Source organism: Sus scrofa, chromosome 9 (assembly GCF_000003025.6).
Source record: "Sus scrofa isolate TJ Tabasco breed Duroc chromosome 9, Sscrofa11.1, whole genome shotgun sequence".
In the NCBI taxonomy this organism is placed as follows: Eukaryota; Metazoa; Chordata; class Mammalia; order Artiodactyla; family Suidae; genus Sus; species Sus scrofa.
In genome coordinates this window covers 51,229,559-51,288,271 of record NC_010451.4, presented here as the reverse complement: position 1 = coordinate 51,288,271, position 58,713 = coordinate 51,229,559, and the positions used below count along the sequence as shown (strand labels likewise).

Below are 58,713 nucleotides of genomic sequence, written 5' to 3'. Positions count from 1 at the left end.
CACATTATCATGCTCCATCATAAGTGACTAGATATAGTTCACAGTGCTATACAGCAGGACTGAAAGGTTATCTTGAATGCCAGTGATGTTAAAGATAAGGTGGAAGTGATAACCTCACTAAAAAAGGAACGTTTGTCAACCCATGTTCATTGCAGCATTATTCACAATAGCCAAAAATTGTAAACAACCCACTTCCAGTATCAGATGAGTAGATAAAGATAATGTGATATATACATACAATAGAAAAATGGATTTCCCGTCATGGCACAGTGGAAACAAATCCAACTAGGAACCATGAGGTTGCGGGTTTGATCCCTAGTCTCGCCCAGTGGGTTAAGGATCTGGCATTGCTGTGAGCTATGGTATGGGTCACAGACACGCCTCAGATCTGATGTTGCTGTGGCTGCGGTATAGGCCGGCAGCTATAGCTCTGATTAGACCCCTAGCCTGGGGACCTCCATATGCCGGCCGGGTGTGGCCCTAAAAAAAAAAAGAAAAGAAAATTATTTAACCTTATAAATGAAGGAAATTCTGACACTTGCTACAACATGGATAAAACTTGAAGACATGCTCAGTGAATTAAGCTGGACAAAAAGGATAAATATTATATGATTTAACTTATATGTGGTACCTAATGTAATCAGATTCATAGAGACAGAAAGTAGGAAGGTAGTTGCCAGGGCCTGGGGAGAGAGGCTGGAGTTACTGTTTAGTGTTGCAGAATAGTACATTTGAAATGGCTAAAATGGTAATATTTTATGCATATTTTATGCATATTTTATTACAATTTTTAAAAAGAAAAATAAAGGAGAATCTTTGCATTAAATAAATTAGGTTTAGGGACATTTTAGTACTCTTCTCCATTTTCCTACTGACTGAGGAAATTACAGTCAAGAACAAGCAACCGACTGAATAATAGCTTTTGGGAATCATTGATCTAACTTCTGTGTGTTTCAGAACCCTCACTGGTAACATGAAAAATATAAAATAAGAAACTTATTTTAGAATCTTTACTACTGTTGGGAAATATGGTAATAAGGGGGCCCAGAGGATATGATTATTTTTTCCAAGGTTATTAAATACTGAACACTCCAATAATCTCTAGGCTCAGTGGGTCTTGGGGGACCTGTGTGTATAGGGGTAGGTGTTTCTAATGATGTCCCTAAGCTCAGTAAGCCTCAAATACACATTGGATATCACATCACCCTCTTGCTTTTAAGATTGGGAAATTAAATATGATTTGCTGCAAGAGTTGGTAGTATCAGAAAAATTTTTATTTTTTACCTTTAGCCAATCAAATATTTCAATCCTTGACATATAAACATGCACATGAGGCAGTAGAAGGGGATTTTCTCCTTTTTGGTGATAATAATAATCTGTTTCCTGAGCAAAGTAAGCAATTCCTAGGAACTTCAATCTCTGTGCAAGATCAGGGTAAGTGTCCAGCTTTATTTATGGCGTTTGTACCCAATATAATAGAGGGCAATTTGTGATTAGCAATGCTGCTAACCACATGCATTGTCTAGGCTTTGTCCAGGAGCACTTGTCTCAGTATTTTTTCCACTTGGTTTTGTCCAGCCTTCTCCTCTCCTATTACTCTAACTTTGTCACTTCTTCATAACTTGGGTCACAACCTTCTGCAGGAGCACTTCCAGTCCAAGTGCAGAGAGTACTAGGTCTGGTGCAGAGAGCATCATTTCCTTATGACTCTTAAGCTTTTATTTCCCTGAGTTGCTTTTGGTTGATGTATTTATTAGTGGTCTTACCTTGTTGTACACCAAGCCAGACAAGTTTCTCAAGATGAAAATACAGTGCAGATACAATCTCAGGTAGAGTATGAATTATTGGACAGAATACAAAACAAAAAATTTATACCTCTCATCTGTCTTGAAAGATTGTTGTCAGGTCAATAGGAAATAGATTAAGGGTCCATTCAGCCTTCTTAGTCCTACTTTGTTCCCTCTTGACTTCAGAATCACTTGCCAAAGATACACCCTTTGGAATTAAGAGCCTTCAATGCCAGATAGCCTCAACCCTTCCAATGCCTGTCAAAATTTCCAAGTCTAGGGACACAAATGTTTAAAAAACCTAGCCACCTCAAATACTTAAAATATTTCACTACCTATACAGAGAGGAAAGATCTAGGATGCATAAGAAACACATGTTTACTTTTTCTTCCTACTAGCGTAATTTATTTCCATTTCCCCATATTGTTTTCCTTTATGTATTTCAATTGTATTTCTCAAAACATTAAATTTTGATTAGGTTTTAAGATAATTTGTTTAGCTTTTAAGATAAAGTAATATTTTTAAGGTATTTTGGAATGAGAAGGGAAGATACAAAAAATTGTGTGTAATCATATTATTCTACTTTCTAAGCAAATGACAAAAAAACTGTGTGTGTGTGTAAAATTATATGAACACATAGAAAGTTAACAGCAGAGAAGTTAATTACAGGCTCTATGAGTAGGAGAGGACAGCAAGAAACAACAGAAAAGAAAAAAGTCTATACTAAAATACAAATTGTGCACAAGTTATATTCATTCATTCTATAGTAGATATAATAATCCACACATATATTTATATTTACATGTATGTGTTTAATACACAATGACTTAAAAACCTGGCATCTGATAGTACAGAAAGAACATTAATTAGATTTTAGCTTGATTAAAAGATGGTAGAGAGTGCAGTTGTGCAAAAAAAAAAAAATGTGGTAATTTTCCCCACTCTTTCCAATAACCACATCATCTTTGAGGAATGACCATGAGCATAATACATTTCTCCAACAAATGTAGATGGAATGTCTATTATGATTTAGGCATTATAGGCATACAGCTAGGTAGATACAGTCCCCGTTCATGAAGAGCTTAAAGCCTAGTTCAAGAGTTTGAGAAGAAAACAATTAGCTGTCATATATACACTGCATGTTAAATTGAAGGTATATAAAGAATGTTATGTGGATAGTGGTGCCAGGGATTTCTAAAAGGTGATGTTCAATTTGCGCTGAGAAGAAAGTTTGCTAATAATGCAGATGAAATATAGAGAAAGGCAGAGGAATCAGAATCTAAATACTGTATAAGCATGAAATCTTTCCAGTGTGTTTGTGATACACAAATGGGGTTATGTAAATGGACTGTAGCATGCTGGGGTGGATGTGTGGGGTGGGAAAATATAAGCTTAAATAAACTGGAATTTGGAACACACCTTGATCAGTCTTTCTGCTTGTTCCATAAAAACACAATAAAAACATCATCCATAAGCTAAAAAAAAAAGTAATCTGGGGCCTCATTATTATAGGTCTTAAATATTAGGTGAAGAATTTGGAGTTTTTCATGAAGGCAGTGAGGAAACACAGACTGTTTCTAAACACACATCCATCTAAAATGTCTCCATCTGGGAGGCAGTTCAAGTTACATGAGGATGAACTAACTGGATTTCACAACTTCCAAGAAAAATACAGAATATTCTTTTATTCAGATCCAGAGGCTAAACCACCACCAACATGCTTCAGAAAGTTCAAGTTTGACACTAATAGCAACATTCACCTTAGACATCCTCAGAAGCACCTCTTCCTTCCACAGTAAGGGCTGTCAAATGGGGTTGGGTCTTATACATAGGAGAATAGTAGTTCACTGCTAGTGTTCCCACCCACTGGCATTTCTGAGAATGTTTGAGGTATGAGGAAACTCTCACTGGAACAATAAAGCTAGTTGGCACCTGGGTTACAAGAAATCATCCTTCATCAGTGATTCCAGTAGTAAACTCTTCTGCCTCCCTATCCCTGCCCATTTAATGAGAGCTAGATGGTGTTATATGAGTAATTCTGCTTCTTCAGTGTGGTGCTTTATGTTGGATATTTTGTTTATCAAATGATGATTAGATGACTTAGACCCAACCCCAAGCCCCCTGCCATTCTAATTAGAAATAAGAGGCCACTGTCAGTACCCCAGACATTCTTGTTTGCAAACACCATGGGAGATGCCTGCAGCCCTTACAGTAAGAAAACTGGGGAAACTGAAACTGTGTTTAGAATCTTCATCAGTTTTTTTTTTCTTCTATTTAACTATCAGCAAATGGCTGTTAGCAAATGGCTTTGGGGTATTTGCTGCCAAATTCAGGTCATGAAGGTTTTTAAGTCAGACAAGGAGACTTTTTTTTTGCATTCTAAGAAAACAGACACACACAAAACACTTCTAAGAAAGTTCTGGAACCAGCTTAGATGATGCCCAGGGTGCTCTAGGAATAGGACCAGACATAATGAGGGCTGTGATTCATTCTCTCAGTTCCCGTCCACCTTCCTTATGCAGGTCTGCTTTTGTTGGAAAGAGACCGAAGATCCATCCTAATGTATTTCTTATCTTCCATTTCCACAGAAATTTACAAAGAAGAATGGTTGCAGGAAATCATTCTACAGCATCCAGTTTTGTCTTAGAAGGTTTAACCCAGTTGCCAGAGCTCCAGCTGCCTTTCTTCCTCCTGTTCTTGGGAATCTATGTGGTGACAGTGGTGGGGAACCTGGGCTTGATTCTCCTGATTGCAGTAAGCCCTTTGCTTCACACCCCTATGTACCACTTCCTCGGTAACTTGTCCTTCATTGATCTTTGCTATTCCTCTGTCATTACCCCTAAAATGCTGGTAAACTTCCTAGGGAAGAAGAATATAATCCTTTACTCCGAGTGCATGGCACAGCTCTTTTTCTTTGTGGTCTTTGTGGTGGCTGAGGGTTACCTCCTGACTGCAATGGCATATGATCGCTATGTTGCTATCTGCAGCCCACTGCTCTACAATGTGATCATGCACTTTTGGGTCTGCTCTCTGCTTGTGCTGGTTGCATTCATCCTGGGCTTTCTCTCTGCCTTGGCCCATACAACTGCCATGATGAAACTGTCCTTCTGCAAGTCCCACATCATCAGACATTACTTCTGTGACGTCCTTCCTCTCCTCAATCTGTCCTGCTCCAGTACACACCTCAGTGAGCTTCTGCTTTTCGTCATTGCAGGATTTAACACCTTGGTGCCCACCCTAGCTGTCTTCATTTCCTATGCCTTCATCTTCTACAGCATCCTTCACATCCGATCCTTGGAGGGCCGATCTAAGGCTTTTGGCACTTGCAGCTCTCACCTCATGGCTGTGGGGATATTCTTTGGGTCTATCACATTCATGTATTTCAAACCCCCTTCCAGTAACTCCCTGGAACAGGAGAAGGTGTCCTCAGTGTTTTATACCACAGTGATCCCCATGCTGAACCCATTAATATACAGTCTGAGGAACAAGGATGTGAAGAAGGCATTGAGGAAGGTTTGGGTTAGGAAATGATTCTTGCTTTTGGAGTCTTATAAATGGGGAAATGAATGGTTCCAATGAAAACATGTTCTTTTTGTTCATTTTTCCTTGTTATTCTCTTGAGTTTGTTTAACCAGGTCCTGGGCTCTTATCATGGCCTTGCCCACCTATCTCTTAAACATATCTTCTCTTCCCCATATATTTCTTTTATGGTTTTCTCAGAGTCTAGGCATACCTTTTCAACCTTTCCCATTCCATGAGATCTCTGAGTCTTTAAGGGCAACATGTGCTATTTACTTTTTTTTCCCAGTGGCTTTAATATTTCAGTGAATAGTTTCATAGATCCAGGTTCCTGGCCTTTAAGTTACGATTTTCTAATACATATATCTGTAATATGCCCTCTTCTCTATCTCCCTTTCTCTCTCTCTCTTTCTTTCTCTCCCCCTCTCTAGTTTAATTAATTTGTTTTAATTTATTTTATTTTATTCTTTCTATTATTCCTATTCTGGATATAAAACTAAAGTAAACCTTGTAAATCACTTGATTTTCTAAGCTGATTTGATTCCTAGAAACAGTTTCCAAATCCAGACCTTTAAGCTACCTTCTTAGTTTTTAGCTTTTCAATAATTTAATTGAACTCTTTCTCTTTCTCAGTGTAGTAAGATGCAGTATTCTTTTATAGTAAGACTTTGCATTTGCATTGGTTCATTGATGAAACTTACCAGCCATTTAAAGGGAAACTCAATATTAGAATATGGAACTCTAAAGCCCTGAACAGAGCTTAAGTATTTAACAAATCAAGGGACAAGCGGAGTCTACTGTGTGGGAGCTAACTTGAGCCTGTGCAGAAGCCACAGTAATTCAGTTATGCTTGCCACAGTTTCAGGTCTGGGTCACAGAGCCAGTTTAAAGCAACATAAAACTATGACTCAATTTATAGTAATCCAACCACCCTGCTCTATTAGTCTTGGAATGAATATTTTTTAAAGACACAGCTGAAAATAGCGTAAAACAACAAATGATTGTTCCATTCCCTGTTTTCTTAAAAAAAAAAATCTATATGATTTTTTTGCCTCATAAATCACTACCTGTTTGAGAAAATCTTCCTCTGTATGTCCAGGTTTAAGCTGTAGAATATTTGCTCCTACAATTCCTGAGGTTGGCTTAACTCACCTAGCTTAGATTTGCCAAGACCAGAGAAGCATAGCTGTATGGAGGCTCACTTAGTTCACATTTTCAAGGAGCTTAGTCTCTGCTGAGGCACTTGCCTTTGCTTAAGACCCAGCACTAGCAGCGCAGCCTCTGGAGAAATGAAAGTGCATTCACATAAAATTATTCACTCACCTTTAAACAAATCTGCAATATGATGTACCTGTGAAAGCTGAAATCTCGCATTATCAGAGGTTTAGACTCATAGCTATTTGCTGAGCTCTCCTTAGCTACAGGTTATACATAACTCTAAAAACATCACAAAAAGTATCAATTCATGCCACTGAGGTCAAATTCCCATCTCCCCATCAGAAGCCCAAAACTTTTACGTGCACATTTTTCCTAAAAATCTACTTCTCCTGTTAACTTCTTTATAACCCTGGCCCAATGCACAGGGTACAGTTGTTTGAGGAAGACAAATACACGGTCTTTGTTGTGCACCAATAGAGAAAGTAAATAAACAATCTGGTAAAAACCAAAATATCTTTATTACATCTTTATTGTTGGGAAAGGCATATTTTGAGGCAAGTGAACCACTTAATACCAAGCTCTAGAGTGAGGAAAATGTACTACTCTAATCACAGAAAGTGCTGGATTCCTGCAGGTCTCTGCTAGTAGAGGTAGGGATGCATGGGAAATATATGAGAATATGCTAACTCTCAAAAAGAGAATAAAAAAGAAGAGAATAGTTTCTCCTTTGAAACTCACCAATCAGATAAGTAGTTCCACCTTCCCAGGAGGTGTGAGTAAGGATATAAGGAGGATCTGAAGTGTAAGAGTAGTAAATATGCCTTCACATAGACACATAGAGGGAATATCAGGAATGAGAAAGAGCTGTTTCATTCTGTTTTCATGTATGCCTAGAATTTAGAAAAACAGATGCCAATCAATCTAGAAAACAAAGCACGTCTATGATGAATAAAAATAGAATCAAGAAAGACAAAGATTCAAAATTAAAATTATGACAAAAATTCTAAGTAAGTTTTATGAAAAGTGCCAAAACATTCATTGTAAACTTAGAAAGGGTGATTCTGTCTTAACTCCAGAAGGAAAAGTAAGAACTGGTGAAGAGCAAAAGGACTTTAGTTGCCCAAAATAAAAATATGTGAAGCTCCTTAAAAATCAATACAACGAAGATTGATAACCCATAGGAACATAGCCAAAAAAATCTTTAAACAGACTAATATAAAAAATAATATACGGATACTGCAGAAATACAAAAAAACATAAGAGAACTATATGCCAACAAATTTGACAGTCTGGAAGAAATGGACAATTTTCTAGAATCTTACAGCTTGAAAAACTGAGTCAAGAAGAAACAGACCAACTGAACAGACCAATCACTAGAAGTGAAATTGAAGAAGTCATAAAAACACTCCCTACAAATAAAAGTCCAGGACCAGGAGTTCCCGTCGTGGCGCAGTGGTTAACGAATCCGACTGGGAACCATGAGGTTGCGGGTTCGGTCCCTGCCCTTGCTCAGTGGGTTAATGATCCGGCGTTGCCGTGAGCTGTGGTGTAGTTTGCAGACACGGCTCGGATCCCGCGTTGCTGTGGCTCTGGCGTAGGCCGGTGGCTACAGCTCCAATTCAACCCCTAGCCTGGGAACCTCCATATGCCGCAGGAGCGGCCCAAGAAATAGCAACAACAACAACAACAACAACAAAAGACAAAAGACAAAAAAAAAAAAAAAAAAAAAAAGTCCAGGACCAGATTGCTTCACAGGCGAATTCTATCAAACATATAAAGAGGATCTGGTGCCCATCCTCCTTAAACTCTTTCAAAAGGTTGAAGAAGAAGGAATATGCCCAAAGACATTCTATGATGCCACCATTACCCTAATTCCAAAACCAGACAAAGATAACACCAAAAAAGAAAACTATCGGCCAATATCTTTGATGAATATAGATGCAAAAATTCTCAGCAAAATCTTAACCAACCGAATCCAACAACATATCAAAAAAATTATACACCATGACCAGGTAGGGTTCATCCCAGGTTCACAAGAATGGTTCAACATACACAAATCAATCAACATCATACACCACATTAACAAAAAAAAAGTCAAAAATCATATGATCATCTCAATAGACGCAGAAAAAGCATTTGACAAAGTCCAACACCCATTCGTGATCAAGACCCTCGCCAAAGTGGGTATAGAGGGAACATTCCTGAATATAATGAAAGCCATTTATGATAAACCCACAGCAAATATAATCCTCAATGGGGAAAAGCTGAAAGCCTTCTCACTCAAATCTGGAGCAAGTCAGGGATGCCCACTCTCACCACTGCTCTTCAACATAGTTTTGGAAGTCCTAGCCACAGCAATTAGACAAACAAAAGAAACAAAATGCATCCATATAGGAAGAGAAGAGATCAAACTGTCACGTATGCAGATGATATGATACTATACATAGAAAACCCTAAGGACTCAACCCAAAAACTGCTTGAACTGATTAATAAATTCAGCAAAGTAGCAGGATATAAGATTAACATTCAGAAGTCAGTTGCATTTCTGAATACCAGCAATGAAATTTTAGAAAAGGAATACAAAAATACAATACAATACCTTTTAAAATTGCACCTGAAAATATAAGTTACCTCGGAATACACCTGACCGAGGAGGTAAAGGACCTATATGCCGAGAACTATAAAACTTTAATCAAAGAAATCAAAGAAGATGTAAAGAAATGGAAAGATATTCCATGTTCCTAGATTGGGAAAATCAATATTGTAAAAATGGCCATACTACCCAAAGCAATCTACAGATTCAGTGCAATCCCTATCAAATGACCCATGACATTTTTCACAGAACTAGAACAAACAATCCAAACATTTATATGGAACCACAAAAGACCCAGAATTGCCAAAGCAATCCTGAGGAACAAAAACCAAGCAGGAAGCATAACTCTCCCAGACTTCAAGAAATACTACAAAACCACAGTCATCAAAACAGTGTGGTACTGGTATCAAAACAGACAGACGGACCAATGGAACAGAAGAGAGAATCCGGAAATAAACCCTGACACCTATGGTCAATTAATCTTTGACAAGGGAGGCAAGAACATAAAATGGGAAAAAGAAAGTCTATTCAGCAAGCATTGCTGGGAAACCTGGACAGCTGCATGCAAAGCAATGAAACTAGAACACACCCTCACACCATGCACAAAAATAAACTCAAAATGTCTGAAAGACTTTATTTATAGGACAGGACACCATCAAACTCCTAGAAGAGAACATAGGCAAGACACTCTCTGACATCAACCTCATGAATATTTTCTCAGGTCAGTCTCCCACAGCAATAGAAATAAGAGCAAAAATAAACCAGTGGGACCTAATCAAACTGACAAGCTTTTGCACAGCAAAGGAAACCAAACAGAAAACAAAAAGACACCTTACAGGATGGGAGAAAATAGTTTCAAATGATGCAACGGACAAGTGCTTAATCTCTAGAATATATAAGCAACTTATACAACTCAACAGCAAAAAAACCAATCAATCAATGGAAAAATGGGCAAAAGACCTGAGTAGACATTTTTCCAAGGAATATGTACAGATGGCCAACAAACACATGAAGAAACGCTCAACATCGGTGATTATAAGAGAAATACAAATCAAAACTACCATGAGATACCACCTCACACCAGTCAGAATGGCCATCATTAATAAGTGCACAAATAACCAGTGCTGGAGGGGCTGTGGCGAAAAGGGAACCCTCCTGCACTGTTGGTGGGAATGTAAACTGGTACAGCCACTATGGAGAATAGTTTGGAGATACCTTAGAAATCTATACATAGAACTTCCATATGACCCCGCAATCCCACTCTTGGGCATCTATCCGGACAAAACTCTACTTAAAAGAGACACGTGCACCCGCATGTTCATTGCAGCACTATTCACAATAGCCAGGACATGGAAACAACCCAAATGTCCATCAATAGATGATTGGATTCGGAAGAAGTGATATATATACACAATGGAATACTACTCAGCCATGAAAAGAACAAAATAATGCCATTTGCAGCAACATGGATGGAGCTAGAGACTCTCATACTGAGTGAAATGAGTCAGAAAGACAAAGACAAATACCATATGGTATCACTTATAACTGGAATCTAATATCCAGCACAAATGAACATCTCCACAGAAAAGAAAGTCATGGACTTGGAGAATAGAGTTGTGGCTGCCCGACGGGAGAGGGAGGGAGTGGGAGGGATCAGGAGCTTGAGGTTATGAGATACAACTTAGAATAGATTTACAAGGAGATCCTGCTGAGTAGCATTGAGAACTATGTCTAGATACTCATATTGCAACAGAACAAAGGGTGGGGGAAAAATGTATACATGTTAAAATAACTTGATCCCCATGCTGTACAGTGGGAAAAAAATAATATAAATGCAAATTAGTACATTAAACTTGTCCATCTCTATTAGAAGTGAAAATTTAAGTAAAATGATAATGATACACATAAACACCTCTATTAATTTTGGTAAGATTGTTTGACAATGTATACTAAATACATTGTGTTGTAAACTCTACATTAACTATTACAAAGTAATTCAATTACCAGGCATGTATATTTAAGAAATAAAATAATATTGGCAAAGATAGAGCTGCAAAGAGAGCTACTGATAATTGCAAAAATGAATTGAAATGCTCCTCAAAGATATAAACTTAAATAAAATATGGTAGAGATATATAATGGAATAAAAAGCAGTCATTTAAGTAATTTTGTAAAATAATACTTAGTGACAGGAAATATATCCAAGTTTATAAAATTGTAAATGAGCTTCTGGCCTTGGCACTCATTTATGTGACTCAGTAGAATGAAAAATTCCTAGTGCATTAGCAGATATTCTTTCCCTTTTCTAGCTGCAATAATTATATAGCATGCAAATGAATGAGGATATTATAAGGATGATTTTAAAGTCATTTTCTGTGTGCCTGTGTTGAGTGCAAAGGAATTGAAGGATTTTATCTTCTCTATCTTAATGAATTTTTATATGCTACGAATAAGAATACACTTTGAATTTTTAATTAGATTTATACCTATTTAGTGACTATCCAGATAAAGACATAAATAGAATATTAGCATCACATCAGAAGCCTTTCTCATGCTCCTTCCCAGTCCATATGCACCTCTGAGGTAGCACTAGTGTACAATTAGGTAATTTTGCCTTTTTTGAATGTCATATATGTGGAATTATATAATATATACTCTTCCGTGTCTAGCTTATATCACTCAAAAATTTGCCTAAAACATTTTTTTTTCCATGCCGTGTTATGTTTGTGTAGTCTCTAGTGTAAAAATTTTATTTATCCATTCTCCTTTTAGATAGATGTTTAAGAATGTGTTCAGTTTGGGCATATAACCATTCCTAAATATATGATTACTGGGTTGTAAGAAGGTTACCAAGTAGTTTTAGAAAATAATGCCAAACTGTTTTCCAAGGTGAGTGGTAATGCTCTACTTATTAGTCCTGTGAGAAAACAGAAATGAATACTTTCTTAAAATAGAAATGAACACTTCTGTAACATAATAAAGTAAAAATGCTTTGATTATATACCTAACATCTTATTTAATAGGAAATATTAGAGGTTCTTCTACTAAGACCCAGAATAAGGACAATATGCCCACTATTCCATCATAATTTAGTATTATACTAAATCTATTAGCTGAGGTAATTAAATATGAGAAATCAACTAGTAATATAATAATTGGGAAAATTATCTTTATTTGCAGATGATATGATAGCATACCTGGAAAAACCTATAGAATTGATAAAGCTAACAATAAAAAATTCAGTAAGATAGTGGGAGATAAATTAACATACAAAAATTAATAAAAATATAATACATTTCAGGGTATAATAATATAGAAGATTTTCTAAAATAGCAAAAAGATAAAATACACATGAATGAACTTAACAAAAAAAGTCCAAAACCTACCTGAGAGAAAAATTATAATATTCCTGAAAAATACAAAAGTAGACTGGAACAAATGATAAGACATTTTTTGTTCTTGGATAGGATGATTCAACATTTACAGATGGCAGACTCTAATTTGCAAACTTAATACAATCTCAATAAAAATACTACAAAGACTGTTTTGGTTCCAGGCATTTTTTTTTCAACTTTACTGAAGTCTAAGTGTACATCAAGTTATTGAAGTATAATTATAATATACTACACTGCACATATGTAAAATGCACAATCTGGTTTGTTTTGACACATCTATACATAAGTGAAACCGTCACCACACTCAAGATAGAAATATTTTGGAGTTCTTGTCATGGCTCAGCAGAAACAAATCTAACAAGTATCCATAAGCATGCAGGTTTGATTCCTGACTTCAGTGGGTTAAGGATCCGGCATTGCCCTGAGCTGTGGTGTAGGTAGCAGAGCTCAGATCTGGCATTGCTGTGACTGTGGCTATGGCATAGGCCAGTGGCTACTGCTCCAATTGGACCCCTAGCCTGGGAACCTCCATATGCAGCAAGTTTGGCCCTAAAGAGCAAAAAAAAAATTTTATTCTGTCTCAAAATTGTTTGTTTGTCCTCTGTCTTCAGGCAGTAACTGATTTGCATTCTGTTGTTGTAAATTGTTGTCATTTGCATTGTAAGTACATCAAAGACCCTGCTTTCACAGAGAAGACATTTTAGAAGGATAGAACTGAAACTGACAGCATAATGGTCTGAACCTAGCCAGAACACAGATTGGGACTTGAACCCATGTGCTGGGACTCGAATCCAGGCTAAAGCCAGTTTGGAACTTGAACCCACATGCTAGGACTCGAACACAGCCTAAAGCCAGATTGGGACTTGAACCCACAGTTTTAAATTAGAATCACTCACCCAGTGTCTGGACTTACCAAGGTTCAGGTTCTTCATGCCTCCTCACAGAAGGAATTCAGCAAGAGGCAAAGTGATTGGCAAGAAATAGATTTATTAAGATAGAAGGCTTGGGAGGGATGCAAGTGGGCAGGCACAGAAGCTCTGCCCTGAGGACCCAGTGGGCTACAGTTTTATCATCTAAGGGGAGTGGGGCTTGGAAAAGACCATCTCTTCCTTTCTGGGAGTAGTAGCTCCTCCTTGGTGTGTGGTAAGGTGTGTATTCAAATCAGCAGAAGGGTGGTCTGGTCCACAAACTCCTGTCCTTGGTCTGAATCAGAATGCAGGCCTCATCCCATCCCCCACGCAATGACCTGAGGCAATTCTCCCACCTCTCCTAGTCTAGCAAGGCTATCTTGTTCAGATGGCTTTTTTGAGCACTCTGTTAATTTGCAGTGATCTCCCAAAGTCCCTTAAGTTTCCCTCTTTATCTATGGTCTTCTACAACTTACTGGGACTTCTACAACTACTTGTGCATACTCCATCCCTATCAGAACAAACAATAAAACAAATTAACAGGAAATATTTGGTAGCTGAAAAGAAAACTGGATGATACGACTATTTGAGGCCATTTAGACTGAGTGGTCAGGAAAGACTTTTCCGAAGAGGTGATGTTAAAAGTGGGATAACAGTATCAAGAATATTCTAGGCATGTGAGGATCATGGCATGGGGTATTCTAAGCTGGAGACAGAATGAAAGATGGAATGATTTTCTATCTCAGAGAAGAAAATGAGTTTGGTGGTTAGATTATGGTGATCACTGGAGAGTGTTATCCATGGAGAACAGGAAGATTGACAGCACCAGATCAAGGGGTTCTTAGGATGAACGGAGTATTGATCGTGAACTTTATTTGAAAAAGCTTAGCACCTGAACATATTAATAGGAAGGTGGTAGTTATGAATTCTAATTTGAAAAGGCATTGTGGAGTGATGGAAAAATTATTGCACTTAACTGCAGAAAACATGGTTTTTTCATCCTATTTTTACTGTTTACCAGGTTTATGGCCTTGGGTAAATGTTAATCTTTCTGAGTCTCAGGTTTTATAATGAAGAAAATGGTAGGTTGTATTAACCATGCCTCACTACCTTTAGAGATCTATGTTATTTTTCTAGAGTTTTCTGCATTTTGATAATATCCAGTTTATTCAGTAAGTTAGGTAAGAAAATTTAAAGTGTTTGTACATAGAGTATAAATGTACAAAACTATCATCTTCATTATAGGAGTTCCCGTTGTGGCTCAGTGGTTAACGAATCCGACTAGGAACCATGAAATTGCGGGTTCAATCCCTGGGCTTGCTTAGTGGGTTAAGGATCTGGCGTTGCTGTGAGCTATGGTGTAGGTTGCAGACACGGCTCGGATCCCACGTTGCTGTGGCTGTGGTGTAGGCCGGTGGCTACAGCTCTGATTCGACCCCTAGCCTGGGAACCTCCATATGCCACGGGAGCTTCCAAAAAAAATAGCAAAAATACAAAACAAACAAACAAACAAACAAAAACAGCCAAGTTTTAAGTTAACATAATACAAAGTTTGGGCTTTAGAATCCTAGAGACTGGGGTTGAATCCGTCCTTGTTTTGCCCTTTACTGGCTGAGATCTTGAACAACTACTTATTCCCTCTGAGTCTGAATTTTTCCATTTATATGCCATTAGAAAAATGAGAGCCTTGATCCCGGAGGTTTTGTAAGGATGACATGAGATAACATCTGTAAAGGTGGCACTTAATAACTTCACTTGTAATATTTTTGAAGCATAATTGTTAAGTGATAATTTGTCTTTCTTCTCTAGCCTCCTCCTTGTATTGTGGTCTAGGGGTATGAACATATCTAGCTCAGGCAGCTGGGTAAAACTTTTGGAGAGGTGTAAGAAGTATATTGAAACAGATCAGATAAGGATATTCCCAGAGGAGAATATATGTACGTAGGAGTTTGGCTGCATACATTTCCTCTATTCATATTTATTTATTTATGCTTATAATTCTTATTCATTAAATTCTTTTATTCATTCAGTAAATATGGTTTGAACAACCATGTGTCATTGTTGCTCCAGATACTAGAGATAGAAAGACCTACAAGAGAGACATGGCTCTTATTGTAGTAAATCTTACATTCTGAAGGAGTGGACAGATATTATCCAATTACTGTCAGAATTAAGTGTTTAATTAAATTTACAATAAGTACTGTGAAAGAGATGGATAGACTCCTATGAATTCATGTTTCAGAAGACTGCACCTCTTTTTTCTTAGCAACCTGAAAGAAAAGCATTTATGGAACTTAACGTAACTGAACCTCAGAGAGACATAGAAAGTGGTCCATGATTGCAGAGTTATTTTGGACTAGATCTGTCCAGATTTCCTAAGTCCTAGTATAATTATTTTCTTCTTCTGGAGTGAAGAAGCCAAAACACTAGAGGGAAAATATGTTATTTCAGTTTTATCTTTTCATTCTATTTTCAACACTGGTCCATATTTTTGCTTTATAGTCTAGTTTTGGTCAAATCTGCTTTCAAGAGCAGAGCTCTGAGTTGACTGTGAACCCTATTTAAGTAATATATTTCCTTCAGAACTGTGTGAGTATGTGTATAACTGAGATGGTCCTCAGCCAAAACCCACTCACTTTCCCTGCTTCCCTTGGCATTGTTTACATCTCCTTCCTAAAGTCCAGAATATTTTGCTCTATTTTTGACAGATATTTCTAATAGTATTTCTAGTATACAAATAAAAATACACAAAACTCTTTGTGCCTCAAGGGATTTTTTTTTCCCCAATAAGGGGGAACATGACCATCCTATGTGAAGTAAATGCACACTTGTCTAATCTCTTCCCACAATTTTCCATTTTTTGAAATTGCAACTCTGTCCTTCCACTTGCCAAGGCCAAAGAAATTGGAGTCATCTTTCATTATACTCTTCCTATAGCAATTTACATCTAATCCATCAAACATCAAGACTTGACTTCGAGTTATATTGAGACTCTCATCTCTTCTCACATATTCCCTATGTTCATCCTGGGCCTTGTCACTCTTATCTCTCACCTGGATTAACATAGTCATGTCCTAAATGATCTCCCTGTTTCCAGACATATTTTGCTTCGTTTCATTTGCCAGAGAGCAGAGTGATTATTTCCTTTGCCACTTCTTGTTCTGAACAATTTATAATGTACAGAACGTCACAAAAATAGAAAAATGATCATCTCTGTACTCTTCACCTGGATTTACCATTGTTAACATTTTGCCACATTTACTTTCCTTCAGCGACACTGCATGCACACATACACATACCCACACTCGCACACATGCAAACAGGCAGTGTCCTACCATCTAAGAGATGAATGCACACATCATGACACTTCATCCCTGAACAATTCAGCCTAAGTCTCCTGAGAATGGAGACATTCTACTATATAACCATAGTACAACTATTATACTCAGGAAATTAACATTGATTCAGTTTTACTGATGAACATAGAATCTACATTTAAATGTCCTCTGTTGCCTCAATACTGTGTGCTATAGGTTATTTTTGTTGTTGATGTTAAGAGCTGTCATTTAATTGATATTTCCTTTTGTATACATAACTAAAAGCCTTTTTTACTCAGCCTTTTTCTTTTATGACATTGGCATTTAAAAAGAACATAGTTATTTTAGAGATTATTTTTCAGTTTTGATTTGTCTGATTCCTCATGAATGAATTCAGGTTCAGTATATTTGGCTCAGGTAGCTACTTGGGTGACACTGATTTATTTCTTTAAGAAAAACACAGCAGAAGGCACATGACATCAACTCGTCCCATTATTTTTGCTGTTAAACTTAATCATTTGGTTAAGATGGTTAACCACTAGAATTTACTATTGTAAGGTACTCCTTTCCCTTTGTTATGAATGAGTAATCTGTGATATGATATTTTGAGATTTGGGGTCTGTCTTATTCTTATTGCCTTAAGAGGGAAGTTCTTTTTTACCCACTTATTTTAGTTTCCATTGATGTTTTTACCTAATTCAGTTATTAGTATGGTCATTGCAACATGATAAGTTTCTAATCATATCATTTCTTTTGCATTCTATTAGTTGATGTTATTCTGCATCAGATGGCCAAAAGCACATAAAAAGATGCACAACATCACTAATTATTAGAGAAAAGCAAATGGAAAGTCCAATGAGTTATTACCTCACAACAGGTGGATTGGCCATCATCAAAAAATTCTACAAAAAATAAATGCTGGAGAGGGTATGGATAAAAGGGGACCCTCCTACACTGTTGGTGGGAATGTAGATTGGTACAACCACAGTGGAGAACAGTATGGAGGTTCTTTAAGAAACTTAGAACTACCATATGATCTAACAGTCCCACTTCATCAAGAGAAAACCATAATTCAAAAAGATATATGCACTCCAAAGTTCACCACAGCACTATTTACAATAACCAAAACACGGAAGCAACCTAAATGTCCATCAACAGAGGAATATCTAGAAACAATGAGATACATATATATAATGGAATAGTACTCAACCATAAAAAAGAATGAAATAATGCCATTTACAGTAACATGAATAGACATAGAGATTATCATACTAAGTGAAGTAAATCAGACACAGAAAGAGAAATACCATATGATATCATTTATATGTGGAACCTAATAAAAATGATAGAGGTGAATTTATTTACAAAACAGAAGGCGACTGACAGATTTCAAAGGCAAGTTTATGGTAACCAAAGCAGAAACATGAGGGGAAGTATAAATTAGGAGCTTGGGGTTAACATATTCAGAACACTATTTATAAAATAGGTAACCAACAAAGACTTATAGTATAGGGAACTACTCAATATTCTTTAATTATGAATATGAAAAAAGAATCTGAAAAATAGTGAATATGTGTATATGTATAAATGAATCACTGCAGTACACACGAAACTAACAATATATTGTAAACCTACTATATTCTAATAATTTTTTTAATTTAAAAAGAGAAAGCCTTGCATCACACCAGCACCCAGCGCCTTTCTCTGCTTTAGTTTACTCCACAGCACTTATCAGAATTGGGCGCAGTACATGTTTTCTTGTTCATTATTTTTTCCCTATAAGGGTAGGAATTTTTGACTATCTGGCACATAGTTGTCCAGCAAATATTGATTTATTGATTAACTGACTGGATGAATAAATTATAATGGTGTAGTGAGGGTAAGGAATTATTCTGAATGGTGAGAGAATAAATAGGGAATAATTAAAGAAATCACCCAGAAGAAAGCGTTGAGAACCAACTTAAAGAAGTTAAAGTATGCAATTAGCTTGAAAGAAAATATGTAAATAAAAATACAATGAATATTTAAAATTAGAAATCATTCTCTCCCTTTGTACAATGCCCATCCAAACCCCCACTCTGTCTGAGGCTTCCACAAGACACATATCATTTTTGATGGTTATAACAATGGCTAGAAGTCTTACAAAAGTACTATTTCTTCTTACTTACTAGATTCTGTTAAAATTTTTTACTAAGGAATGTGCATTGCTTCTATAACCCTGTTGTATATTAAAATGCAAATACCTGAAATAACTATTCAGCCATTTTTTAAACACTGCAACTTTAAAATAGGTTTGATTGGGAACGTTCAGTTTAGCAAGAAAAATTATGCAAAGGAAGGGTTCTGAGATATCCATAGACTTAAAAGTGTTCAGGTTAAGAAATGTTTCTTCTATATACAGATGGCCAACAAACACATGAAAAAATGCTCAACATCGCTGATTATAAGAGAAATGCAAATCAAAACTACCATGAGATACCACCTCACACCAGTCAGAATGGCCATCATTAATAAATCCACAAATAACAAGTGCTGGAGGGGCTGTGGCGAAAAGGGAACCCTCCTGCACTGTTGGTGGGAATGTAAACTGGTACAGCCACTATGGAGAATAGTTTGGAGATACCTTAGAAATCTATACATAGAACTTCCATATGACCCCACAATCCCACTCTTGGGCATCTATCCGGACAAAGCTCTACTTAAAAGAGACACATGCACCCGCATGTTCATTGCAGCACTATTCACAATAGCCAGGACATGGAAACAACCCAAATGTCCATCAATAGATGATTGGATTCGGAAGAAGTGGTATATATACACAATGGAATACTACTCAGCCATAAAAAAGAATGACATACTGCCATTTGCAGCAACATGGATGGAACTAGAGAATCTCATCCTGAGTGAAATGAGCCAGAAAGACAAAGACAAATACCATATGATATCACTTATAACTGGAATCTAATATCCAGCACAAATGAACATCTCCTCAGAAAAGAAAGTCATGGACTTGGAGAAGAGACTTGTGGCTGCCTGATGGGAGGGGGAAGGAGTGGGAGGGATCGGGAGCTTGGGCCTATCAGACACAACTTAGAATAGATTTACAAGGAGATCCTGCTGAATAGTATTGAGAACTTTGTCTAGATACTCATGTTGCAACAGAAGAAAGGGTGGGGGAAAAATGCAATTGTAATGTATACATGTAAGGATAACTTGACCCCCTTGCTGTACAGTGGGAAAATAAAAAGTATATATTAAAAAAAATAAATAAAATAAAATAAAATGCAAAAAAAAGAGAAATGTTTCTTCTGTCATTCAATTTTTAGAATCTTGAGTTTTACGGCTTTACAGATTTTCTCAGTTTTAAGAGCAATTTTATTATATCTTGAAAATAAAATATTTTCTCTAGGGGGATAAAAAGAAGTTGGTTTTCTGAGTAGCAAGGAGACTAATGAGAGTAAAAGAACTGGGTATTAGGAATAGGGGCATGTAAAGAGGAATTGAGGGTCACCAAAAATAAGTCATTGAGACATTTCAGTTTAAGATGTCCCTTTATTTCAAACTAGTTACTTTTCAAAACAAGCTGAAATAAAACATGAGATCTATTTGTGCTATTTCTTTTAAAAAGTGATGTTTTCTAAACAGACCTGGAAAGTATCTCACCACTCAGAAGTTTTTTAAGGGATTCTTTGACATCTTTGTTCCTAAGGCTGTAGATAATAGGGTTAAGCATAGGAATCACTGTGGTATAAAACACAGAGGCCACCTTCTCCTGTGTTGTGTCACTGGTAGATGGTTTAAAATACATGAAGATGATAGAGCCATAGAAGACCCCAACAGCTGCAAGGTGAGAACTGCAGGTACTGAAAGCTTTGGACCTGCCTTCAGCTGAGCGGATGCACAAGATGCTGGAAAGAATGAAGGCATAAGAGATGAAGATGGCTAACGCACATGCAAAGACATTGAATCCAACCAGAATCATCACTGAAAGTTCCATAATGTAGTCTCTTGAGCAAGATATATTCAGGAGAGGAAGGATGTCACAGAAGTAATGATGGATGACATTAGTTCCACAGAAGGAACGACTAGATACGTAGCTGGTGTGAACCAAGGCTCCCGCAGCTCCCACTATATACACACTGGTGACTAGTAGCAAGCAGACTCTATGGGACATGGTAACATTGTAGAGCAAGGGGTGACAAATGGCAGCATAGCGATCATATGCCATGGCTGTCAACATGTAGGAGTCATCAATGCCAAAGAAGCAGAAGAAAAACAGCTGAACCATGCACTCAGAAAAGGAAGTGAAATTCCTCCGCGATATGAAGTTAACCAGCATCTTGGGAATTATGACAGAGGAATAGCAGAGATCTATGAAGGACAAATTACTGAGAAAATAATACATGGGTGTGTGAAGCTGAGAACTGATCCTGATTAAAAAGACCAAGCCCACATTTCCCACCATGGAGACCATGTAAATCATTAGAAACAGGAAGAAGAGAGGAAGCTGGAGACCTGCCTGGTCTGTTAACCCCTCTAAGATAAATTCAGTTACCAAAGAATGATTTCTGGTTTCCATTCTTCTCCCAGGGTAGTTTGGGGAAGAGGTTTTTATTAGACAAATGCTGTCATCTGGCAGGATTTAATGATCCAAGATCTGATGAATGATATACTTTCTAACGGACACAGAATTTCAGGAAACAAGAGACTAAAATCTACTTTTGATTTAAGCCCTTATCAAGATGTTTATCCTTCACTTGGCTTCAGTTTTTATTACTCCCATGTGACATTTACATGTGAAAATCATTTTGTTTCCACAAGTTGAATATTAGATTCTCCTGTAAATGGAAAAGCACCCTTTTGTAATTCAGACACCTTTAGAGAAACTCTCTATAGAGCTGCTGCCCTGTTTTGTTGATATTCAGTCTGCGACAATCTCTTCCCGTCTGATGTATCAAAATATAACATCTCTCTTACTGGTATCTCCTGAATTTCCCCCCTTGGCTTTAGCATCTTTAATTTGCTTATTCAGTCCCAGATTCCAGCCTTAAAGAGTTTGGTTTCTTCTGCTTTTTTGACTTTTCCTTTGCTTTTTCTTGGCTGAGAGACAGAAAAAGAGGTTAAGTAAATACTTGCCCAAAATCACAAAGTTTGAAAGCAATATTATCTTCACTATTTTAAAGCTTAATTTGTGTGAGTATTCCAAGCTAAATACAGTTGTATTCAATACAGAATTCTTATCTTTTTCTGTTTTGTTATTTAAAAAAACCAATTTGCCCTGTTAACCAATTTATTTTTCTGAACCTGAGCACATTACTGTTATTTCTGTGCAGCTTTAGCTATTATGCTACTCTTGTTATTATAACTGTTAAATTACTTTCTCTAGTATTTCCTCCTGTTGTTAGTAAGAATATATTAAAATAGTCCATTCGATGTTGAGAAGCATTTAAAGCATTTATTCTCATGTTTAAGTTAGATAGTGTTATCCCTTCAATACCATTAAGGTGGAAAAACAAAAAGGAAAAATTTGCATGTGCACACACACAATTCTATAAGAAAAAAAGATGCCTGATACCCAATTCCTACATTTTAAACCTGTTAGATAACAACAGTAACAACAACAACAGCTGATAATACAAACTCTTCCATGTAACTTTTCATATTTGGGATGTGATGTGAAATAAAAATATTTCTTCTTTGAAGAAAATAAGAAAATAGGCCTCTAGTTACAAAGGCTGGGATAAAACAAGGTCAAGAATACAAAGACTGAGTGGACACTAATGAAACTTTGTAGCCAGTAGGGAGAGGTCCTCTGAAAAATAACATATCATTTCTAGGTTCCTTGGATATCATGTGAACAGACTTTTTCTCTAAAGTTTCCAAAATCAAAATGATGTTCTGGATAGGTCGAATAAGATTTATCAGTGCTTCACAGACTTCTCCAATTTTATCTATAATTTTTCTCATACCTATAAATATTAAAAGATAAAGACCCATATCTTCTCAAAACTAATTTAAAAGTATCATTCCCCATGAAACTTTTTCTAATTCATGTTACTTTTTCTCTTAGTTTTTCTTCTTAAAGACACTTTGACTCTCTTAGAGCATATGTTATAATTTCTTATATTATAGTTATGTTTTGGTCTTTGCGAGGTAGTCAAGAGCTGGGTTTATTAAGTTATATCAAACTGGATTCATTTTCACATCTCCTAGCTATGTAACCTTGAATAAGTTACTTCTATATAAACTCTGGTTTCTTCAACTATAAACAGAGATAGTAATCATTTCTGGTTATTTTGTTTATTTACCCAACAGCTACCTATTGAGAATCTTCTATGTGATTAATATATAATATTGAATAAGACAAATTCCTGCTCTCAAAAAGTGTACATTTTAATGGAGAAGATCAATAAACTAAAAAAAAGTAGATATGGAATTTAGAGTCAAGTAATTATAAACATTGTGAAGAAATTAAGAAGTATAAGGGCAGAGGTTGGTAGTTAGAGTGGGTAGTCAAGGAGGACTCTCTAGAGAGCTGCACCTGAGCTGAGTCCTGAATGACGTGAGGGACTGTTAGAGGAGGTCATCAGGAGGAGGTGACCCCTGGATGAACTGCAAGTGGCACCAGGGCCATCAGAGACCTCTTACCCCCTTGCCTATGCTTGGAATGTATGTTCGTCCCTCTGTTTCCATGGTGGGAGCCATTTTCAAGGACACAGTCTTGAGAGAGCAATGCATTGTTGAGACCATTTGGATGATATATGATATGTGAGTGAACCCATGAAAACCTCTAGACAGGAGTTCCCATTGTGGCTCCACAGGTTAAGAACTTGACATAGTGTCCATGTGGATGCCAGTTTGATTCTTCACCTAGCTCAGTGGGTTAAGGACCCGGCATTGCCGCAAGCTGCAGTGTAAGTTGCAGATGTGGCTCGTATCCTGCATTGCTGTGGCTATGGTGTAGGCTGGAAGCTGCAGTTCCAATTCAACCCCTAGCTTGGGAGCTTCCATATGCCACAGGTGCAGCCTTTAAAAAAATAAAGAAAAAAAGTCCTCTAGATAAATGTTTAAGATTCTGGTATGGGGGCGAGGGGCGGGGTCAATATCCACTACTATGGGGCCACCCAAGACAAGCCTCAAAAGTCCCTTTGTTTATTCAACCTGCGACCTACCAATCTAAAGTAATCTGCCTCTTTCTTTAGTCTCTCCTCATCCTCTGTGTGTGGGGGCCAGGTTGAGAAACAGTGGAGGGACAGCCATATCAGTATCTGGATAAAGATTGTTCTGGATGAAATGGGTAAAGGGGTCAAAAGGTACAAACTTCCAGTTATAAGATAGAAGTCCTGAGGACATAATGTACAGCATGGTGACTACAGTTAACAATACTGTGTTGCATATTGGAAAGTTGCTAAGAGAGTAGATCTTAAAAGTTCTCATTTCAAGAAAAAACTGTAATTAAGTGAGGCAGCATGTGTTAACTAAACTTAGTGTGATAATAACTTTGTGATATATACATGTATCATCATTTTGTGTACCTAAAACTAATACAGTGTTATATGTCAATCACATCTAGATAAAACTGAGGGAAAAAGAATGTTCTGTGCGGAGGGAACATCAAGTGTAAAGGCTCTGAGAGCTTGGCTTGTTGGAGGTGCACCAGGAGGCCAGTGTTGCTGGACTAGACAGAGCCAGGAAGACAATGGTAAGTGGAGGCTGTTGGTGGAGCTCTGTGCCAGATGCAGTTCTTGGTAAAATCTGTGTGTCTCATTTTAGGCATGATAAGGCAATGTTGGAGAGTTTGCAGAATATAGAGTGTTATTTGCTGATGCAATTCTAAAAGGATCTCTCAGGCTTTGGTTACTCTGTCAAGAATGTTCATTAAAGAATGAAGAAGTAGATTCAGGGAAATCAGATAAGGTACAACATGTGTTTCAGCTGAGAGATAATATCTTGGGTCAGCCTGGTGATGATGGAGATATTAAGAAAGTCGGCAGAAAAAAAAATCTGGGATGGGTGACATTTGTTTACAGGCTGGATATGGGTATCTGAGAAAGAATGGCAGGGAAGGATGGAAGATATGTGCTGAGGTTTGGATTAATAGCAGTGATGGAGAAGCAGGTTTGGGATGTATTTTTCTATCTTGCACATTTTAATTTTTATGTCTATTATTTGAAGAAATGGATTTGTTAAGTAGAAAAGTGAATATATGAGTTTGGTGTTCAGCGGAAAGGTCTGGCTTGACTTTATTTTCTGAATCATCAGGGCATATATAACATTAAAAAGCCAAGGGACTGGACTAGATCAGCCAGGTTATGTACAAACGTCTTAAAAGAATGCCTGGTACATTAAAAGTTATCAATAACTTTTGACTTGGTCATTTTCATTGTTATTATCAGATATTGCGTTAGACATTAAGGATTTTTAGAGCCTCTTTTCCATCCTTTTTCTATTCCTTATCACTTCTGTAGCTATTTGATTTATTGCCTTCTGCTGTATAGAGCAGTAATCCAATACAGCATCTGTCATGATGAATTGAAAGCATCTAGCACAGACTTTAGGACCTAATAGAGACCCTGTACCTATTTGTTCACTTCTTTCTCTTCCCTCAAATCCTACCTACATACTGATTTTTGCATATTTCTACTCCTAAATTTTTCGGTCTCCAAATAAAGCAACACATGGAGACAGTACCCTATATATGCACACGAAAGTTTCCTTTGTTTTCTTTCATTTTCTGTCTTTGCTTTGGTTGTATTTATATTCTTCATATTTCTGTCTTAGAAAAATTTAAATTATGAGTACCAAAATTGGGACAAGATTCACTTCAGGGCTATTACAAATTTGACACACTTCAGATAAGTATTAAAATACAACTGTGCGGGAGTTACTGTTGTGGCTCAGTGGTTAACAAATCCGACTAGGAACCATGAGGTTGCGGGTTCAATCCCTGGCCTCGCCCAGTGGGTTGGGGATCTGGCGTTGTCGTGAGCTGTGGTGTAGGTCGCAGACGCGGCCCGGATCCCACGTTGCTGTGGCTGTGGTGTAGGCCAATGGCTACAGCTCCGATTAGACCCCTAGCGTGGGAACCTCCATGTGCCGCAGGTGCGGCCCTAGAAGAAAGACAAAAATAAAAAATGAAAAAAATACAACTGTGTGGACTATGACATTACCAAAAGTACTTTGACCTTTCTTTGACAAAGAATTGATAGATACAGTGATCCTTTAACATCTCCTAATATAACAGGAACTCTTGGGTAATGCTATCTCTGAGGAGTATAGGTGTTTGCAAAAGTTTAAGGATCAAGATTTTTAAGCCTTGAAAAAGAAACATTTAATATTTTTCATTAGAAACACCTAATTTAAAGTTCTGAGATATGTCTCTCATCTAGGATTACAACTAACACATAAAAGCAGGCAGAGTAAGTGAATAAAGATGTCACAGACAAAATGTTAGGAATGCCTTCCTTTCATTTTTGAGGTTAGCTTTGTGTATCCACTGTTGAAAAAGAAGAGCGTGGAGAAGGACATCATCTTTGACACTGGATATCACAGTTTATCTAAAAGTCAGGGGCTTGAGTTTTTACTCAAAAGTTGACTCATTGCTAACTCTCAACCACTTTGTGAATATATCTGCGTATATAAGAGGTTATTGATAAATTTCTAAGGCAGAAAAAAATGGTACTAGGTTGGATATCAGGTTGATATCAGTGTCCTTTTAGTAAAAGAGAAGTTCCTGACCTTACTAAGCCTTGTAGTATTACATTATTAATGCACGTGAGAATGCTTGATAAACTTCAATGTCACTATAAATGAAAGATATTAATATGACTGGACTTGAGAAAGAAAGTCAAGAGTTTGAGTACAGAACAGATACAGAACTAGTGGAAGGAGAAATGGTCTCCATGCATTGTACTTTTTGTGCCTACCTGTCATGAGGCAGACAATGCCTGCCTGTTCAGTCTTGACATTAGCATGAGTGATAAGAATTTTTAACTGCTTTCCAGAATTCAAGTTCAACTACAATATCAAGCAACAGTAGATAGAAATTTATGACTTACCTGAATATTACCACCAGGAAAAGTCCTGTTGGTCCCCTGTGAATGTTATCTTTAGTTTCATAAAGTCCGTGCATATATTCACACACACACACATGCACACACACAAATGCGCGCACACACACACACACGTGATAATTTTATCATCAAGCACTAATGACCTAGAATCTTTCTGATTCTGATAAGGTCGTCATGGAGTTGATTCTGTGTAAGAGGAATTTAAGGAGTATTGTTGAAGAGTAGTAGCTTAAAACCAACTAATCAGAGCAAGAAAAATAATCCTATTGACCCTTAGTCCTCTATTACTGAAGGACAACTTTATTTGAATATATTTGGACTTGAAGAGGTTGATAGTCAGCACAAGTACCCCATAGGGGCTTGTCATCCCAGTAGTTGGACCCAACAGGGAAGAGATAATTACAAAGTTCCTATTTGCTGGCAATATATTGGCATTTCCATTGATCCCCAGAGTGTTTAAAACAAACATCAAACTTTTTATCCCTGAGTATTAAGAAGCTTAATAATGATACCATAACAAATATAAAACTTTGAATATCATGTTAAAAATTAAATTTCTTTATAAAACCCTAAAATTCCCTCAGCATTTAAAATTTTCTATAATGCAGCTAAACCCATTCCATTGTCTCTGGACAAAGAAAAACCTTTTTCTTCTAGATTTTTTAGAGAATTATACATAGAGCAAAAAGCTACACTTTTTTTCTTTCAGTGATGTAAAAAAGTGTTACCTGGACTCCAAGGCCTTTTCTTATGTTACATGTCTATGTAAAGCATATGTTCAATTTGCCAGGTCAGTCCTAATTTCAAATATGTAGCTTATACCTGATATCAACTATCACGACTTGTCTGTTCCTTTCTTTATCAAAATTTTAACAGCTTTATCATGATATAATTGACAATTAGTTGCACATATTTAAAGTGAAAAATTAGTAAATTCAACATATTTCCCCATGAAACCATCACCAAAATTTAAAAAATGAATATATCTACCCCCCGCCCTTTGTAGTCCCTCCCTCTCAACCTACTTCCACTCTTTACCAGGTAACCATGAATCCACACTGTGTCACTGTAGATTAGCTTGGCTTTTTAATAACTATACTTATAGAACTATGTAGTATGTACTCTTATCTTAGTTTCTTTTATTCAGCATAATTATTTTGAGATTGACTAATGGTTTGTTTTGTGGGTATCCTTAGTTTCTTTTCTTTTCTTTTTTGCATATGATGCCCACTTTTTCTTGTACCATCAGATGGCCTTGTTATGTAACTTTGTTAAGATCAATTGACCATCAATGTGTGGGTCTATTTTGAACTCTTTTTCTTCATTGATCCTGATGCCTATATCACACAGTCTTGTTAACAGTGGCTTCACAATATGTTTTGGGAAGTTTATAATGTAAATCCCCTAGCATCATTTTCCTTTTTTCTTTGTGTAAATTGACAAACTAATTTTTTTAATTAGAGTTGATTTACAGTGTTGTGCTGTACAGCAAAGGGACTCAGTCATACATACTTATTAATTTTCTTGTTCCTCCTTTCTACCTGAATACATACAACAATATAGAAATTTGAAAATTTCTTACTAAGTACTAACTTCCCAAATATCAATAGTTTCAGTGATCCCCAAATAAAGTTTGAATGAATTTCTTAGTCATTCAAAGATTTATATCATCTGGTAATAAGAAGAAAGTTTTATTTTTATGTCCTAGCAAGTATTATATGATTTAGCTATTACGCAAAAAAAAGCATTTAGTAGGATTGCTTTTTTTTTTTTTTTTTTTAATTTTCCCACTGTAGAGCAAGGGGGTCAGGTTATCCTTACATGTATATATTACAATTACATTTTTTCCCCCACCCTTTGTTCTGTTGCAACATGAGTATCTAGACAAAGTTCTCAATGCTATTCAGCAGGATCTCCTTGTAAATCTATTCTAAGTTGTGTCTGATAGGCCCAAGCTCCCGATCCCTCCCACTCCCTCCCCCTCCCATCAGGCAGCCACAAGTCTCTTCTCCAAGTCCATGATTTTCTTTTCTGAGGAGATGTTTTGACTCATTATATTTATTTAGCTATCTCTCATGCTTTCTCCTTGATCCAATGAAATTTATTTAATAGTTAGTATCCTTTAGTTAAGGGCTTTAATAGTAGAAGCCCCAGTTAATAAGTCGATTTTCTATGTGTCCAGCAATACCTTTCTTATGTTTATTTTTTATTTATTAAAATTAAAGTATTATTGATTTACAATGTTGTACCAATTTCCACTCTACAGCAAACTGGACATAAGGGTCACACAGGAATACATATACATTCCTTTTTAATATTATTTTCCATCATGGTCTATCCCAGGAGATTAGATATAGTTCCCTGTGCTATGCTATAGGACCTTGTTGTTTATTCATTCTAAATATAATAATTTTCATTTTCTAAATTATAGCCATAAGTCAGTTCTCTGTGTCTGTGAGTCTGTTTCTGTTTTGTAAATAGGTTCGTTTGTGTCATATTTTAGATTCCACATGTAAGTGAAATCATATAGTATTTGTTTTTCTCTTTCTGACTTACTTTACTTAGTATGATAATCTCTAGTTGCACCCGTGTTGCTGCAAATCATATTAGTCAGTGTTTTCTCATTTCTTTTCCTATGGTTGATTTCTAGTTTCATGCCACTGTGGTAAGAGAAGATGCTTGAAATAGTTTCTTTTTTAATTTTAAGGCCATACCTGTAGCATATGGAAGTTCCTGGGCCAGGGATTGAATCTGCACCTCCATAGCAATCCAAGCTGCTCCAGTCATATTCATAACCCATTACACCATGGCAGGAACTCCTAAATGTTCACATGGAACATTCTCAAAAAGAATGTATATTCTGGGTTATTTGGATGTAATGTCCTGAAAATGTCAATTAAGTCTAACTATTCTATGGTATAATTTAGGATCTCTGTTGCCTTATTGATTTTCTGTCTAGAAGGTCTGTCCATTGATATGAGTGGGGTGTTAAATTCTCCTACTATTATTGTATTCCTATCAATTTCTCCTTTTATATATGTTAGTGTTTATTTTATGTATTTGGGTGTTCCTATATTAGGTGACTGTATGTTGATGAGTGTAATATTCTCTTCTTGAAATGATCCTTTTATCATTAAATAGTGTCCTTCTTTATCTTTCTTTATGGCCTTTGTTTTAAAGTCTATTTTGTCTGATATGAATATTGTGACTGCCACTTTCTTGTCATTTCTTTTGAATGACATATCTTTTTTTCATCTTCTCACTTTCAATCTATGTGTGCCCTTTCCCTTAAGATGGGTCTCTTGTAGGTAACACATTGTAGGCTCTTGTTTTTTTCATCCAGTGTGCCACTCTATATCTTTTTTTTTTTTTTTTTGATTTTAATGTGACATTTTATTTTATTTTATTTTATTTTTTTGTAATTTTTTTTATTTTCCCACTGTACAGCAAGGGGGTCAGGTTATCCTTACATGTATACATTACAATTACATTTTTCCCCCACCCTTTCTTCTGTTGCAACATGAGTATCTAGACAAAGTTCTCAATGCTACTCAGCAGGATCTCCTTGTAAATCTATTCTAAGTTGTGTCTGATAAGCCCAAGCTCCCGATCCCTCCCACTCCCTCCCCCTCCCATCAGGCAGCCACAAGTCTCTTCTCCAAGTCCATGATTTTCTTTTCTGAGGAGATGTTCATTTGTGCTGGATATTAGATTCCAGTTATAAGTGATATCATATGGTATTTGTCTTTGTCTTTCTGGCTCATTTCACTCAGGATGAGATTCTCTAGTTCCATCCATGTTGCTGCAAATGGCAGTATGTCATTCTTTTTTATGGCTGAGTAGTATTCCATTGTGTCTTCCGAATCCAATCATCTGTAGATGGACATCCACTCTATATCTTTTAATTGGAGCATTCAGCCCATTGACAGTTAAGGTAATTATTAATAGATATGTCTTTATTGGCATTTTAAACCTTTTTTTCCAGTTGATTCTATGCTTCTCCTTTGTTCTTTTCTTTTTACTTTTGTGGTTTGATTATTTCCTTTTATTTTATGCTGTGTCCTCTTCTTTTTAGTTTCTATGACTCTAATTGCTTTTTACTTGTGGTTGCCTTATTTTTCAAGTATGTTAACCCCTTCCTATATCTGCTTGCTTTAGACTGATAGTCATATAGGCTCAAACACATTCTAGAAAAGAGAGTCTATGTTTTCTTACTCTCTGTCCCCACATTTTATGATTTTGATGTCCTTTTTAACATCTTCATGTTTATCTTTTTGCTGTTCCTTATGTTTATCATCACTTTCAGCAACAGACTTTTTTTTTTCTTTTGATCTATTTTCTGCCTTATTTAAGTGATTACTTTCCAGTTGTGATTCCCTCCGTACTATATTTTATTACTTCTTTCCTATTTAGAAGAGACCTTTCAATATTTCTTTTAGGATAGATTTAGTATTACTATATTCTTTTAGATTTATTTGTCTGATAAATTATTTATTTCTTCTATTTTAAATGATAATCTGGTGAGGTAGAGTATTCTAGGCTGCAAAATTTTCCCTTTTAGAACTTTGAATATATTTTGCCACTTTCATCTGGCCTGTAGCATTTCTGTAGAGCAATCAGCTGATAGCTTTCCGGGGGTTCCCTTGTAATTAAGTCTGTTTTTCTCTTGCTGTCTTTAAAATGCTCTCTTTAACATTTGCTAATTTTTATTATAATATGTCTTGGTTTACGTCTGTTTAGTTTTATCTTGTTTGGGACCCTCTGTGTTTCCTGTATTGGATATCTACTTTCTTCTTTCTTTCTTTCTTTTTGTCTTTTGTCTTTTTTTTGGGGGGGGGACACTTGTGGCATATGGAGATTCCCAGGCTATGGGTCTAATCGGAGCTATAGCTGCTGGCCTACGCCACAGCCACAGCAAAGCCAAATCCGAGCCACATCTTTGACCTACACCACAGCTCACAGCAATGCCAAATCCTTAACCCACTGAGCGAAGCTAGGGATCTCACCCCCAACCTCATGGTTCCTAGTTGGATTCATTTCTGCTGTGCCACAATTGGAACTGCTACTTCCTTCTTTAGATTTGGAAAGTTTTCAGCTATAATTTCTTCAAATATATTTTCAATCACCTTTTCTCTTTGTTCTTCCAAGATCCCTATTATGGGTACCTTGGCATGCTTTATATTACACATAGATCTCTTTTATTGCTTTCATTGTTTTTCATTTGTCTTTCTAACTGCTGTCCTGATTGAGTGATTTCCATTATTCTATCTTCCAAGTCACTTATTTGTTCCTCTGCATTATTCATTCTGCTGTTCAGTGCCTTTTACCCAGCTTTCATCTCTGCAAATGAATTTTCTCATTTTTCTTGGCTCCTCCTTATAGTTTCTAGTTCCTTTTAAAGTAATTTGTATTACTGTTCATATCAGTTCTTAATTTCTTAAGTACTTTTATTACCTCCTTTTTGAACTTGATGTCTATTAGACTGCAGAGATCTATTTCATTGTTTGCTCCTTAAGGGGAATCCTCCTATTCTTTCAACTGGGAATGATTTCTGTACCTCTTCATTTTGCTTATATTTTTATTACTCTGAGAGTTTAGGGAAAACAGTTATCTCCTGTAGTCTTGAAGGGCAATTTATATGCAAGAGTGTCCCTGGATAGCTTGTGTGAGTTAATTGTATTTTTGGTGTGAGGACTGTTTTTTGTTTGCATGCTTACTATCTTTCCTCAGTGTGTACAGACGGTTTTTCCCTTGATAGGGTATGTGTAGGTCCACAGCCTGCACGGACTTCCATAGAGGTGGGGGCAATATTGGTGCCTTGACAGTGGTGGCAGGCTGCACCTGGTTGCAGGACCCTCAGCAGTAGCAGTGAGCCCCAGGGAGGTGGGGGCAGTACCTGAGACCCTTGGCAATGGCAATGGTAGGATGTGTGCATTCTCAGGAAGGTGGGGGCAACAGGCTATTCTTGGTTGCTGTGACCTCTACAGTGATGACCCCTGGGGTGACTGGTACAGCAAGTGTTTCATAGTCACTGGACTTTCAGTGGTGGTGGGCTGTTCCCACCTCTGGAGTCCAAGGTAGCTGTGGCAGTTTATACCTGCCCCCATAGCCTGCACAAGAGGTGTCCTGCAGCCTGAGAGCCTGTGCTTGCACAGATAAAGAAGCTCCTTTGGGAGTTCCCTTCATGGTTCAGTGGTTAACGAATCCGACTAGGAACCATGAGGTTGCAGGTTCAATCCCTGGCCTTGCTTAGTGGATTAAGGATCCAGTGTTGCCGTGAGCTATGGTGTAGGTCACAGACGTGGCTCGGATCCCACGTTGCTGTGGCTCTGGTGTAGGCTGGCAGCTACAGCTCCGATTAGACCCCTAGCCTGGGAACCTCCATATGACATGAGTGCAGCCCTAGAAAAGACAAAAAAAAAAAAAAAAGAAGAAGCTCCTTTGGCAGCCCCACCACCTCACCACAACACTCCCCGACAATGGTGCCTTGCTTCTTTGGAGAGCCCAGGCCTACTCCCACACTCCCTGGCTGTGGTGCACTACTCCCTAGCCCCCTCAGGCTGTTTCCAGACAGCCAACCCTAGTCCTCTCCCCAGGATTGACCTCTGAAGGCTGAGCCTCACTCAGCAGCCAGCCCCTCCCTGAGTGTCTCAGGCTGTAGTGGGCTGCACAGTGGAATCAATTATCTGTGCAGCTCTCTTTCTGCTTTGTTCTCCTCAGACAGGCTGCTGTGCTTTTCTCTAATGCTTCAAGGCTCCCCCTTTATCCCAGATGATCTCTCTGCCAGTTAGGGGGCCTTCCAGGGTGTAGATTCCTTTCCTCTTTCACAGCTCCCTCTCAGGAATGCTGGTCCTGTTCTGATACTTTTTCTTTCTATTCTCTCTCTTTCATTTTTTTCCCTTTGTTATACCCATTTATGTGGAGGTTTTCTTGCCACTTGTGGAAATTTGAGGTCTTCTGCCAGTGTTCATAAATGTTCTATGAGAATTGTTCTACAGTATTTTTTTCTTAATGTGCTTGTGGGAGAAGGTGAGCTCCATATCCTACTCCTTCACCATCTTGATCCCAATCTTGTTCTTTATCAGAGCTGTTTTTTTCTATTCTAAGACATTTGCATTTTTTAAATGAATTTTAGAAATAGCTTATAAAGCTTTACAATATGCCTGTTGGGATGTTTAATGGGATTATATTGAATCTATGGATAAATTTTAGAAAAATGGACAATTTAGTAATGAGTCTTTTGCTACAGAAAAACAATATATTCAGGTTTTCTTTAATTTCTGTCAACAAAGTTTTGCATATAAAGATCTTGCATATGTTTTGCCAGATTTGTCATTAAGGATTTCATGTGTTTTGTGCTTTTGCAGGAAGTATTTTTTAAAGTTAATTTTCTATTGTTTATTGATAATGTATTTTAAATGATAAATTTTTATATTTGATTTTGCTTCCTACAATCTGGCTAAACTCAATTACTATTTATAGTAACTCTTCTTGTAGATTCCATAGGATGTTCTACATAGTCAATCATGTATCATTAAGAAGTTTTACTTCTTTCTTCTGGACTAGATGAACTTTATTAGAAGGACTAAAAATACTAAATTGGGAGAGGATTCAGAGATTATATTACATATTGGAGTGCAAAATGTTAAAAATACTGTGTAAATAAAAACATACGACTTTATTCATAACAGCAAAAAAGTTTAGAAAATGTGCATCACCTGATGAATGAATAAACAAATTATGGTGTATACACATAATGAAATATGACTTTGTAGTGAAAAGGAACAATCTATAGATGCAAGTGATAGGGCAGATAAATATATACAAAAATGTCATACACAAAATAGCATATGCCATATGATTCACTTTATTTCAAGCAAATTAATAAGGAATAAGAAATACCAGCCTATGAAGCCAAAGCCTTAATGATGGTTGCCTTGGTGGAGTAAGTATATTTATATATGTAGCCTGGAAATGAACACACTTGCTTCATTGACACTCTCCACTAGGGAGAAAGCCACTGTTACTTAGGAGACTGTGATCTTGTGGGGAATGTAACTTGCTCAAACTCAGCCCTGTGTCTCAACAGGGTGAGGGTGAATATTGCCGGTAAAAGGATGGAAGAAGAAAATCGAGTATGTCCTGGGGCTTGACTGGCTTGCAGTCCATAGCAGGGACTCACTTCAGCCCCTCTTGCTCTAATGCTGTTCTTTACTAGGGTGTAAGTACTGTTGCCAGGGAGAGTTTACAGACTCAGAGGGAATGGAATGAGCTCAGGTGCAAACCTGAGGGCTTCTGCTTCAGCACCTTGCTCACCTAACCCAGTAGTGTGGTGACAGCCACTGGGCATAAGAGAAGCCCTGGATCACACCTAGCTCTGGCTCTAGCCTCTACATTTACAGTCCTATCTTCCACTGAGGTGGTAGCTGCCAGGACATGCCAAGGAAGATATGACCCATGCTCACTTCAGGACCAGGTCTGGGCACATGCAGACTACAAAGGGACACTACCACACAAGGACACCCCTTCAAGATGGGGATAGGCAGTGGTTTCACCTAATTTCAGAGAAACAGAGAAAGTTAAACAAAAAGAGAAAATGAGGAAATAGGGAATTCATTTTAAAAAAAAGCTGAAGAAAACCGTAATGAATATGATATGAATAGTTTATTTGATAAAGAGTTCAAAGCATTAGTAATAAAATCTTATCTGAACTGTGGGAAAGGATAGCAAGAATTTTAACGAGAAACTAGAAAATGTAAAAAAGAACCAGTCATAACTAAAGAATGCAATAATTGAAATGAAAAATATACTACAAGGAATTAATAGCAGACTAGATAATACAAAGAATGTGATGTGGAAGATAGACGAATAGAAATAACCCACTCAGAACAGCAAAACAACAACAGCAACAACAACAAAAAAGGAGCTCCCATTGTGGCTCAGTGGTAACGAACCCAACTAGTATCCATGAGGATGTGGGTTCTATCCCTGGCCTAGCTCAATGGATTAAGGAGCCAGCATTGCCATGAGCTGCGGTGTATGTCACAGAGGTGGCTCGGATCCTGTGTTGCTGTAGCTGTGGTATTGTCCGGGAGCTACAGCTCCGATTCAACCTCCAGCCTTGGAGCTTCCCTATGCTGTGAGTGTGGCCCTAAAAAGACAAAAAAAATTACAAATAAGAATAGTTTAAGGAATATCTGTGACAATCAAGCATAATAATATTGCATTATAGGGGTCTTGGAAGGAGAAGAGAGACAGAAAAGCATGGGAAATGGATTTGATGAAATTACGCCAGAAAACTTCCTGATGCTGAAGAATTAAAACAACAAACAAAAAAATCCTCCAACCTAGATAAACTACTTTTTGAACTATAGTTTATTTACAATGTTGTGATAATTTCTGATACAACAAAGTTATTCAGTTATACATAGGCACACATCCATTCTTTTTTCAGATTTTTTCCATATAGATTATCATAGAATATTGGGTAGAGTTCCCTGTGCACTACGGCAGGTCCCTGTTGGTCAACTATTCCATATACCACAGGGTACATATGCCAATCCCAAACTACATAAATAGAACTTGTTAAGTGAAAATCAACATGTTGAAATGGGCCAAGGTTGGGATATGAGTGGTCATTTAAAACCGTTAGTTAAGGATGATTACCAATGCCAAACATCTAAAACAAAACAAAACAAAACAAAAAAACCCATACCATAATTCAGAATGTATAAATGTATAATTATTGAGTAGAGATTAGGAAAATGTTATTAATAAATATTAAAAGTATCTCAAATTATTTACATTACCACTGATACATTATACTGAGAATTTTCTAAATATCACTTTTTGTGCCTTAAAAAGTCCAATGTCTTCTCCAGCAAAGACATTGTCACAATTTGGTTTATTCACCAAATATTTATTTCAAGCTGTCTTTGCTCTCACAGCTGCAATTTGATGATTTTGTACGTAAAAATCCATATGGAAGCCACTAAAGGCAGGGTTAATTATTGCTCACAGGTCATCCAGCCTTGTGGTTTAACGTTTTAATATCAAATAACATAAGATTTCATCAAATAGAGAAAAATCCTGTGATCTACATAGAAATTCTAGGCCCTTCCAAAGGAAGAGTCATAGGTAGGGCCTTTCATTATCCAACATCTTTATTTCTAGATTCCCTCTTCTTAACTTGAGATTCAACTAGCCCCTCACTATTTATTCCAGTAGCTGCTATCTTTATCTCTACTTGGTTCCTGAAATGAGGCCACAACTTTTCCACTTTCATTTTCTAAAACTCTACTGATGTATGGTCATTATGCATATAGTTTCATCAGAGAGTTATGAACCAGTGAAATGTGTTTACAGTACTCTACAAAACAGGACACAATTGCAGGTTGAAATGTAGTTCTAAAGTCTTATGATCACTTCCCACACAGGGACATCTTATTTACTCACCATATGTCTCATTGAGTCTTGATATAATTACATGTTACTGACAAGCTTTATCTCCCATGCCCAGATCTCTGAAGTACAAACACTTTTCAAACATTTTAAATTAAGTTTATTAATTTTGCAGAAAAGTAACCTTCCTATTTGTGCAAATCATCCCTCAACTGTACTAGCCAAGATATTTCTTCTTTCCATGGAAAATTACCATCAAACTGTTTTCTTAAATATAAACAAACGAACAAGACATAGGCAGACTAAGAGAAATTCATGTATTATTTTGGAACAAGGCAGAATCAACTTTTAATTGTAAATGTCTTATATACCATCCTTGTTGAAGCAGAATAATAGAAAAGAGAATGAAAAGCATATTGAAGTGTAATAGACTTAAAATCAGAAGATTAATACTTTAGTCTAGATTTTTATAAAGTTATGTGACTTCACGTAAATCATTACCCACTCTAAGCTTCGCTTTCCCATTCATGTAAAATATATGTTCTTATGACCTGTTAGTTGCTGATTTGACTGTATGAAGGTAAAAAAGAAAATTCTTGGCCAAAAGAAGCTTGATGAAAAATTTTTATAGATGCAAAATGACTTATACATTTACTCTGTGGCATTTAAATGAAACATATTCTGGCCAGAGTTATGTAAAGAATAGAAACATAGTAGCTGATATTCATGCTTCTAGTATTAGGTGGCAAATAATAACACCCCAATAACACATTTTCATTCTAATGTTACCTAATTTCATTATCTGGAGATCATTCATCATTGATCATTTCCCAGGGGAAAAAATAATTTTAAAAGACAATGAAAAGAAAATGGTATTTCTTATTTAGTATTACTACTAAATAGGAAAGTATGAAGGTAATACTGTGCAAATGGTGAGAAAAAAGACATAGATAAAAAGTCTGGAAATAAATTATTCAAAGAGGAATCAAATTTCCTTCCCCTGATAGGAAAAAATAAGATTAAAAGGCTGCTGTTGCAATTACTCATAATCTCCCTGTCCTTTAATTACATGCACAACTGTGTCAACTTAAAAAAAAAAGTGCACAATGTGAGAGTTGTGAGTTAAGTTTATTTGTGGCAAATTGAAGACTATGGCCTGGGAGGCAGCACTTCAGATAGTGCTGGAAAACTGCTTCAAAAAAATAAGGGAAACTGTCAGTATATATGTGATGTTGGTGAAGAGGGGAGGAACAGGCAGTCAAGCACACATTTGGCAGAACGTTGCTGCTAGTCACAAGGAGCAGGCATCACCGTGCAGGATTTTAGTGCTTTTCTTAGATACTAGGAAATAATACAATACAATAATTAGGTTCATAAAATTTCCTGAGAATATTTAACCACCTGAAAACCTGTTCTGCAAGTTTTCTCAGAACACAGAGTACCTCATTCCTGATCCTCACTCTGAACACTTTCAGGGGGTATTAAGGATCAGGCACAGTGGCTCATGATTCAATTGGCAAGTGCCAATCTCCAGTTCACAAACAGATACTGTTTTCCCTCAAAATTGTATACTACTCAGTGTTTTTCTCAGAGAAAGTTTAACATCTTTCTTTTTCAAGCTATAAATTAGGGGGTTCAGCAAGGGAACCATGTTGGTGTGAAAGACAGAAGAGATTTTTGATTCATCACTGGACCCAATAGAAGATGGTTTGAGATAAGCAAATGCAACTGATCCAAAGAACATGGAAACAACAATTATGTGGGAACTGCAGGTGCCAAACGTTTTGGATCTGCCCTCAGTGGAGCTGATGTTGACAATGTTGGAGAGGATGAAACCACAAGACACAAAGATGAAATCATAAGACACAAAGATCTGCCCTCAGTGGAGCTGATGTTGACTATGTTGGAGAGGATGAAACCATAAGACACAAAGATGGTGAGAGTGGGCACAATGATATTGATGCCCGCAGTAATGAAAACTACCAGCTCGTTGATATAGGTACTTGTGCAGGAGAGCTGGAGCAGAGGGAGAATGTCACACATGTAATGATTGATGGTGTTTACATCACAGAAGGTCAGACTCAGTATGCATCCAGTGAAGGTCATGGCACTAAAAAATGCCATCAAGTATGAACCAAGAATGAGGCTGGAACAAAAAAATTAGGGGACATAGTAACCTGATACAAAGGTGGAGTACAGATGGCCACATGTCAGTCATAGGCCACTGATGTCAACACATAGCATTCAGATATACAAAAGAAACTGAAAAAATAAATCTGGGTCATGCACCCTGCATAAGAAATAATATTATTCTTTGATGTGAAATTAATCAGCATTTGGGGTATAAACACAGAAGAACAACAGAGATCTATGAAGGACAAATTAAGACAAAAAAATACATAAGGGTGTAAGTGTGAATTCAACCCAATTAGGATTACCAATCCCAAACTGCCCATCACAGTGACCATGTAAATTACAGGGAACAGGAAGAACAGGGGGAGTTGGAGATGGTTGGTCCATTAACCTCACCAGAATGAATTGTCACAAAAGAATCATTTCCAGCAGCCATTCTTCTAGAAAATCTATCACCACAGGGAAAAAAGTTACATAGAAGAAAACAACTCAATTTTCATACATATCTCCTCTCAAAAGGGTCATATTTGGACTGGGCATATCTGAGAATAGCTCAGCCTGGACTCAGGGACTTGTGTTACCATTATCATGAAACTTAGAAACGTACACTTTTGCTTTTTAGGGGCTTTATGAGCTAACTACTTAGACTAAGATCATCAAAACTTAGACTACAGGGGGAAGGGAACTGCTAACCTATGCAAACTTGACTATTTGGTAAGAAAAAAGAAAAGAAGGGAGAAGAAGTTTCCACCAGGATAAAAATCCTTCCCTCATCTCAATATTTCTTCATCATTTGAACCCTCCCCTCACCAGTAAAGTTGTAGGGAGAGACTCTTGCACCTTGGTGCTGGCATCTAATACAGATTAGACCTGGTGGGGTGAGAACCAAGACAGTTGTTTCTTAACTAAACTAAATGGCCAGAATCTAGGAGAGGTTAACTTACTGCCCCACATCACAGAATTAAAAGCCATAACTATAAATGAGTGAGACCGCATTGTCACTGTGATGGCTTCGGTTGCTACTGTGGTTCAAGTTTGATCCCTAGACCTGAAATTTCTCCATGCTGCAGTATGTCCAAAAAAAAAGAAAAAGAAAAAGAAGAATAGAGAAAAAAGAAAGGACACTAACCAACAAAATGTAACAACACGTTAGCTTGAAAAAGTCTAAAACAATTTGATAAGGTAAACATAGAAAAACACAGAAGACTGTGTAAAAGTGGTGGATAAATTTCTTTCATTTTTGATATAAAAGTTTTAAGAAAAAAAGACAAAAGTTGTAAAAATAAATACAATTCAAAATATGTTTAGGAGTGCATTGTACATGTATGTATAAACTATTTTTTTGTTTGTTTTTTGTCTTTCTAGGGCTGCACCGCAGTGTTTGGAGGTTCCCAGGCTAGGAGTCTAATCAGAGCTGTACCTGCCAGCCTGTGCCACAGCAATGTGGGATCTGAGCCATGTTTGCGACCTACACCACAACTCACGGCAACATGGGATCCTTAGCCCACTGAGCGAGGCCAGGGATCAAACCCTCAACCTCATGGTTGCTAGTCAGATTTGTTTCCACTTTACCACAATGGAAACTCCTAATAAAATATTTTTAAATGAAAAAGGGAAGAGGTTAAAATATTTCTTTAAGTCAGTGCTATATCCCAATGAGTATGTAAATTTATGAACGATTTAGAAAATATGTGAAGCTATATGTGAAGTTTAAAAATGTACAACTGAATTGTTACAAAATGATTTATTTTAAACATTTGCCTTCAAAAAGTAATTATCTTAAAATAAAAGATGCAGTTAAATAATGGTACCAGTCAAAAGATAAGTTACCATGTTTTACAAAAGTATTAATTACAGGGTTCTGCATGTTTTTTGGGTTTTTTTTTGTTTGTTTGTTTGTTTTGTCTTTTTGCCATTTCTTGGGCCACTTCCGCGGCACATAGAGGTTCCCAGGCTAGGGGTCGAATCGGAGCTGTAGCCACCGGCCTACGCCAGAGCCACAGCAACGCAAGATCCGAGCCGCGTCTGCAACCTACACCACAGCTCACAGGCAACGCCGGATCGTTAACCCACTGAGCAAGGGCAGGGACCGAACCCGCAACCTCATGGTTCCTAGTCGGATTTGTTAACCACTGCACCACAACGGGAACTCCAAGGGTACCGCATGTTTTATAGTCCAGTAACATGATACAAATTAAGTAAAAAAATATCTTACATTCCTGTCAATGTGATTTTATGATTTTTCTTTTTAACCACATTTGGAATTAATGTCAAGCATCTGCATTTGAGACTCTTTGTGAATGTGAAACCTAGAGAAATGGCTCTCCTGACTCCTCTCACCTCCCCAATGGAAAATTAAAGAACTAAATCAATCAGAAAAAAAAAAACACGTATAACTGCATGTAAACATGTAAATTGTGACCATAGCATAAAGTGTGGAGGTGAGTAAATACAGATTTTTTTTGTAAGCAATTGAGGTTAAACTCTTATCAAATGAAAATATACTATTACAACTACAAGGTATTCTATAAAAACCCCATGATGACCAAAAGGAAAATGTCTATAGAATTTATACAAAAGAAAACAGCAATTAACCAACACTTACCAATAAGGGAAAAAATGGTCAATGAAGAATAATATAACTAGCAGAAGTGTCCTTCAAAAGGAAGGACAGATAAAGATTTTCTCTGGAGTTCCTGTTGTGGCTCAGTGGGTTACAAACATGACTAGCATCCATGAGGATGCATGTTTGATCCCTGGCCTTGCTCAGTGGGTTAAGGATCCCATATTGCTGTGGCTTGTGTAGGCTGGCAGCTGCAGCTCTTATTTGACCCCTGGCCTCCTAGGAACTTCGGTATGCCACAGGTGAGGCCCTAAAAAGAGAGAGAAAAAAAAAAAGACTTTCTCAGACAAACAAAAGCTGAAAGAGTTCATTGCCCTTAGATCTTCCTTACAAGAAATGCTAAAACGAGTTCTTTAAATTGAAAACAATAACACATTTGCTTAAGAAAGTCAAACACTTAGAAAAACATAGAACACTGTATGATTGAAAAAATAGTGGGTGAATTTCTTTAATTTCTGATGTTAAAAGACAAAAGTATTAAAAATAAATATAATACTTTAATATGTACATAATACATATGTTTTTATTAAAGTATTTTTAAATGATAAAAGCAGTAGGTCAAAGCATTCCTTTGAATCAAAGTTAGATCCCCATAGATATATTTGAGTAAAGGAGCAAGTAGGCTAATTCATGAGGGTGCTAGATTTAAACATCAGAAACTAGAGGCAATACATGTTAATTGACACATGAATTACATAAGTGTGGAGGGGCACAAAAACATAGCTTTTGCAAGTGATTGATGTTAAGCTGTTATCAAGTTAAAATACTGTTGTAACTAAAAGGTATTTTATATAAGCCATATTGTAACCAAAAATAATAATATCTATAAAATTATGCAGAAAAAGGGAAAGCAACAAAAGCATATCAATATGAAAATTAATGAAACAAAAAGAAAGATATCAAAAGGAAAGAAAGGCAAAAGAACTACAAGAAAAAATAAAACAATAGACAAAATTTGCAATGGAAGTTCCTTCCCAATCAATAACTATTTGAAGTGGAAACAAATTAGCTCACCCTTCAAAAGACATAGAATAGGTAAATGGATGAAAAAACATGATAAGAAATGTGTACTGTCTATGAGAAATTTCCTTTTTTAAAAAAAGATTTTTCTCTTAAAAATTAGTTTTGGGGAGTTCCCGTCATGGCTCAGTGGTTAACGAATCCTACTGGGAACCATGAGGTTGCGGGTTTGATCCCTGGCCTCGCTCAGTGGGTTAAGGATCTGGCATTGCCTTGAGCTGTGGTGTAGGTCACAGACACAGCTCAGATCTGGCATTGTTCTGGCTGTGGTATAGGCCAGCAGGTACAGCTCTGATTAGACTCCTAGCCTGGGAACCTCCATATGCCACGGGTGCGTCCCTAGAAAAAGACACACAAAAAAATTAGTTTTGGGGTGGAGGGATACACTGAGGGTTTGGAATGGAAATGCTATAAAATTTGGTTGTGATGATTGTTGTACAACTATAAATGTAATAAAATTCATTGAGTAATTAAAGTAAAAAATAAAATAGTTTTAATGAAATATAAGGTACATAAAATTTCAATAATGTTAGTATATAATCCAATGAATTTTGACAAATATTTGAAGTCTTCTCACATGTAACTCAATCAAAATACAAGAGTTCTTTTATATACCTTTTTACAAAGTTCTCTTGTATACCTTTTCATTCTGTCCCTTGTCACTTTTCCTCAGTGCCTAGTAACTGCTGATCTGCATTCTGTTACTAGAGTTTTCTGTTCTGCAAAATTTGAGAAATTCACTTTTGATTTAAAAATACCCATATACAAATTGGTAAAACCACTATGGAAAACAGTATGGAGTTTCCTCAAGAAATTAAAAATAGAACTACCACATCATTCAGCAATCCCACTCCTGGGCGTATATCTGGAGAAAACCATAATTTGAAAAGATACATGCACCCAGTGTTCATTGCAGCACTATTTACAATAGCCAAGACATGGAAGCAAAGTAAATGTCCATCTACAGAGGAATGTATAAAGAAGATATGGGGCATATGCACAATGGAATATTAGTTATAAGAAGGAATGAAAAAATTAAAATATACAGAAAATTAAAGTACACATAACAGTCTATATATAGAACAAGATTCAACTACATGCTGTCTACAAGAGATACAATTTAGATTCAAAGACAAAGCTTGGCAGTAAAGTGATAGTACCCATAGGAGAGCTGGAATGGCTATACTAATGTCAGACAAAATAGATTTTAGGACAGGAACTGTTACCAGGAATAAAGAGGGCAATTTATAGTGAAAAAGTAGTCAGTTCTCTAAGAAGACATAAAAAGTTAAGTGTGTACACAGCTAACAGTGTATCCAAATATAAAAGTGGTAAAAATAAAAAGAGAAATATAGAAACCCACAGTTATGATTGAAGATGTCAATACTCCCTGTTCAGTAGTTGATAGAACATAGGCAAAAAAATCATCAGAAAGAGAAGACTTGAAAAACCATGTCAAATCAAGCTGACCTAATGGACATTGATAGAACAATTCATGTAACTGAATACATATTCTTTTCAGAAATGTGTGGACTATTCACTGTGGTAGACTACCAGTCAGAGCCTTGAAAATAAACTTCATAAATTTAAATGATTAAAATTATGCAAAATATAAACTTATGCAGAATATAAACAGATTAAACAAGAAATAAGTAATTGAAAGATATCTAGAAAACCCCTAAATATTTGGAAATCAAAATACTTCTAAATAGTGCACAAGAAAAGAGGGAGCAAGGGACATTAGAAAATATTTTAAATTGTTTGAAAAATGAAACTTCACCATTTCAAATTATGCAGTGAAAACAATGCTCAGAGGGCAGTTTGTAGCATTAAATGATTATATCAAGAAAAAAGAAAACTCTCAAATCAATGATCTAAACTTCCACTATAAAACTAGAAAAGAGAAAGAAAAAGACCGAATTAAAGTCAAAATAAGCAGAAGGAAGGAAATAGTGAAGATAAAAACCAAAATCAAGGACATTTAGATGAGAAAAACAATAGTGAAAAAAAAGCTAAACATGAGTTACTTTTAAAAAACTAATACAACTGATAAACTGCTTGCTGGAATGATCAAGAAAAAAAGAGATAAGACACAAATTTCAAATCAGGAAAAATGAATATCAGTATACACATTAAAAATATTAAAAGTAATAAAGTATATTAACAACTCTATCCCCTTGCATTTGACAACTTACATGGAATGGGCAAATTCCTTTAATTAAAGTTTTCAACACAAACCCAACTATAAGAATTAAAATTAAGTGGTAATATTCATTTAGAAAGTAATTGTAAAATTACCTCTAATAACAATAACAATCACTGTGGCACAGTGGATTAAGAATCTGCCTGCAGCAGCTAGGGTCACTATGAAGGCGCAAATTCAATCTCTGGTCCTGCAGTGGATTAAAGGATCTGGTGTTGCCCTAGCTGCGGCTCTGATTCAGTCTTTGGCCTGGATAATTTCATATGCCATGGGTGCAGCCATAAAATAAAAAAAAATTAGTTATAATAAGACTGTTAATTTCCATATAGTCACAAAATATAAAAATAAACATTTATGTTCTTAATCCAAGGATCTCCAAGTTAAGACAGACTAGAAATTAGACTGAAAATTATAGTGTTTTATTTATTTTGACTAAGCAGGGGTGATCTTTTATAAAATGCTAGCTTCTCTAAATGAGACATACATTGCCAAAAATACCTCTCATAATTATTGATATAAAAATTTGTGTGATGATTTCCATGTCAATCAGAAAAGGCTAGCCTATGCTGAGGAGCAAATAATTCTAATAATCAAGGGCAAAGTATGTATTTTCCCCCTAAGTTTTGCTGTACGTCCAACAAGGGAAGGGAGGAGAATTTTCTTTTTTTTTTTTTTTTTTTGTCTTTTTGCTATTTCTTTGGGCCGCTCCCACGGCATATGGAGGTTCCCAGGCGAGGGGTCGAATTGGAGCTGTAGCCCCTGGCCGACGCCAGAGCCACAGCAACGCGGGATCCGAGCCGCCTCTGCAACCTACACCACAGCCCATGGCAACACCGGATCCTTAACCCACTGAGCAAGGGCAGGGACCGAACCTGCAACCTCATGGTTCCTAGTCGGATTCGTTAACCACTGTGCCACGACGGGAACTCCCGAGAATTTTGATAATCACAGTGAGCCACCATAATTGAGAGAATCCATGTCGAAATGTCACTCTGTAGCAGGGGGAAAGTATGTTAAATGTGGCTACTCCTAACTTCAAGGATGGGGAGTTGCAATACTTCAAAAGAGTCAGGAGGAGACACAGACATTTGCCGACAGCACTAAAGACTACAAATAGCTGTGATGAGAGAAAGAGAAGGGGATGGAGGGGAAGAGGGGGAGAAAGAGAGAGCTGTAGTATTCAGAGAGACCAATGAGCAAAGAGCCTCAGGCTGTTTTCCCACAGTAGATCATGAAGTAAGAATTCCACTGCCAAAAGTTATTGAGAAAGTAGGGAAGTACTACAGAGTAGGAAAAGTGAAATGGAGAAGGGAAAGAAGATAACTTGGGTATACTAAATGAGCAGTTTTCTCTTGTGGAGAATACCTAAAGGGGCTTCTGGCATTGATTCAATCTTTTCACCCTATGGCTGAGGGAACTGGGATATTTATTTCTGACTTATAACTGTCAATGGTTCTGGGCTTCTCCCAGGAATATCAGCTCTCAGCTACCTTCATGTTATCCTTTGCATAACTCAAGAGAAAGTCCTCAGGCAGAGAGACCTGGGTGCTTAGAGTAGGATGATATTGAGTGATGAGGGGCTATAAATGAGACTCTCACAGTGTCTCTGATACAAATTAAAATATAGATGATAATATTTTGTCCTGTATGCTTTATTTTAGCTTAGATGACATAAATTATATGTTAATTTCTCCAAATGCAGAATATATCATAATTTTTTTATTGTCTGATCTTTTCATAGCTTCAGGATAAAAATAAGTATAGTGGGATCATATATTCACTCAAATCTAATTCATATGTGGAGAGAAAATGGAAATTATTTATATTCTTTATAATTGATCTGATTATTCTCAAGAATTTTCATGTGCTGCTTGTATGGAAAAAAAATCTGGTATTTAATGGAACTCTATTGTGTTTTAATTTTCTAATTTTTTTAAGTTTTAGTGAAATACTTTTAATTTACAATGTGTTTCTGCTGTACAACAAAGTGATTTGATTATACCTATACGCATATCCATTCTTTTTCCAAAACTTTTCCCATAAAAGATATCACAGAATATTGGGTAGAGTTAACCGTGTTATACAGCAGGCCCCTGTTGACCATCCATTCCATATACAATAGTGTGCACATGCCAATTGCAAATGCCCAATCTGTCTCTGCCCCCCACCTTTCCCTTTTGGTAACCATTAAGTTTGTTTTCAAAAACTCTCTATTTATATCTTTGCTTAGTCTTTTGGACCAGGGATCAGCATACTATATAGCCTGCAGGCAGAATCTGGCCAGCCACTTACTTTTGTAAACACAGTTTTTTGAACACAGGTTTTCCTATTCCTTCACACTTTGCAGAGGGCTAATTTCCCACTCTAATGTCAGCATTGAACAATTGCAACAGGAAAGTGTAAAATATTCACTGCATAGCCCTTTACAGAAAAAAAAAAAAAAAAGAGCTGACAACAAATCTTAACAGATAGTTTTTCTTCATATTGCCCAACCTTTCCCCAAGTATCCTACCATCACGGCAATTCTCCAAGATGATATCTGTGTGTGAGGCTTCTATAACCTCATATGTATATTTAAGAGCAAAATCCTCAAGTGCAGTATGATTCCACCAGTCACTGGGTCTATCACACCAGCTATTTGTAGACATACACATGGCAATTCTATAGGTGTGTACCCAAGGCTCTATTTCCTTTCCTTTAAATGTGTCCTGTGTTTCATGGCAATATTTTGCTGAATATGATTGCAAGACATGACATATTTTAAAGGCATGTGTATGTTTATGGTCTGTGTATCATTTTAGATCTGTATTTTGAGGCATTTCTCCTCTACTGTCTCAAGTTTTGTTCTCTAAGATGATTTATTTTAACTACCTTTTTTCATGGCCATATCTAAGTAAGTCTATAGTGCAACACCTGGCTATTGGTACCATTATACCATATAGACCCCATCAGAAAACAAGGCCTACAGAAGAGATAGTAAAACCACAGAATCAACCATTTTGGGAATCTAAGCTACCTGCTTATCGTTATCTTTTGCTTTCTGGATTGCTTAGCCTGATCATTTGACAGTGGAAAATGACTGTGTACATCTAATTTGATGGTTTGATAAATCAAGTAACTTTGTGCTTATACCATGCAATTTGGTCCATGAAGTCATCACTCATTATCCCATGATGTAGTTGGTTGTTCACATTAAAATGGTGAAAGTGTGTATTTTTCCAGAATAAAAATGCAATGCATTTACTATCCATTTAAATGAAGTTTGTTTGCAGAGGCTTTGAGTGTCCTTCCTACTACTGCTGAAATGGTTAGATTCAGCCTTACAAATGGGATAATTGTCTGTAAAGTGGGTATAATAATTCAATTTTTTAAATGTTTAAAAAAGATCAGCTATGTTCATGCCTTGTTCAAGCCTTTGTTCTACAAAAGTAAAGCTGCTGCCAATACTAACACATGATCCTTTTCTTTCGGACATTTCAAAATATAAGTTAATTAAGAAGTCTAAAACAGGAGTTCCCATCATGGCTCAGTGGGAAATAAATATGACTAGCATGCATGAGGACACAGGTTTGATCCCTGGCCTTGCTCAGTGGGTTAAAGATCCAGCGTTGCCATGAGCTGTGGTGTAGGTCGCAGATGTGGCTCTGATCTGATGTTGCTGTGACTTTGGTATAGGCTGGCAGCCACAATTCCGATTGGACACCTAACCTGGGAACCTCCATATGGTGTGGACATATGTGGCCCTAAAAAGACAAAAACAACAACAACAAAAAACATCTAAAACAAAAACATCTTTTTCTAAAAACAAGCTAGATCATTACGATTTTAAATCTTAGGTTACATATTAATTTTTTGTTTATTGTAGAATAAAACTGTTTGGCTGAAAGAGTACCTCATTTTAGTTTTTGCTCTTCTGATGGCCTTTCATGTTATTTTTATAAAGGCCATTTAGCCTCCTCATGTCTTGTAATTCCTTTAGGACTTGTAAGGGGGGTGTTTATATGATATTTAAGCTCCATCCACCTCCTGTTTACTAACTAAGAGGAAACAACAAAATATTTCTTATTTTGATATAGGGGGAATATTTTACGCTGATTTTATAAGACTTTATCATTTATAAAAATAGTTCATAGATACGTTAACAAAAACATCACTCTCCTTTCTAATGATTCCGCTATGGTACAAGTGTGTGTGTGTGTTTACGTATGTTTGATCTTGTGAGCCTTTTTCCTGTTCAAGGTAGTAATTACTGCAGTAGAAAACTCCTAAGAAGTGATTCCTCATTGTCCTTTAATCATAATATGTGCCTGAATTATGTGTTTCCCAGAAACACATAATTATTAATCCCGTTCTTCATTATGCATTGGGCAACTGCTGCTCTGAGCAAAGAGACTGCCTAACAGAAATGTGATTGGCAGATTTCACCAATCTCTTTGCCGGTGAGATTACACACCCAGAACATGCAGCCATTTAGACCCCTGGTATCAGAAAATACTTCTTCACTGTTGCATCTTGTCAGAGTCAATAAAGGCTATTTGAAACTTGTGTAAGGCATTTTTTTTTAATTACTAACACCCCTGAGAAACGTAGGTGCTACAAGATTTTGCTTTTCCTTTTTAATGCCATGACTTAGGAGGGGGTCAACTTCATTTTGGAGGATCTAGAGAAGTCAATGTGAATGATATGTGTATTTATTTATGTGTATAGTTATTAAACATGTGTGTGTGTTACACTAATGTTCAGTTTACTTTAGACGATCACCAGACAAAATTCAACACCTCATTATTTTAACAAAGTCCCCAAATTGCTTCACCCAGTTCCCAAGGTGATCAATCCATTTTGTCTCATTACAAAACTCTCCCAGGGTGGGAGTGGGGGCAGATATTAAGAGGTAAAATAATGATATATCTTAATGAGGCCTGGAGAGTCTTATCTCTGCATGACAGATGAATAGGACCTTTGAGATTAATTAACCAAAAAAGTTACTTTCTTAGAGACTCCTTAATTTAGAGAGTTCTTATAGGATGATGTAGATGGTAACAAAAGTTACTTTAAATTTCTCATTAAAGGTTCTCATGGTGGCAATTTTAAGAAACAAGTATTTCTTCCTGAGTCTTATTGAAATGGTCTGACTCTGTACCATACTGATTGTTCACGTGTCATTTGGAAAAGAGCCTAGAAAGCATGTTTTGTTATCATAGTTAGATCTAATACATGGCACATGGTTGCCATCACAGTAGCAATACAGAAACCATGCTTTTTGGAATAAGACAACTTTGGGGGCAAATTTCAGCTCTACCATTAACTAGAAGTATGACTTCAAGCATATCACTGAATTTATTAGTATCAGCTTTTATATCTATAAAATGAGGGACATACCTACCTCATAAAAATAAGAATTAAATAAGTGATGAATGCAAAGGCTTTAATGAAGAACTTTGCACAAGTGGAATGATCTATAGGTATTAGCTACTATCTTACATTACTGTGACAAAATTTTACTTTCTGTTTATTTGGTATTGCAAACACTCCTTAAATGATGGCTTTAGTTTGTCCATTTCAAAATACAGTTAACTTTAAATAAACCTGTCAGCCGACCCATTATCTAATTTGTCTTCAAACTAATTTAGCATTTAATCCTATATTTTTTCTTGGTGTTGAATTGTTTCACTAAAAGCCTTGATTCCCAGCACTAATTACCACCAATATCATTGTTGCTTCTACCTTCCCAAGGTCTTTGTTTTCTTATTTTTTTGCAGCAAATTGGGGACTTGATCTTATGCATTACCTCTTCCTTCTTCTTTTGTTAGTAAACCTTTGAACTAAAACTCTCTTTTCTTTATAATTGGTACATTTTGACTAGAGCCCAAATATGTGGGGATGTTGACATAAGCTGATTTCAACATTAACCATTTTGGCTGGAGATCATATTTAAATTTTTAGCATTTTAGTTTCATGAGGATCGTCACATGGAAGAAAAAATATATATAATCACATAAAACAGAACTTTGGTTATTTTTCACCAATTAAAAATAATCAAAAGTATGGAATCATGTATTATACATATATGTTAAACTTCCTATTACCATAAACCACACTAATAGTTGTGAGCACCTGCATTATGCAGAGCATTATGTTAAGCAATTCAGATGAATAATTCCACCTGTTAGTATGCAAATGGAAATTTTATACATTGCAAGTGGGAATGAAAAATGGCATAACAACTTTGGAAAATAGGCTACTTCTGAAGTTAAGTACATGTTTACATAAGACACAGCAATGTCATTCCTATAAAGGAAAATATGTCTACAAAAAGACTTGTACATAAATGTACATGATAGTTTTATTTAAAGTGGTAAATCCTTGAGACAATTAAAATATACATCAATGAATGAATAAATAAATAAACAGTGTTATTTCCATGTAATGGCATATTTCTCAACAATAAAAAGGAGGTGAATTCAAATACACACCATAACAGGGATGAATGTCAAAAGCATTATGCTAAGTGAAAAAATCCAGACCAAAGTTTACATTCAAAGTTTACATTGTAGATCCCATTCATATAAAATTGTGGAAAGGGCAAAACAAATATAAGTGACAGAGAGAAAATTTGTTATTACCTGGGCTGAGGTATTTGGGAATTGACTGCAAAGGGGTATGAGCAAATTTTTGCCCTTAATATTGACAAGAGCTTCCTAAAATTTTCAAAGTTCACTTAGAGTTAATAATGCACTGCTTCACATAATGTATAGAAATATTAAAACATTATAGGCCAGTATCTCCCTTGCCCCAACACACATATCTGCATTTTAGGGTAGAGTTGTCATATACATAGAACAGCTGAAACTTTGTTAAATTTGTTTTTTAATGTTACTAGTTTCTTGGTAAATTCCATAGGATTTACCACAAAAATGACCATGTGGTCTTCAAATAAAGAATATAATTTCTTCATTTCAATATGGATGACTTTATTTCTTTTTCTTGATTACTTGCTCTGGCTGAATTCTTAACTCAGTATTGAATAGAAGTGGTGAGAGCAAACATCTTTGCTTTGTTCTTGACATTAGGTGGAAAATTTATTAGTCAAGCAACAGAAACCACACAATGATTCTGAACATGGAAAATTTAATATAAATATTTTATTGGGGGATTAGAGTAGCCGAAATTTAGCTCATGAGAGCTTACGATAATTCTAAAGAATTTAGGAGTTATTATATTATGCATATACATCTTTCATATTTACATGTATCTTTATGTCTTTCATATGTTGATCAAATAGTTCCTTGATGTGAATGTCAAGTAACTCTGACTTTTCTTTTGATATATGCATTGTCTGTTCACCTTAAAATTCTCAAGTAGCTTGACCTCCTTGAACTATACAAACTAAAAGTCATAGACAAAATTATGCACTTCTTTCTGCTTCGATTTCATCTTATTTATGCATTAGCATTGTAGATAGAATCAGCAAAATATCTTGAATTTGGAGTACAATAGATCCTGCCTTTAATTACAATTCCTCTGATTTAATTTGGTCTAAGGGATGTTGCTTTCCCATCCTGAAATTCACTCCCCACATTTGAAAGAATGAAGATGATAATGTGTATTTTGAGGTGATAATATAAAGGTTTAATAAAGAGAACTTCTTGGCACATAGTGAGAAACTAAACAATGCAATTTATTTTTCCCTTTCCTTTATAGAATCTATTCTATTACTAATAGGACATAATTCTATTTCACATAGTATTTTTAGAGTTTAACTTACTTCATTTAATAAACTGTGTTAAATACCTCTTGTTACCACCAGAATATGGGCTAAAAGTAGGTAGGAAACTTAGTGAAAGGCTAAGAATAATCTATTGGGTTGGGGCAGATATTTTAGATAATCTTAGGAGTAAGCAACCAAAGACATTTCAAGTAGGTTGATGATCAACCATAGCTGACAGCTCCCAAGTGGCAATAACATTAGAAAAGTTTGTCCCAGATGTGTAATTAAGCAAGATTCATGGCCAGGGCAAGGAGTAAAACTACTAGAGGACAATGGATTTTGGAGAAAAGTTTTAGGACTCTATAAAGTCCTGATGTAGGAGAAGTCCAGTTTGGGGAAAGTTCCAGTTGGGAATTAAGGCAGAACTTCTAGTGTAGGAAAATAAGATAGGAATAGGGTATTTCAAAACATGTGGCTAATGTGAAATCATCTTGATCATAAGGAACAAGACACTGTGATTTAAAAAATATACAGTTTGCATCTACCAACACCAAACTGCTCGTCCATCCTACTTCCTTTCCCCTCCCCCATGGCAACCACAAGTCTGTTCCTTATGTCCCTGAGTCTGTCCAATATCTTAGGATAAAAAATGATGGAAGATAGTATGAGAAAAAGTGTATATATATATATATATATATATATATATATATATATACACAGCAGCAACTGACACAACACTGTAAATCAACTATAATAAAATAAATTAATAAAAATTAAATTAATATATATATTTGTTTATGACATTCCATGCAAAAGGCACCACTTAAGGTTCTGGAGGTACATTAGGAAACAAGATAAAAAAAAAATCCCTGCCTTCATGGAGTTCCTGTTTTGTTAGGGAAACAAACAATAACCAAATAGAAATACATATAATGAAGTCGTGAGTATTTTAAGAGTATGGTTGCAAAAGGTCTCTCTCTGGTTGTGTCATTTGAGTATCAATGGCTGTAGTTAAGTGAGTGAGTAAGCTATTGAAATATTAAATACAAGAGAAAAATTATAATTAGTTTTGAGGATCTACAATAAAGCAGATGAACACTTTACATTTGTTTCATTTAGCAGGTATAACAGCACTTGCAAAAAAGGTATTGTGATCTCCATGTTATAGAGGGAAAAACTGAGGCCTACAACTAGTGGCAGGGGAAAAAATTAGATAAATTCTTCATCCTACTTATTAAGTAGCCTGCTCTCCTTCTTCTAAGTGGAGATTTAAAGTGTTTTTAATGAAGATTTCCTTGCCCCCAAACAATTCACTTTCTGTTGGACCAAAGTTTAAGTAACTGGGAGAAGAGATTAGACTAAAAGGACCTGCATTTCCTTGGTATCTGTTGAATGTCTAGAATAATTCACTTACTACATTTTTTTTTCTGTCTTTTTGCCTTTTCTAGGGCCACTCCCATGGCATGTGGAGGTTCCCAGGCGAGGGGTCTAATCGGAGCTGTAGCCACCGGCCTATGCCAGAGCCACAGCAACTCGGGATCCGAACCGTGTCTGCAGCCTACACCACAGCTCACAGCAATGCCGGATCCTTAACCCACTGAGCAAGGCCAGGGATCGGACCTGCAACCTCATGGTTCCTAGTCAGATTCATTAACCATTGAGCCACAACGGGAACTCCTACTTACTACATTTTGATGATTGTTGCTCTATTTCTCTGCTTATTTCACTGCACTGCACTTGGCTTAAGTAAAGTCACCTTAAATATTTATTTGAATGAATAGAAAACATGACTACTGCCCTGTTCCCTCTATTTGGTAAAAACTCTTTCAAAGACAAGGGCTGTGATACCACTGAAGCTTTATTCCAAGGGCCAGAAGATGAATCTTCCCTCTCAATGATAGAGATACTTAATAGGTATGAAACAACTGACAGATATGAGGTTACTGAGGTTCTGCTTCATCAACTACAACAAAAACTCATATGGGACTCAGAATTACATTTGTTTAGCAAATGAACTGTCAATTCTGCACAGTTGTCCCCAACTGGCTCTTGTTTTTGTCTTTACTGTCCCTGAACCTACTGCACTTTTACTTCTGGAAAATGCTTTGCTAAAACCTATCTTAGCACAATGGAGTGTTGATTTCGTAAAGTCTGATTCAAAACACAGAGAAATGAGGACCTGACTTGCTTAGAGTGATATCACAAAGAAAGTGATATTTTAACTGGGTCTTTAATGATGATAATGAGTTTGTTCAGCGGAAGACTATGGAAAGAGCATTTCTGAAAGAATAAAAGGCAAGAGCTTAAGGGAAGTGAGTGGGGAAAATGTTCTCTTCAAAAACCTTGCATTATCTCTTCACCCTGACATGAACCCCTAAACAGCATGTTGTGACTGTTTCAGTGTGACAGATTCCCTGGCTGAACTCTGATCCAGAAAAGAAACACTAGGAGAGAAGAATTACATCTGCATAATCCCCTTCTCTTCCCATCACCTCTTTCTCTTCCCATCATTCCCTTCTCTTCCTATTCTCTCTTTCTTTCCATCATTTCTTTCTCTTCTCCTCTTCCCTTTCTCACTGTCCTTTCTTTCCTTCAATTTGCTATTTGGGTATAAGCTCATTAAGCAAAAGAACAATGGGAAGTTAGAGGGACAGCACTAAAGTCAAAGCTTTTTAGTAAACAGACTATACAAAACCATAGAACAATAGCAACTTGGATTTTGTATTGACCCCTAGTTGTGTTTCTGATTATAAATACAAACTAAATTTCTAATACTGAAAAACAACAGAATGGGTCACCCCTTACAGGCTCTTCCTGGCTACCTTTTTCGCGTTCTCTTTCATTCACTGCTTTGGCTTCCAGTCAAGGATTGCTTCCAGGTTTAAGACCAACAACAGATACACTTTGTGGATGGTAAAGCACATTGATGGCTATGATTAACTCATTAAGAGACCTACCTGAGGTCTCGTCCAGAAGTCCTTTGCCTTTATACAACTTCTTTACGTTTATTTCAGAAGTCACAGAATGCCTCCAGAAAACATATGGTTGAAATTCTCCCATTCCTCAACTCCTAGGCCACCAATTGAAGGCTTATCTGATGCAGACATGTGAGCGGTTAATTATATAATCATACCAGCCTAGATGAGGAAGTGCTAGGACAAGGGAGGAAGGAAGAAGAGAGGATTAGGAGGAAAGGAAAACAAAGAGGGAGAGACAGAAGGCAACTGGGAAGAGATTATCTCTCTTGAGTAGGATAATTTATTAGTTATGTAGTCTTGAACAATTCACTTCACATTTTCAAATCAGTTTCTTCATTTGTAGAAGGAGGAAGTTATAATTTCTGTGCAAATTCCTTTTCTAAGCAATGTGGTAGCTACTGATCTCTATCACTTTTCGGGAAGGAAGGCCACCTGCTGTAGCACCTTCTTCAGATAATTCTTTACCTCCTTATTTCTCAGGCTGTAGATCAGAGGTTTCAGCATGGGGGTGACAAGGTTATTCAGGACCTGAACAGTTGCATTAAGCCAAGGGTTAGGAGTGGGCTGTAGGTAAATAAGAACCACTGGCATAAAAGAGAGAAGGATGGCAGTGAGGTGGGCACTACAGGTAGAAAAGGCACGATGTCGGCCTTCAGTAGATCGGATTTGAAGAATGGAGGATACGATGCGGCTGTAGGAAGTGATGATAAGAAGGAAGCAGCTGAGGGGCATGAGACCCACACTAACGAACCCCACCATCTCCAGAGTGGAGGTTTCTGCACAAGCCAACTTCAGCATCACTGGGATATCACAGAAGTAATAGTCCACCTCATTGGGGCCACAGTAGGGCAATTGGAAGGTGAGAGCAGTTAGAAAGATGGCCTGAATACAGCCAAAAAAAGAGGTCCCTATGGCTAGGAGGGCACACGCTCTGTGACTCATGATTATTGTATAGCGTAGAGGGTAACAGATGGCAACAAAGCGGTCATAGGCCATCACTGTGTACAGGAAACACTCTGTACAACCCAGGAAATGGTAGAAGAAGAGCTGGGACACACAGCCTGCATAGGAGATGGCTCGGCTATTCCCTGAGAGGTAGAAGAGCATCTTGGGGGAACTCACAGAAGGAAAAAATATGTCACACGTAGACAGTTCACACAGGAAGAAGTACATGGGAGTGTGAAGCCGAGTGGAGGAGACAATTGCCAGGAGGATGAGCAGGTTCCCTATAAAGGTAAAGATGTAGAAGGACAAAAAGAGAACAAAGAGCATGGTCTCCAGATCCTCTGTGTGTGGGATGCCCAGCAGAATAAACATGGTCACCACTGAGGCATTCCTCATCTTTGTGAGAATGTTATTAGAATGCCTTCAAAACAGAACACAGGTCTCCAAAGTGTGAATACTGGTATCAAACTGAGAAGCTATTTAATAAATAATAAACAATTATTTAATTATCATCTCATGTTTTCTTTTAGCAAGTATACTTTACAAAAACATTAATAACCTAAATACATTTAAAGGAAGATTTTAAATATGTAATGTGGCTTTAAATCATCCCATATGAAAATGATTTAATAAAATTAATAGCTAATATTGACCGAGCATTTGCAAGCACAATGCTAATTTTAATGTTATTTTATTTTTAAATGTAAGTCTCAAAACAACCTTAATAAGTGAAAGATGATTAAAATCACAGAGAGTTTTAGTAATATGGTCATATAGCTCAAATGCAACTGATCCAAGATTAATTTTCAGGTCTGATTCCAGAGCCAAACTTATACCCCTTTTACTGTGAAAGTTCCCAAGAAATATTGCTTAGAGAAGCAGATGATGATACTCATCTTCAAATACTTGAAGAGCTGCTGTGTAGATTTTCTGTATCCTTTTCCTTGGTGAATAACCAGTAAAACAGAGTGGAACTAATAAAAAGTTCGATTTCATGTCAGTGTAGAAAAAAATTAAGGAGTAAGTTGCCCTGTGAAGAAGGATTGTGTTCTTATCACTGTAAGTGTTTAAATAAGGATAAAATGATAGTCTTTCAAGGGTATGATGACCTTGAATTCCTAATTTGAATGCAAAGTTATCCCACAGGCACTCTTAATATCCTCTGAAATTCTTTGACTTTATTACATTGTTCATCTTTTCAAATATATCTGAGGACAGTAAAGCTTAACAAATGGTTCTCCTAGTAAACAGGTGGTTTTGATTTAAATATGATAAATCTATCCACCTCTATAACAGTTGTAAGTTTGAATATAGCTGTGTGAGTGACAATAATAACAATACCATGTATCTTAATAGAAGAGAGGCACATGCAGTATAGAAGGCCCGAATGCCACTGAGCCAGAGTCCTTTAAAATTACAGAAACTCTTTGGGTTACACCTGTGTATGGTCTGTAGTTTAAAAAAAAAAAAAGTCAACCTGAGTTATGTTAATATAAATATGTCCAGGCACTGTGATGAATGCTTCATGTACATTAATACCTTTAGTCCTTACCACATTCTGTGAGGCAGGTAGTATTAATTCCCATTTACATTAGGAAACTAAGGCACAAAGCGTTTAAGCAAATTGACCATGTTCCTGCATCTGTTAGACAGTAGAGTTGGATTTCACACAAATAAGGATAGGAACAGCTTCTGAGTTACTACTTCTGAATGAACATTCATTCATAAATAATGGCAATTTTAAATAAAATTACTGTATTGCTTGATTGTTATAGTGTATTTTTTTGATCTCTTAATTCTTACAAAATTCTTGTAAGGTAGTGGTAATTAACCCTGATTTTCAAAAATGGACACTGAAAATCAGAGAGTTAAAAACTGTTTTAAAATTAAAAATGAAGGGCAATTCATACCCAAATCTTCTGCTCCAAGTTTAGTGTTCTTTCCACTATGCC

The 58,713-nt window shown here is 36.6% G+C and overlaps 3 protein-coding genes and 1 pseudogene across 3 annotated transcripts; 1 reads left to right on the top strand and 3 right to left on the bottom strand.

The window, feature by feature from the left end:
- On the top strand, positions 4,348–5,318 carry LOC100516819 (olfactory receptor 8D1-like). Its single transcript, XM_005653718.2, is given in 2 exon segments — positions 4,348–4,380; positions 4,383–5,318. Coding segments are annotated over 2 exon segments (969 nt in total).
- Positions 20,315–21,256, bottom strand: LOC100514671 (olfactory receptor 8D1-like). Its single transcript, XM_003129989.1, has one exon. The coding sequence runs from the start codon at positions 21,254–21,256 to the stop codon at positions 20,315–20,317; it is 942 nt and encodes a 313-aa protein (XP_003130037.1).
- On the bottom strand, positions 38,710–39,670 carry LOC100514862 (annotated as a pseudogene).
- Positions 56,225–57,157, bottom strand: LOC100515044 (olfactory receptor 149-like). The gene has a single exon (XM_005653714.1). It carries the CDS (start codon positions 57,155–57,157, stop codon positions 56,225–56,227), a length of 933 nt encoding a protein of 310 aa, XP_005653771.1.

Bases quoted from the DNA above. Each gene is read 5' to 3' on its own strand.
- LOC100514671 (XM_003129989.1), bottom strand. From the start codon at position 21,256: ATGGAAACCAGAAATCATTCTTTGGTAACTGAATTTATCTTAGAGGGG.
- LOC100515044 (XM_005653714.1), bottom strand. From the start codon at position 57,157: ATGAGGAATGCCTCAGTGGTGACCATGTTTATTCTGCTGGGCATCCCA.